At 46.5% G+C, this 72,089-nt stretch overlaps 1 protein-coding gene across 1 annotated transcript; it reads right to left on the bottom strand.

Annotated features, from left to right (window-relative positions):
* Nucleotides 1-37,717: 37,717 nt before the first annotated feature.
* Nucleotides 37,718-38,611, bottom strand: LOC147702113 (uncharacterized). Its single transcript, XM_086928749.1, has one exon. The coding sequence runs from the start codon at nt 38,579-38,581 to the stop codon at nt 37,718-37,720; it is 864 nt and encodes a 287-aa protein (XP_086784875.1). The 5' UTR covers nt 38,582-38,611.
* Nucleotides 38,612-72,089: the final 33,478 nt, after the last annotated feature.

Here is a 72,089-nt window from a genome sequence, read left to right as displayed (position 1 = left end):
GTCAGGCATTCCTAATGCAGGAGCTGAGCACAGACAATTCCGCAATTTTACCCAAGCGGACATGCTTTCATCATTCCACTTCACTGGATCTTCCACTCCCTTCTTCGTCATGTTTATCAAAGGTTTTGCTAGAGCTGCGAATCCTACAATCCATTGCCTGCAGTATCCTACAACTCCTAGGAACATTCTCACTTCTTTCTGGGTCACGGGTAGGCCCATATTTTGAATTATTTTGATCCTTTCTGTAGTGACTTTTCGAATTCCTCTCTCTATCTGGTGCCCCAGATACTTTACTGAGTTTCTGCAGAACTGCAATTTGTCAGGCGAGACCTTATGTCCTCCCTTTCCTAGGTGATTTAACAAGGCAATAGTATCAGTGACACAGTCAGTTTGACTTTTAGACGCCACCAGAAGGTCATCTATGTATTGTACCAGAACAGACTATCTGGGCAGTACTAACTACTCAAGGCATCTTTTTAGGATCTGGTTGAAAATCGATGGACTTTCGGTGTACCCCTGGGGGACACGATTCCAGACATAGATATGGCTGTCAAATTCAAAACTAAAAAGGAACTTGCTTTCTGGATGCAATGGGATGGAAAAGAATGCATGGCACAGGTCAATGACAGTGAACCATTCCGCATCCCAAGGAATTTGGTATAGTATCACTGCGGGGTTGGGCACAATGGGACAGCAAGGTACAACAATTTGGTTCACCTTGCGCAGATCCTGCACTACCCGGTACTTTCCGCTAGGCTTTTTAATTCCAATTATGGGTGAATTACAGGGACTGCTCATTACTTCCTGTATTATGTTTGCTTCGAGCAACCGTTTTATTTCTGTTGCGACTCCAGCCTTCACTTCTGCACTCATCTTGTACTGCCGGGTTTTTGGATAAACAGCATTTGTTTTTATTGCTATTTTAACTGGGTCTACATTTGCCATTAAGCCTACATCTCTTCCAGTGAAATCCCAAACTTCAGGTACCACTTTTGACTGTAATTCTTCAGGAAGGTCTTCAATGGACAGGGGTCTAACTTCTGTATCTGGCCTTAGCAACATCAATTTGTACAGGCCATCTTCCTCTTTGGTCTGTTTTTCGACGCCATTTGGTGTGCAAAATATGGTGCAATTCATTTTGCACAGCAAATCTCGTCCTAACAGGTTCACGGGACTGGAGTTACAGACCACAAATCTGTGCATGTCCTTGAAGTTCCCTATAGAAATCTCCATTGGTTCAGTTACTGGAGTACTGATTATCTGATTTGAAACACCCACTACTTGGATTGCTTCTCCCGAGAGGGGTAGGTTAGGAACATCCACTGTTCTTACAGTAGAACGAGTAGCACCAGTGTCCAACAGAAAGGTGACGTCTTTTCCCTCAACCTTTCCTTCAATATATGGTCCAGTCTGGTCTACCGGTAAAGAGGCGCCAAGCACGCACTCCTTGTCCTCCCCTCTCAGGCCCCGTCAATCTTGATCTTCACAGAGGAAGGAATCATTTAACAAATACTGTGGACTCGCTGCATTTCTTTCACTCTCTCCCTCCCATATCTCGGCCCTTTCATTCTGCTGACCCTGATTCTTATAATTCGGTCTAGGAGCGCGAGGCACTGGAGGTAGCTTTACCTGTTGCTGGTTCTTTCGTATCCCCTCTTTCTGCACCTGTGGATTTAAACCATTTACAGGGGCATTACCAGCCTGCAGATGTGGACACTCGTCTCTCCAATGCCCTATCTGACCGCACCCGTGGCAGGGGAACTTCTTCATAGCCTCCTCCCGACTCATTTTTACCCGGGGTTTCCCTCCTCCCCCAGCATTGGGATTTTGGGCATTATTAGCATTATTCATTTTACTTAACTGTTTTTCTTGCTGTTCAGCCAATTTCACTTGTGCCCACATCACCTTCTCCTTTAGGGCTTTCTTCTTATTTTCTATCTCATCCTCACAGTACTTGGCGTACTTGAGGACATCATCTATGGGCTTGCCTTGCCAACTGATTTTATTATCTCGAATCCACTGGGATATTTCAGGCCTTAATCCTAACACGAATCTGTAACTGAAATGGGTCATGTCTTTCATGTCCACATTATCAATTCCACTGTAAGTTTTGAATACCTGCAGTAACCTCTCATAAAAGGAGTGAACAGTTTCATCACGCTCTTGGGTAGTTCTATCTATTCGGGTCCAATCAGTTTCTTTTGCGGGCACCTTTTTCTTCAGGTATTGTATGACTTGCTCATACTTCCTCATTACTTCAGCTGAGGGAGCTCCGGTTCTAGGGTCTCTCGCATATTCTTCATTGGGCCAATCAATTTCAATTTTGCAATCCGTCCACAAATCTACAGGCACCACAATGTCGAAAAACCCATCCAGGTCTTTCAAAAGGCATTTCTGAACTTTGATGAAGCGCTCAACCTGTCTGTACCAGTCGACTGGTTTTTCCCTCAATTTTGTAAAGTCATTAGTAAATGATACAATGTCTTGGCGGGACCAAGGGACATGGACATATTTCCCCCCCGGTACCTCTCTCATGGGACACCATTTTTCTGCTGGTTCTACCTCTTTCAGTAAATATTCTGAACCCTTTGGATTAGCCTTACTCTCTTCTTTCTTTTTCGCCCATCGGGTTTTCCATTTTTCTACATTTCCCCAATTCTGGAGGACTTTCAGTAATTCTTTTATCTGGATCTGTTTTCCTACCATGTTCATGTTCTCTAGGTCTTTGTCAGAAAAATCTGCTCTGTAAGGTTTCTTAAGGACTTTGGATCGACTAATATCTATTCCCATATCAGTGGCTGTGTCCATCAATCTCTCATGTAGCAATCTAGTGCTTCGGGTAAGGTTTTTGCTGATAAACAGTAACTCGTCTTCACTAAAGGAGTTTAACCGATCTAATCCTACATTACCAGCCACCAGTTCCTCTATTTCTATCCTTAGTCTATAGATTTCTAAGGGTTTCGGTTGGGGTGTGGTCTCTTTTTCCAACTCTTTGGTCCATCTGTCCAATTCCTCTGGAGATACTACTGTGGCACTCCTGACCCCAGAGGTGCTTTCAATCATTACCTCTTTTGTCCTACTCTGACTTCTTGCCCTTGGCACACTGGTTCTAGGTTCCCTTATGGGCAGATCCATTAAGACCACTGACTCACATTCGCTTTCTTGATCATCATCTATGAGCGTCTCTTTTCTCACGCAAAGCCCTTTCTGCAGAATTGTCATGCACCACTTGGGGTACCAAGGGAGGGTAAATATTTGGGGCTGTTGGAGTAACCAACCTGGGTGGGTCCTCTCCAAACGGACGGTAATTCGGGACTGTAGAACTAGGTCTGCAAAACCCGTCCCCATCACTGGTTTTACTATCCGTACCCGTTCCATCTGTTTCACTATCCCTCCGACATCTAGGATATTTAGAAAACGGGTTTGTTGAACTCGAAGGCTCTGACTCTGCAACATAGGGAGGGGGGTTTTTCATCAACAAATCTTCTAGGTGTTCATCTTCAGAGTCCCCCACGGCCATTAAGTGATGGGTTTTCTCTGTACGTTTCCCTTTCCCTTGTTCTAGTACCCCCATCATTGGGAACAATCCCTCAACCATCATATTCTGCCTCCACTGTTTCATTTTCTGCTCTTTGGTTTCTTTGGTTTCTTTTGGCAATTTTGGATACCATCTACTCAAACCCTTATCCATTCTGGGCCTGTCTCTTTCCAGAGCCTCAATCTCCCATTCCTCTAATGCCTCGTACTGTGTTAATCTGGGTCTGGGGTGTAATTCATTCATTCGATTCCTCAGGTTAAACAGGATTCTGCCATTAAAGGAACCATTAATAGGAAATGCCAGAACTCCGTCATCTTTAGTATACTTTACCCAATTTTCTAACCATACGCAAGTATGATACCCCTTATCAAACATCATAAAAGAGGCAGGAGTATCTGGTGGAGGTATGATCACACCCTCCCTAGTCCTAATAGGCTGGTCTTTCTTGAAATAATTCTTAATTTTGTCAGCAAGAGACATCTTCCTCTTAACCCCGTACATTTTGTTTGGTCTACCTCGTAAAATCTGTTCCTTATAGAAGCCTAAGTACTGTGGATTAGGTATGAACTCAGGATACCACATACACCTTTCCAAACTCTTCTCAAGCTCCTGTTGATTAATTTTGTTTACCTTTGTGCTTCCAATGCTAATGCGACTTTTATCTCGCAGCAACCAATTGAAACCAAGATTTCAAAACTTTTCAGCCAATGGGTGCGCGGCCTTTCACGAGACACGGTCTCACACTCCGGCACTCACCCCTCCCTTACAATTTCAGCTCCACTACACGCCCGCTGTCTCGACCAATACCAGCGCGGCACGAAGTGACGTCAGGGCAGTCTTCCGACTGACTCCCTCCTTCACAAGGTAACGGAAACTTTGAATCTTTCCTAAAGTGCGAGTGCAAATTTTAGTTACTAACACACAACGTTCGCCGCAGTGTCTGAGTGTTCTAAATAGAAAGAAAATCTTCCTTTCACTACAAGTAAACCTCTTCTGTCTACTTTTCATTCACTCTGGATAGACTTCTCTGTCTAACCTCTCACACGAGCAATGTAGAACCTGCTACTCCTCTGACTCATCCACTTCTTTCCGGGATATATACTAAGTCAGGCTTTCACCAGCGGACTACCTTGCTTACCAGTCAAGCCTCGGAGACCCTATTACTCCTTCCGTATGTGCCCCTTGTTAGGAGATATCACAATGAAAGTTTCACTAAAGGACTCGTTGCTATCATTCATCCAGATATAAAAGACCCTAATTAGTGCTTCCGGTCCTTCCTAACCATGCACTAATAACTCACGACATGCGACCTCATCAGCTAACCGGATTCTGCTCACCGTTAGCTATAGACTTCCCCGGGGATTCGGACTACACTGAACACTTACAAACAATTTCTGTTAATGTAACATAGAACACTTATAGCAGCAATGCAAAATTCATATATATATATATCAAACCCTTTAAAACATTTGCGCAATTTTTTTGTAGACATACAATCAATAAAAAAGATTTTAGCAGCACATTTTATTTTCACGGTTTGTTTCTTAACTATCTTGTCTACCTATCTTAACTAGTCCTAACCATCCTCTGGCTACCAGAAAATTACTGATAGAGCGGGTAGGTCACCCGGGTCATTAGATTACCAATTTCCACGCTCTGGGCCCTGGTGTGCATGTAATGACAGAATTTTTCATGAACCAGGTGAAACCTTTACCACGCTACTATGAGTAATTCGGGGGGTGTCACTTACACCACTTACTATACATGTACCTGACTTACCCCAGGCACATTACTCCTGATGGATCAGGAGCTAGCAGTGGACAGGTAACAAGATTCATAAAAGGGTAGAAAACCTTTCACGTTTAATACTTTAATGACATTTACTTTGTAAAATGACCACAGACACCTGATGGAGTTTAAAGTTTTATATAAGAAAATTTCAGAATGAATATGCCAGAATAATGAGGCAAATGCAAATCAACACATCAATTATTAATTTTAAAGCCACAATGTAACTATGGATCAGGGCAAGTACCATTAGAGTAGTTGGGAACACTAAATGGTATGAGCATTTAGAAAACACGCTATTCAGCACGAGTTTAAACTAAGGAAAAAGGACGTGAGGAGGACCTAATATATGTGCTAATATTCTTAAACCTAATCCCTAGATCTTATGCTATTCTTACTAAGTTCACGGCAATCAGGCTAAAGGGAAGGGTAAAATGGAACATACTAAAATAATATGACAGTTCAATAATGTCCTATAGGTAGGGAGAGAAGTGGAACATCACTAATAATCAATTGCATATAAATTGCTTTCAGAGATGATAGAGCAATGTCACAGGCAAGAGAGCTTTATTAAGAAGGGAAGAAAGAGTATAGTCAGTCAGACACCCACAGAGGATATTTACCTAGAACGAGAATGATGACCAACTCTGGCCACGGGTCAGTTGGGACAAGACGGGGACAAGGACCCTCAAGGATTGGAGTACCAGAAAGCGAGCAGGTACAGCTCGTAGACAGTCAGGACAGGATACCCCTCAGGTTTGGATCAGGACTGGGCTCACCAAGGTACGACCAACACCCACAGCTTAGGATGCAACGCCTGCGTTACCCCCTCTCTGCAAGTAATCCGCCAGTAACCCCGTTTGGGTTTTCGAATTTCCCAGCAAAGAGCTCTGCCAGCACTTAAGACTATTTCCACCCCTTCTAGTTTTGTGGAAAGTACGGGCAGAGTGCTCCGCAGCACTCTGTATCAATCACCTATATAGTTCGTAGGGTCAGTGACAGGTCTGCTACTCGGACAAGTCGGACAATTTCTCTAAGCTGTACTAAGCTAGTTATACTGTTTTGGGACCCCTAGACCACTCACAAATGTTGCAAGTGACACAATTCCCACGTTATGATTGGTCAGGAGAGGTGACTTTGTCACTGTCACCACCTATAATTCAGTGTTCTCATCATGAATATTCAATTTTGCATACCCGCCCCTTGGGTTCACGTTCCCAGGCATAGGAATATAGAAGACGATGAGAGTGTACAGTATATGGAAACATTGTTGCATTAGCAAGGTGAACTGCAGCATCTTCTAGGTGGGTTCCCAGGCGCATCGAGCTTCGGGAGCCAGCTGGCTGGTTTCAGCTTCTGCACAGTGGGGTTTCTCCCATGTCACGTGACAGGGTTTAGAAGAGCTTCAAATATGGAGCGGCTCCCCGTCCCCAGGCCCATAGATACGCGGTATATGAAAAGTAAGCGAAAACAAATTAGAATCATACGTAAAAATGATTACACTGTATACTGTTAAAGGCTTCACTGCACCCCTTATTTTAAAATATCTATAGCATTAAGGTTTAGTGCAAAAAAGACAGATAGGCAGAAGCAGCGGTGGCAAGCAGAGAGCATGGTTATAGACAAGCGGCCATGTTTGCAACAATGCGCATGTGCAACAGTATCCCTCCAAAATGCGAGTGCGTCACATCACATGGGTATGACCGACGTATGCGCAGATTGGATTTCTGCGAAGCAGCCATTTCCGTAGTGCAAGCATGGTTAGGATGAAAAGACACACAGGCAAGCCTCCTAGGGACACCAGCGTGTTGGGGAAAATGCTAAATAAATGACGGACAAGTTGAATTAATATGATTACAATTAGGCGAGGTTCTTGATTAAGAGCAAGTCGCTTTACGAGCGAATCCTTGCTCCATCACTACACGTGTCAGAGGGAGAAAGTAACGGATTAGTTCAAAGAATTTTGAAAATAAAACACTTGTAAGGCCAAGGGCGCCGGTATCTCTTGGTCAAGTTTACCTCAGTGTGAGGCTGGAAGAGAGATGAGGGCTTGCAACTTGTTGTGCAAAGCGGGCGATGCCACTGTCTTTGAACAGGGCTTCTCCTGGTGGTAATGGTATCACTGGTGCAAGGAGTGTAGCCTTTTACATTGAACTGGTAAGTCTGTGTGGAATACAAAAGAGCGCAATGAGCCAATGTTGAGGTATGCGTGGTATAAGCTTTCCTTTGGCGTTCCTACAATTCAGTCCATATTATTTCCTGAATTATGCGTATGTCTATATCTATATTTGCAATTGCCGATGATGAGAGCCCATTGAGAATCCGTGTGGCTTGAAACGTGTTGGCAATTAAGATGGCAAATATAGATATGGACATGTGCATAATTCAGGAAATGATATGGACTGAATTGTAGGAACGCCAAAGGAAATTTAATGGTGTCATTCAGAGTGTATATGATACATTGGTCTTGTATTGACGTTTATGTAAAATAATGTCAAATTAATGTTTGTCAAAACTGTTGGTATTGGATTAAATGTTGTGCAAACTGTTATGGATGTAAATATGTACATGTTACTTGATATGTGTTTCACTAGAAGGATGTGAGGTCTTTCCATAACATATAAAAAAAGAGTTCTTGAAAAAATAGGGTGAATAAATAACCCAATCACCAAAGGAATATAGTGTGGTTGTTGCATAAATCAAGCATTATAACTGATTAGGATGCCAAGTTGCCCCCTTGTTTTTGCAATAATAAATGGCCCTATCTGGATCCTGTTCTATGGGCCTGATCCTTTTGTTTATTCAACATCCTAGACAGTGGCAGTTTGATCCATCTAGCGATGTCTTCTAATTTTTGGACTGCTTTTCCATAGTTTTCCCAAAATACTTGTGTTGGGTCTGTATGTATTTGTATCCCTAAGTACCTGATTTAGTCTGATGACTGTAATGGAAATTCTGTATTTATTGGTATTGTAGCTGGGGTAAGGGGGGGGGGGGGTATAATAGATTTGTCCCAGTTAATCTTGAATCCTGATAGGCCTTCAAACTGGACAACCTCCCCTCACACTGGGGAAAGATTACTTTCGGGGTCGTATAATAAAGTGTCATCCGCATATGTGGACATTACAAATCTATAGCCAGGGAATCGTATACCTCTATGTCCATGGTACTCCCTCAACGCGCTAGCTAGGGGTTCAGCGACAATAGTGTATAATAATGGCTAGAGTGGACCCCCCTGTTGAGTGCCTCTGGTAATCTCTATTAAGGTTAATACTATATTTATCTGTATTCTGGCAGTGGGCTTATTGTATAGGACTTCTATTAATTTGAGGTATATCCCTCCTGTGCCTGTTCTGCGGAGAACAGTTTTTAGTAATGCCCACTCAATAGTCAAACGCCTTCTCAGCATCCAAAAACTCTGCGGCTGCCTTCATTTGCAGACCTGCGCATCGGATAGTGCCCAAGAGAGTCTTAAGTTGTATGTTAATGACCTACCGGGGACAAATCCTGCCTGTTTCGCACGCACAACACCTGGCAGCAAAGGTGCCAGTCTGTTAGCTAGGATATCCGCATATGTCTTGGTGTCCACCTTTAACAGAGACCAAGGTCTATACAAGGAAAGTTTTTATGGGTCCTTGCCCGGTTTAAGTAGTTCAACTAACAAAGCTTTGCATTGATTGGGGCATGATTCCCACCTCTGCCATTTCTTCATAGAGGGTGGCTGAGTGTGGGACCAGGAGATCTTGAAATGCCTTGTAGAAGGCTATAGTTAAGCAGTCTGTCCCTGGTTTTACCCTGCCTGCATTCCTTCTAGTGCCACCCTTAATTCAGAGGGGTCCAGCAGTGCCATATGGGGTTATGTAGTGAGCCAAGTCATCTCTATTTTACAGCTATTCAGTTGTAGATGCTTTGTCGTAAGTAATGTGTGTGGTATAATTCAGCATCGTAGAGACAAAACCTGGATGCTATTCGCTCTGGCGTCTGATATTAGATTCCCCTCTTCGTCGAGTATACTTGTAAGTGCTGTATGCTCTGTTTGGGCGAAGGAGTGTTACCAAGCCAGTGCCTAGGCGTTCCCCTTATGTTTTTGCAGTGGAGTATTTGCCGAGATGTTTAATCTCATCGTTGGCATATCAGTGTACTCCACTAGTTTGGATTTGATGTCCCTCCAGCACCCCCCATTTGTTTGTTGTGACTCTAAATCTATCTCCCGCTCCAGGTTCCAAAGCCTACCTCTCAAGGACTTCAGGATCCCCGCATGTTTGGAGAGTGCAACTCCTCTTATATATTCTTTAAATGTTTCCCATCTGTGACAGTTAGAAACGGAGCCTATGTTACTTATAAAGTAGTCTTCTATGGCCTGCACCATCTCTGCCTTGAAGACTGGGTCCAATAGTGAATGGGGGGGCGGGGGGGTTGAGTTCCAGGTGAACGGGCCATTTGGTGAGGTTGGAGCCTGAGGTCCAGGGTCACAGGAGTGATTCGAATAGGTGCATGGGAGTGGCCGACACTTTACTACCCGGGGCACTAGACTGTTGGGTATAAGCCAAAAGTCTATGCGCGTAAATGTCATGGCCGACGAGTAGTGTGTGTAAGTAACCCCCTTTGTCGGGATGCTGATCTCGCCATATGTCTGCTAACCCTGCGTTGTCGAGCTTTGGTTGCAGATGATGTGCATCTAGGGGGGCCTTTTATCCAATCCAGGCCTGGATTCAATATACAATTAATGTCTCCTCCCCATATTTATGGAAGATTGCCCCTTTGCATTAATTTGGTGTTGAGATTATGATAGAATTGCCGATCATCATTGTTGGGCCCATATATTCCTACCAGCTCCACTGCAAAGTAGTCTTTACAGCATGTGGCTATCACGTATCTACCTCCCGCGTCAGCTTGTACACCTGTCAGGAGTACCCCTGCTTGACTATCACTCCAGACAAGAACCCCACGTGCATGCGACGTGAATCCTATGTAGTAGTGTCCCCTCATCTGTTTTGACAGTATCTCATTTTATTGCGGGAGGTGAGTTTCCTGCAGGACATCTACCGTGTATCGGTTGAGGTAAGCGACTACTTTCCGGAGTTTTCTACGGTCATTAGGCCTATGCACGTTCCAGGTGAGCAGTCTTATGAGTAATGTTTCAATGCCTGTCTTCTCACTTTGTGTACTAGTTTCTATGGTGGCCTCTCATTGGCTATTGTGCTGTCATGCTGCATTTTGTAACGTGTCCCTATTTTTTTTTTTGCAAGAACAAAAATGAAAATAAAAATTTCCTAGAGCGCCCCTCCCACGCTAAATGCCCCCCAACCTCGCATAGCAGAAAACATTCCCACCCCTTTAGTATCCCCACCCTTAAACAACCCAAGTCTGTTAAGTCCATATAGTTGTGCACACATCGGGGTGTATTGTACCTGCTAAATGAACTTGTCTTAGGCCCAACCACTTAGTTGTAACTTGGTGTAATCTCGTCCTTAACATGCTTGCCCAGCAGCAAGGTTCAATGGTAAGCCTGTGGACAAGAGTTCCTTTCCCCTTACGATGTCCCAAAGCCTTCAACTTATTAACCCCATCTCCAGGGGCAGTTGGTGACATTTGAAAGTGGTGGGGCGCAAACTGATTTGCATACTGCACCGTAGCGAGCGAGCCCGAACCCCATAAGGCGGGTTTGGGGGGTTACCACCCGAGAAAATTTTGAAAAAGAGAAGAAAAATCGTGCATTTTCACGCAAATTTGAGAAAGCAGGAAGGTTAATAAAGCAATTGTGAAAGTGCAGTTATTACATTAATAGATGGCATAACATAGGTAGCTGCTTATTCAGTATAACCACAGAGCTTCATACATTCTGTCCTATTACTCTCAGGTGCTGAATTCAGACTATAAGACTTATAAGACTTTCATGAAAATCTCAGCTCTAAGAGTAGAAGAAGTTGCACAGCTGTTGGGAAACAGCCTTCACAAAGCATTGGGAACCAGTTTAGTGAGAACCCTAGTTGACAATTTACCAAAAGGTATGTAGTGCTTCTGTTACGGCATTGGAGACCTTGGACATCTATTTATACATTGGGCCTAGGTGGGTGGCAGGGAAAAACACAGAAAATGCTAACAGGTAAAGAAAAATACTAGCCAAAACTAAAACACACAAAAACATCACCCCAGACCTTATCCCTCACTTAGTCGCATTGTGACTGTTAGGCAATCCTTGATACCCCCATAGTATCCCTGGGCCTTTTGAGGTGCATCCAGAATCCCAAGACATTTCTCTAGATATCCATACAAGATTAATTACAACACCAACCATTGACAGTACATTTCAACACCACAGCATATTTACTCAACGGAAATAATGTGTTTTTTGTGCAAGAATCATGTATTTTTTCAAGTCAATTATCAGCCTTTTACCCTGCTGTGGCATTTAAGGTGGTAAGGTGGTACTTTTTCGGAGACAGGTGACTGTTAAGATCTAGTCTCTGATAGCAGCCCTTTTTCTGAAAGGAGTCAAGGAACCCACAAGGTCACCTTCATCCACAAAATGTTCAGTGTTTAAACCTGAAGAGAAGACTGTCTGGTTCTTTTTCATTGATGACATTTCTCGGAGCTTCTCCTAGTAGACGTCAAACGACCTCCTAGGTTCTAATCCCTTCTTCTGAAAGAATCAACCCTTATTGTCACCTTTATCAATGGTATTTCTTAGCGCAAGTGTTTTAACAGATATACTGGCACACACAGGACTGAACAATGTATAGTTATGGCAATGCAGGCACAATGGAATTATATGGCAGCGTTGTAAACCATATTAGCTAATTGAATATCTCGCATATTATTTCAAAAGCACATTATGAATTTTTTTTTAAAAGTTAGGTACTCACTCCCGCCCGAAACCCATAAAATAAAATCGTGCAACCTCGTTTTTCGTTGTTTTTTTTAAACACGTTCACTTATTGTTAATCAGATTTAAAATTCTGTAAGAACCTGCGCGCGTGAGGCATCAGGCATGAACATTCCTACCCATATCATTCATTAGGTGCCTGAAAAAAATGCCACAATTCTGCTCACATTTTACACACACAAAGGACACAAAGGATGAGCAGCACGCACCCACCTGTGTGATGATTGATTCTGAGGTCGGAGTCTGACGAGTCGACGGAGTGTGGACCGCTGGGCTCAGGCGGCTGCTGGCTCAGTGCAGTGGCTACTAAAACAGAAACACAACGTCACGACGGCCCAGCGACTCCCGAATGAATGGCCAATCACTGCTGGCTTCATGCTGAAGTCACACAGTGGTTGGCCAGATCCACAGTCATGAGCATCTGCCCCCACCCACGCACGGCATCCAATAATGGATGTTGCGCGGTGGACCAGCCAATTCTGGCGCTGCATGCAGCACCAGGATTGGCTAGGGGGGCACATTGTGTACTCGCCCTGCAGGCCCTTGTAAAACCCGGGGCCCGGCTGAAAGAGCACCCCGGCCCCTTTTGACCCTCTCTACTATTATGCCTCACTGTGTTTGACACATCTGCGCATGCTAGGGCAAGTCACAGCCCAATATTTCTCAGGCGCAAAGTGTGCTGCTCCTGGCCTGCTGCAGTCAGAGACTGTCAATCACAGCAGCAGACCCGCCCCCACCCCCTGCATACTCAGAGTCCGGACCCGACCGCACCATAATAAATTATCCCTCTCGTGGCGCTATGATTGTTTTTGAACTGAGTGATTGAAGACAACAGGCAATGTTTTTATCGCAACTTCTTGCCTCAGTGCATCCAGGGCAGGCTTAGTGGGGCTACGCCCCTACGCCCCAATGGACGCTACGCGGCTGCCATCTCCCCCAACTAAGGTAATATTGCCCGTAATAGTTCCTCGGGGTGTATTGAGAGGCAGCTGTTTAACTTGGGGGAAAAGGCTTATATTCTGTGTCTTTGAGGAATCACCTTCATATTACTGTAACAGTCTTACCTATGTTTGAGTTCAGACATAGTCTCTGTGGCTTCCTCACCCTGCTCCTCATCGTAGCTTACACTCTGCCTGTGCTTCTCCTGGCCCTCATGGGTTACCACGTGGTGAGCTCCTTCAACTGCCCATCAAGAAGTGTAGAACTTGTTTCGGTTTCGTGAAGTGTGCTTTGCCCTCAGGCAGGACGTGGAATTTTGCCGGATACAGCAGATTATATTCCAATTGCAACTTGTGGAAGCTTTTTAACTGGGGTGAATAGTCGTCTTGCTTCCTGTACCGGAGTAATGTATGGGTACAAAAAACTCCATTTCCTCGTATGGGAGGTTCTTTAGTTCTCGTGTCTTGTGAAGTGCTGCATCTCGGTCTCAGTGATTGGGAAGGCATACTATGATGGGGCGAGAGCTGGCCCTTGGGGCTGGTCTGGGCGCCAGCATGCGGTGCGTGTGTTCCACGATAAATGTCCGACAGCTTCTCTGCCCAGGATGGTAGTCGGGAGTTTCTCAACAAAGAGCTCCATATTCTCAATAGTGTTGTCACTTCTAACCCTGTGAGGCGCAAGTTATTTCTCCGAGAACATGCTTCCAAATCTTCGGTCTTGGCTTTCAGAGGCTGCAGCATTTAGTCGATTTTTTTCTTTGTTCTGCAGTGTGTGCCGATAGGACATCTCGGCATCTGATACCTGCCTCTCAACAGCACCCATCCTTTCGGTATGTTTATCAAGTTCCTCTGACTTTCTGTCCATACAAAATGTAAGTGCATTGATCTTGCTTTCTATCTTTGAGGTTATGCTGCATTGCCTCAAGAATCTGCTTGAGGTCGGGGTCGAACGGTTGATCAGCATCTGATTCTTGTTTCCAGCCATGTGGATCAGTCTCTTTCACCCTAGGGTTCTTGCGTGTGTTAAATTGGAGCTTAGGCTGCAATCTGCCTGGCTTCCACATCCTGGGCAGGGTGGTAGTTAGCAAATGGCTCCACTTGTCTTTTGTTGACGTTCTGTGCTTGTTGGTGTTAACTATGTGATGCCTTCTTACTACTTCTTAGGTGTGTTTTGCCAGGCCTTCTTGGATGTACTACATCCTGCTTTTATGGCAAGAGGGATCCCGTGTCCATTAGCCCCCAGGAGGTACTCCCCCCCCCCCCCCATTCACCCTTCTTGCCTGGGGTGGCTATAGTGCTGCTGCCTGGATTAGTGTTGTCTTACTTGACTGCAGGGAGGTTTCTGGTCCTCCACAACTCCTCTGAAGGGTGGGTATAACAGAGGTCTCTCTCGTCGCTCCCGACCAGGGCCCCCAGCTGGCGCTGCAAATCTTGCTGCTTTCTCCATAGTCAACAGGGCACACCAGAGCAGTGTATCCGCTCCGCGACTGTATCCGCCCCACTGTATGGGCACCTTTCTGTGTTGCGATCACAAGCGTTCACAATATCTATGCCTCAGTCTCTCGTGCGCTTGCCCACAAAGCCCCCAATTTCTCCGCAGTCGCACCTACTTCCTTGGGACGCCAACTTACAGGATCCTCCAGACTCTCCGCGGGACTATTGATACTAGCTGTACGGTGAGGGCCTGGTGCGGAGGGGCTCCCGCTGACTCCTCGAGTCCCTGTACTGCAGAGGTCTTCAAACTTTTGGATGCTGTGACCCCCCTGTAAACATTTTGAAGCGTAAGGACCACCTCCTGACAAAAATTTGTAAACCTGTACTCAGGGCTACTAGAATTATGAGGCAGGTGAGGACCAAATTACACGACAGGCTTGACTAAAATGTGTGGGAAGAAAATGTAAGTGATGTTACGTGATGCCGCGTATTTTGGGATAGCATTGATTCATTATTTTGACATTTTTTACACACAGTAACACTGAGGAAAGATGTCACCCCATCAGTACCCGTTTATAACCACAATACAGCAATTAACATCAGAAAGATTTCTAGTCAACTTTGAGAAGGGCCTTCCACTCCGCAGGAATATGTGGTGCCACTTTAGAAGCTCACCTGGCCCTGGCCAGGAGAAGCAGGGGTCCCTTAAAAACCTGGTGGTTTTGTGCAGAGTTAAGCAGTTTACCTATGCAGCTTTCCTCTCGCCCTTTGCTTCACCCCCCTCTCCTCTCCTAACCCCGGATCCCTCTCTCACTTTGCAGGCCATTTTCTCTCACCCCTTTTTACAACTTCTGAACTCTCCCAATTCAACCTCTCACTTCACCTTTAATCACCTCTGGCCATTCTCTCTTTTCACTGCCCTTATCTCTTACAGTCTCTCGCATTTATCTCATGGCCTCTCTGGTCCCGTTACCTCTTGTGCCCCTCAGCACTTCTCATTCACCTCGTCTCTCCATTCAATATTTGTCTATTTGTATCTTACACCTCTACAGTCCCCCCATTCAACTTTCACATCTCCCCTTTGTTCTGACAGAAGCCCTCACCTTTGGCTCGCACTCACTTCTTGCGCGCCCACACTTCTCTTCTGCAATTCACATTTCTCCTCATCCTGGACCTCTTCAATCAAATTCTCTCACTCCCTTGCTGTCCTCTCTCAGCCTCTCATCTCTTCTCTTAATACCCAGGCCACAAAACTCTCGGCAACCTGCTTTGGTCTCCTTAGGATGCTGAAGAAAGTTCTGCCACTGATACCTATGGAGGCCAAACAAGTGGCCATTCAGGGCCTGATTCAGTCCCGACTGGACTTCAGCAATGTCCTATGTCTCGGTGCTCCTGAATACACACTGCGTAAGTTGCAGATAGTCCAAAACTGCGCGGCCCGTACATTGCTCCAGCTGCCGCGTAGACTGTCAGCCAAACCGGAACTGAGCAGTCTGCATTGGTTACCAGTACGACAAAGAATCGCCTTTAAGGCTATGTGTATATCCCATCAAGCCTTCTGGGACACAGGACCGGCAATCATCCGTGAACTAATATCACAGTACCATCCCAGTAGAAATCTTCGCTCTAGCCAGGCGTTCCTTGCCTCAGTCCCTAGAATAAAAAAGGCAAGAGCTGGCGGCAGGATGTTTACTTACAACGCTGCCAAGATATGGAACTCACTCCCCCTTCAACTCAGGTCCAACCCTAATTTGTCCTCCTTTCGGAAGCAGCTGAAGACTTTTCTTTTTAACGTTCCTCACTAAACCCCAACTAAACCCCTCTGCTAAGCCACTTCATCTGTCAATTAGCACTTGGACGCCCCAGGGCAGCAATCGCGCTTTACAAATATACATTTCATTTCATTTCTCACCAAGCATACGGGTCAGACCTGTATGCTCCTCTCAGCCTGTGCCACTCTGCTTATTGTTCCCTAATTCAAGAAGGCATGAGTTGTCTGTCTCGCTGTTTTGGTGCAGGCTGAGCAGTTATGGAACTTGTACCCTCCTTTGCTTCACTCCACCAAGAATCTATTATCCTTCAGGAAGATATAAAAACCTCTCTCTCTGCTCTGTAGGTTACCCCATTTGGCTGGTTCTCCTTCTCCTTCTGTGTGTTTCTCATTTGCCTACAGGCAGCAGATGGTTATTAGCCCCAGGACATCTTTTGGTAACAGTAGCGCACTACAAATGTAAATAATAATAATAGGCAGAAGCAGGGGAGTCACTAAACCAGAAATTCGGGGAGGACTGACACTCCCAGCCAGGGCTGGTCCTAAAACTGGTCGCACACGGTGCAACAGTCTTTTTTGGTGCCCCACCCCCGTTTCCTCCTCCTCCATGAATTCCTTCACTGCCGCTCACCAACAATGCACCTCATCTCTCTATAGCACCTTTCTGACAAGCATTTAATTTTTTTTATAGCGCTGCTCATAGTTTACTCACAGGCTCCAAGCACGAGTCGTAGAAACAGCCTTCGGAGACCATAACGCACTAGAACTCAGCTTAAGACTGGGCCCGATTCAAGCACCCCCCCGCACCTTGGGAGCAAGAGATATTATGACATCAACAGATAACCTCAGGTTAAAGTGGAAAGGGGTGAACTGCGGACCCATTATGGATATAATTATAAGCAATCATCAACCAATAGTTGCCTCTTGCTCACTTACCGGCGGGAACCACCATAGGATAATCAAAGACTTTGCAAATCTGTGCCATGTCATTAAGACTCTTCTGACAGTCCCCCACAGGAAAAATAACGACGAGCCTAGGTGGTTCGATAGTTGTTGTTCAGCGGCAAATAAGGCCCTTCACAAGGCGCTAAACTCCAAACCGAGGAGCCAAGTAGATGTACGGTCCGCCAGGCAAGCCTATAAAACAGCTATAGGGATAAGGAAGGCCACCATGGTAGAGGAACATTGGAATGAACTATCTGTCTCCGCTGCTGTGGGAAATAGTGCAACCTTCTGGCCCGCTGTAAGGAAGATGCGGGACATGGGGAAACAGTTGTCACCAATTAGTTGCACCATCTCAAGCCAGCATTGGGAGCAACATTTCTCCAAAATATATGCTAACCCCGCTGCCACCGCAGAAGATCATAATTACGACAAACTGAGCCCACTTGATATAACCCTGGGAAAAGTCGTTCTGGCCATCAACCAAAGCCTTGGGAACAAGGCGCCAGGGCCGGATGGCTTCCCAATTGACTTAATTAAACACAAACCAGAATTTTGGGGGCCTATTCTGGTCAATGTTTTCAACTGTGTACCGATGGGCGCCATCCCTGTCACCTGGTCCACAAGCACAATAGTGCCTATCTACAAAAAAGGTGAAAGATCTGACCCTGCAAATTATAGGCCCATCTCACTCTTAGACAACACCCTGAAAATTTTGGGCCGGGTGTTGTACAACAGAGTGAATGACTGGGCCGAAGAAACAGGGGTGCTGGACAGATGTCAGATGGGCTTTAGAAGTAAGGTCGGGACAACAGAACAATGCCTGAATCTCAATCTTATAATAGGCAAATATACCATAGCCAAGGCTTCTCCTGTCTACCTAGCCTTTATGGACTTGTCGTCCGCATTCGACCTAGTGAATAGGTCGAAACTGTGGGCGACACTTCTCTCCTATGGCCTTGATGAACCCTTGGTACACTTCCTAGCCTACCTACACGCGGATACTAAAGCCCAGGTACGAATTGGAATGGAGGGCGAAACCTCGGGGGCAATTAAGGTAGAAAGAGGCGTCCGACAGGGGTGCGTTTTAGCACCCCTGCTGTTCATCATCTACATAAATGGACTGAGTGACTCCCTGAAAAAGACGACAACTGATGTCCCGAAAATCCAAGGGAACCTGCTACCCGCACTCCTTTATGCAGACAATGCGGTGATCATGGGCCTAACACCGAATGCTCTCCGTGCCCTGGTCAAGAGCTTTGCACATTTTATGGGGAACCTGGACCTGAAGGTGAATTTAAAAAAATCATTTATTATGACATGTGGGCCAGGGGCCAAACAACTTAACTCCATCTCGATTGGTCAAGAGAAGTTACACTCCACCAAATCATTCCCCTATCTAGGTATGGTCTTTGCTGCGAACGGCCTGTGGAGTGGGCATCTCGCCCACGCCACAGGCAAGTTCTCAAAGGCCATAAACTCAATCCTTGCCTTGCCTCGGCCAAAAAGGTCAGAAACAACTAAGGCAATTGTGAAAATCTACAAATTGCAATGCGTCCCGGTTGCAACCTATGGCGCAGAGATTTGGGGGATAGTGAGTCCATCCAGCCTGCAGACAGAAGAAAACCGGTTATGTAGAAAACTGCTTGGAGTCCCAATTTCTTCTTCCGGGTACATCTGCCATGCTGAGCTCAACTTGCCCTACATAACTGACTTTATTGCCACGCGACCTGCAATATTTTGGTTGTCCATTTGGGCCAATGAACGTGCTACCTTAACACAGGAAATTGTGTCCGAATGTCTAACCTGTGATAAAGGTATGAGCATCCCGTGGCTTCGGGCAACAAAGGAAAGCCTAGACAGTATTGGCAAAACTCATCTTTTTAACGATCCTTCCCAGATTAAGAGCACGGACAAAAAGGACATACAAATTGAACTCTATGCCCTCTTCAGGGAAAAGAGGTTGGAGATAGAATTACAAAAACAAACTGTTAAATCATATGTAATCAACATAAACAATGATTTATCTCCACAACAAATACCTCTATACTTAAGACTCCCCATGACCAACTGGGAAAGGTCGTTACTATTTCGTCTAAGAGCTGGAATCATAAAATACTCACTCTGTTTTCCTATGGGCCACAGCACGATGAACTTTGGACATGAGTTAAGCCCCTGCCCTTGACACAGCAGACAAAATGACTTACATTTCTTTTTTCATTGCAAATTCTTTATGAAATATATCAAGTGGTTTTTAGCTCCATATTTTAAAAAACAAAGACCAGTTTCCCTGACTCAATCATATCACATGCTTTTAAAATTAGAAAATGACGAACTGATTTTTCGTGCAAGCTCATTTCTGAAAGTCATCTTTTATGCACGGAAATCTATGGAATCTCCCTGAAAATGCTCACGTGCTCAAATGCTTCCCTTGCAATAGCACTTTAGTTACTTGGAACGCACTTTAATAATCTGACTGTGATTGTTTACACTAATACTTGAAAACCAATTGCAGTTTTTAACTATTTTATGGAAATTGTGTAAATTATTTTAAAAATGTATTTTTTATGTAATGTGTGACTTTCATGGATTTTTTGCAATCCGAATAAAGTATTCTTGAATTGAATTGAGTTGTCTGTCTCGCTGTTTTGGTGCAGGCTGAGCAGTTATGGAACTTGTACCCTCCTTTGCTTCACTCCACCAAGAATCTATTATCCTTCAGGAAGATATAAAAACCTCTCTCTCTGCTCTGTAGGTTACCCCATTTGGCTGGTTCTCCTTCTCCTTCTGTGTGTTTCTCATTTGCCTACAGGCAGCAGATGGTTATTAGCCCCAGGACATCTTTTGGTAACAGTAGCGCACTACAAATGTAAATAATAATAATAGGCAGAAGCAGGGGAGTCACTAAACCAGAAATTCGGGGAGGACTGACACTCCCAGCCAGGGCTGGTCCTAAAACTGGTCGCACACGGTGCAACAGTCTTTTTTGGTGCCCCACCCCCGTTTCCTCCTCCTCCATGAATTCCTTCACTGCCGCTCACCAACAATGCACCTCATCTCTCTATAGCACCTTTCTGACAAGCATTTAATTTTTTTTATAGCGCTGCTCATAGTTTACTCACACTCAGTTCTGTGATCTGCATGGTAGACGTTCTTTGTAGCAGGCACATTAAACCTCTGCACACTTTGTGGGTGACGAGTGCCAATGTGAGTGCACGGTGAGCGATGCAACAGTGCAAGAGTAGGGTAAGAGGAGTGACTGCAGGGTGAGTGAGGAGGCGTATGAATTTATGAATTTGGGTGCAAATGCAAGTTTAGAATGGGACGAATGAATGTATGATTACTGATGGGCTTGTTTGAGTGAGTTGCATATTGTGCAGTGAGGGAGACAGGTGAGTGAAGTGTCACATGAGTGCAGGATGAGTAGTGTACTCGTGTGCCTGCAGGGTGAGGTATAGGGTGAACAACGCAAGTGCATTGTGAGTACAGTGATCACTGTGAGTGCAGGGTGAGTGGGTGAATGGTGTGAGTGCATGGTGATCAGTGTGAGTGCAGGGTGAGCGTGAAAGTGAAGGGCGAGAATGAGGAGCGAGTTGTCTGAATGCAGGGTGCATTCGCAGACACTTGAAGTAACTCAGCATGTAATTGATGGATGCATACTTTGAACAGCAAATATAAATAGAAAACACTTTTAATTGTGTTCTAGGGCTGCCTGAATGATCCATGACTGACAAAGAGAAAAAAGACAGAAAAGTCACATAAAGAAGGCATGCATACTTTTGTAATTATAAGTCTATTTAGTGTCAAGAGGAGGTCTTTCTAGACTCTTTAAACAAAACAGACAGGCATTTTTCTTTTGGCAACCCTACTTTATATTCATTTTCATTAAATGCATTCTCACAGTACAACAGTAATTGCGAAATACAAATGTAAGGATCAGGCAGAGTGGGGGCCCAGGGGGTACTGGAACCAGGAAAAAAACTAAGCCTCTTTAACCAGTTCACAAAGGCATGTAAATATGCAAATGGTCTTTAAAGACCTGTGAAAAACTTGGGCTGCTTGAGATGACTCCAGACACTGCCCAGCCGAGCCCCCAGCAGCTCGAATTTCACTGCAGCAGCAGCCGGGCTGAGACACACGATGAGGGAGGAGGGGGGCTGAAGCCCTTGGGCCTGGGCAGAAGTGTGAAAGTGAAGGCGTGACCCCCTTTGCATAGCTCCACGCGCCCCCAGTGGGTCGCGCCTCACAGTTTGAAGACCCTTTCTGTACTGTAATGAGGCCTATACGTCACTGATGCGCAGCGTGTTCAGCTACAGACCGTGCGCCATGTTAATCATGTCGCCGATACCGAGCTCTGAGCAATTCCAGTGCTTACGGGCAAAATCCTGCAGTCTGGAAGACTGCTTCTGAGTCACTACACATTCTGACTTTCTGCCATGTTTTTCAGTACGGGTACGTGTTGCGGGTGAAGGATTAGCGATCTGGCTGCCAGAGCTCTAGTCCCTTGCGGCCATGTTGGAGCCAGGGAAGCTCCACCCCCACTGAAGTGTGCTTTTTGCCTTTTTTTTAAAAAATACATGTGCTCCATTTTCCTTATCACATTTTGGTATGTTGCTCTTGTTTGAATCATACATTTTTTTCTAAATTGGTTAACCGTTTTACTGATTGGAATCTTGCTTTCGCGTTGGCTTGAAACTGTTTGAATATTTTCATTGCTTGAAAAAAAACCTTCTGCTCTGTGCAATTGCTGGCAGGAGCAAGCCCAGAGTTCTCACAAACTATTTACTAATGTGGTGGGAACAATAAACCCATAGAGCTGGGTTGGTTAATTACAGGTGCATATGGCTGAATTGGGTATTGCAAGAAATAGAAAGAGCAAGACATGTTTGGGTGATTATTGGTCAAGAATAAATTTGTGGCCATATAAATACAGATACGGAACAGTGTGTCAAGGTGGCCTGCATTTTCAGTGGTTGGAGGCCTTGGAGGAGAACAAACTAAGTATGAGACTAAAGCCAACACCTAAGAAAAGTTTGCTTAGGTGTTTTATATATTGCCAACATGGCTGCACCAGATCTCACACAAAGAATGCAGAAATCCTAGGATAAAGTAGTACTTGCATATTCCCACTTCTCCTGGGGTATCAGCTTTCCTTTCACTCTGACTCCAGGTGTAACCCATCTCCTTGCAGTCAGTCTTGAGGCCTTGACACCAGGTGTTTCTTGGTCTTGTCCTTTTTCCTAAAGGGTTCAATGTGAAGGCTTGCATTGTGGTGGTATATGTGGGCTTGCAGAGGTTGTGACATATCCAGGCCCAGCGCCTTTTGCAGATTTCTTTATGAGCAGGGAGTTGGAAAGTCTGCTGCCATAGGGTGTTGTTGCTGATGGTGTTTAGCCAACAGATTTGGAGGTTTTTCTGCAGACAGGTGTTGATGAAGGTCTGGACTCTGTTGGTGATGGTCACTGTTGTCCTCAAAGTTTCTTCTCCATATAGAAGGACTGTTGTTTGGGGGGGGGGGTTTAAGAAGCTTGATCTTGCTTTGCAGCGTTCGGTCCTTGGAGCTCTAGATATTCTTTAGCTGAAAGAAGGCAGGCCTTTGCCCATAGTGCTAACCATGTTTAGCCTTCAGGATCTTGGTTTTTCCCCTGTGGATGTTGAGGCCAAGTTGTGCTGATGCGGCTGGCTCTTTGTCTGTCTTCTGCATCCGTAGAGGAGTATGGGAGAGTAGGACCAGGTAATTTGCAAAGTCTATATTGTCGAGCTGAGTCTATTGGATCCCATTTCTTTACCTTGCTGTGGAAGTCTTCACTGTCCATTTTATAGCCAGCCGGAACAGAAAAGGCAAGTGCAAACAGCCCTAGTGGGCTCCAACCCTCACTTCGATGGCTTTCATGAGTTATGCTACATTTTTTTTTTTTAAATATGTTTTTATTGCAGAATTAGAAACCACACCTTACAATTGCTCAACCAGTCCACTCATGGTGTCCCCCCGCATCAATCGTAAGAATGTATACCATACACAGCCAGTCAGCCCGCATCCCGGAGGCCGGGCGGCGCAGTGTCCCAAGGAACAGGAAGACATCATGGTGAGTGTCCCTATGGGACAATGGTCGAAAAGAAACGTTTTACGTATCTGCTTTTACCCCCCCAACCCCAACCAATAACAACATCAGCCATCCTACAAGAGCAGGTCAATGCTACCAAGCCGCTACCGTTCCACCCCCGTGCTCCGTGAGGCCCACCACGTCTACTCCGTGCCCCACTGCCACCTCCCACTAGCAACCCATGCCCCACAGGCCCATTCCCAGTCCCGGAAACACCACCGCGGCAAGCTATCTTCTGGCTCCTAACCCACCCCGAACACCCTCGAACAACCCCCTGATGCCCACTCCCCGGCAACCGCTAATGGTGTGTGTCTTGTTCCCGATTGTAGTATGGATCCCACTACAGCATCAATTGCAACCCCGAACTAGTATGCCTCGCAGCGTCCTTAGGACCTATCCACTCAGTCCTCATCCTCCACCAACGAATCGCGCAAGGCCTGCACCACCAATTCCCACGCACGCGCTGTATCCAAGGCTTTCTCATTATCAAGCTTGACAGCCTGCTTCATTCGGAGCACACTCTCACACTCTGACCACCGCAGCAACTCAGTCCTCCACCTCCTTACAGACGGCCCTCCCTTAGATTTCCAATGCCACGAAATCTCTTTGTGCTAGTATCAACCCCAGGTCAATGAATTTGCTCGTCACCTTAGTGTGTTTAGTGTGCGGGAACCAGAGCAGCAGACACGCCGCCATATCAAAGTCCACCTCCCTGTCAGTCACTTCGTTCAGGAGGTCCCCCACCTCAGCCCAGTAGGCCTCCAGATTCGGACAACTCCAGAACAGGTGATCCATGTCCGCCTCCGGTGACAAGCACCTCGGGCACCACGCGTCCTGCACCTGGAAGTACCGTTTTATCTTTTCCGGAGTCAGATAGGCCCTATGTAACACAAAGAAGTGCACTTGCTGTAAACGCGCATTCCTCGTGCCCTTCCACGTACGCCGTAAAATATGGCTCCACGTCGCGTCCGGAATGGGCCTACCCACACTTTCCTCCCACTTCGCCTTGAGCCCCAGGAGCGGTTCCAGTCCCTCGTGCAACATCCTATTATGGAGGCAGGTCACCGCCTTAAAGGTGCCCGCTGCCATTACTACGTAGTGGCACGCCATGGTCGTGCCCGGCTCGATGAGCCCTCCCTTCCAGTGCTTCTGAATAGCCGCCACCACCGCCGCATGTAAGAGGAACCCCCCGTCAGGTAGCCCAAACTGTTCTTGTAGTACTCCGAAGGGCGCCAAGGCCCCATCAACATACAGGTCCCCCCCCACTTGAAGTCCCGCCTCCTCCCATTCCAGCAATGGGGACCAATCGCCCCCATGCGGTAGGGCTGTCAGCATGCCAATCGGTATCTCAGGCGCATACGGGCGGGTCGCCTTCGCCCTCCTGAGACTCCTCTGCCAGCATAACCTAAGCGTCCGCTCTTCCATAGTGAGGCCGCGCAACTCCAGTCTCTGCTGCATAACGATATAGGCCAGTACATGGCGCTGTATCCCCCGCTCACGATCACACTCCGGTCCCCGAAACACCCGAGCCACGTGTTGCGTAAGAACCTGGAGCTGCGCCGCCAAGTAATACAGTTCAAAATCAGGGACGGCCATCCCCCCCTCAATCTTAGGGCGTAGCAACGTGCTCAGTGCCACTCTACGGCGGCCATGTCCCCACAGGAAACCAATAACCATTGTCCTCAGGTCCCGAAAGATCCTCTGAGGAATCCAAATGGGCAGCGTTCGAAAGAAGTACAGAAGCCGGGGGAGCGCCACCATTTTCAAAAGAGCAACCCTACCTAGTACTGTCAGTGGAAGGGTTGCCCAAAAAGCCATACTACCTCTCAGCGCCCGTACACACCGTCCGATATTGCCCTCTAATAGGTCCGCGGTCACGTGGTAGATACGGACTCCCAAATAAGTGAAGCAAGATGGCTCCCAAACCACCCCCAAATCACGTGCAGGGCAGGGCGACTCCGCTCGTAGTGAGAACACACAGGTCTTCGCCCAATTGACCTTGAGGCCCGACAACCGGCCAAACTCCGACAACAGGTCCATTGCTCCTTCCAACGCCCGCACCGTGTCGCCCAAATACAGCAACAAATCATCCGCATACAGCGAGATGTGGTGTAGCTGCCCACCGCTGTCTATCCCCTCGTACCTGTCTCCCGACCTAGCATGGGCCGCCAAGGGTTCCATCGCCAGGGCGAACAGAAGGGGGGAAAGGGAGCACCCCTGCCGCGTGCCTCTACCGACCGGGTAAGCCGCGGACACCAATCCACCCAGGCGTACTCGTGCCGTCGCTGAGGAATACAGCTCCATCTAGAAAAACCCACTCCAAGCTGTCGAAAGCCTTTTCAATGTCCACCGACAGTACCGCCGGGGCCCCGTTCTCATCTGTCACAGCGTCCATTATCCCCACCAGGCGACGAATATTCAACGCCGTATTCCTCGTGGGGATAAACCCTGCCTGATCCCTGTGCACCAGGCCAGTCATATGCGGAGCCAGCTTGGTGGCCAAGATCCGGCTCAGTATTTTGTAGTCCACCGTCAGCATGGACAATGGACGATAGGACCTTACATCCGTCGCATCCCTGCCGGGCTTAAGCAGAGGCACTATCAATGCTTCCCTCATGGATCCGGGCAAACCCCCGACTCAAAAGCCTCCGTGTACACCACCAGCAGTCTGGGCGCCAAACTATCCATAAACTTCTGGTAGAACTCTATCGGCAACCCATCCACACCGGGCGTTTTATTCCGCGCCTTATGCTTGATGGCCGCCCTTATCTCAGCCAGTGTGATCGGCCCGCCCAGATCCGCCGCGTCCTCTTCGTCAAGGACCGGAAGCTGCCTCGCCCCCAGATACTCTGCAATATCGTGGGCCTCTACCCCCAACTGACTCCGATACAATTCCTCATAATACACGCGGAAGCACTCCAGTACCGCTGCCTGAGAATACACCGTTTCCCCCAATGCGTTACCGACGCTAAGGACCGGGCAGCCCCTAATATCAGGATTAGCAAGTCTGGCCAGGAGCGTGCCCACCTTATCCCGTTCAGCATGTGCTTTAATGGCGTATAGCCGATAATCGTAGCTCCTCAACCGTTCTGTTTCGGTAGCGACCGCCTCCTTTGCTTCCGGCAACCGGGCCTGCAAGTCCGGTCGGGTCGGCCTGCGCCGCTCCAGGTCTCTCAGTTTCACTTCCGCTTTAGCAAGTGCATTCAACACAGTCGTACGCGCGTTCGAAAACCTGCCCAGGCATACCCCTCTCACCACCACTTTCATTGCATCCCACTCAGTGGACCTACACGTAGCGGAACCCTCATTCTCATCGAAATAATGGTCAATGCCCTGGTGGACCGCATCACTAAACACTGAGTCCTCCAACGTGTCTGGCTGGAGCCGCCATGTTGGAATCGCCGAGCGCTCCTGTTGCCACTGGACATGTATCAATAGGGGATTATGATCCGATATAGTTCTGGCTAGGTATTCCGAATGAGAGATCAATGGGGCCAGGGGCCCACTACAGAGCACCGAATCAATTCTCACATGTAGCGCATGGAGGGCTGAGAAAAAGGAATAATCCCTGACATCCCTGTGTTGTTCCCGCCACACATCCAGCAACCCCCATCTATCCTGCCAATCCTTCCTGTGCATGGCCAACTTGCGTACCGGGGAATCAACAAGGGGAAGGTGAGACCTGTCCAGGACCACATCTGTAATTGAATTAAAATCCCCTCCCAATATCACCGGGCCCGCTAGAAAGGAGGCCAAGGACCCGGAAAGGCCATCGAAGAATCGGGCCTGATCAACATTTGGCGCATACACACAACAGAGAGTCACATCCCGGCCATACAACCGCCCCTCCACCGCCACAAACCTGCCCTCAGGGTCCACCACTTGGTTCAGCACCTGAAACGGTATTCCCGCTCTCACCCATATCAGTACCCTGCTGCACATTCCTGCTTTGTCAAGTGGGTCTCCTGCAGCATGGCAACCTGGACCCCCTTCGTACCAAATACGCATGTACCTTGTGGCGCTTGACCATAGTTCGCAGCCCTCGGACATTCCACGTCAGGCATTTTAAGTTAGGTAACATCCCCATACTGATAGTGAACATTCCAAGTCAAACAGTGCCAGTCCGTGCACACACCATAGCAGTTGCCCCCCCCGAAACAAACATTGGAAAAGAAAACACCCCGAACCCCACTCCCCAGGACAGAGCCTACAAACCCAACGTCAGCCCCGGTCCAAACCTCAAACCAAACACACGTCCGTCTAACCTGCGGTCGCCACCACAGAAGGCCTTAAGGGCCCTGGGGGGGTGATTTATCGCCGACCCCAGCGAGCGGAGCCCACGCCCCGCGCTCCCCATCCTGTCATGCCCAAGCGGCACCCTGCCCGGCAACCCACCCATCTCCAACAGGATACTACCCTACCAAAAACCGTGTCCAAGTTCCAATGATACATCAGCCACAAAAAATTCCATCAGATGTCTGGGGGGTGACCACCGGCCCCTTCGAACTCTCCGCTTCCGAAAGGTCCTCCCCAGTCCTGCCACCTTCGTCGCCAGAGTCCGTCTCCGCCAGTTCACTACCCTGCTGTGACCCCGTAATGGCCGCCGTCGCCGCCAGAGCCTCTCTCTTGTCCGCAGCCATTTGGGCCTCCCGTTTCTCCCGCTGGCGCCTGTTGCGGGACCGGATCCGTTGACATTGTCTGACCTGAGGTGTTTTAGGCCGATCCCGTCTACTCCTGTGTGACCTATCCGTCCCGGCCCTGTACGATTCCAGCCACTGCCAAGCCTCGTCCGGGGACTGATAGAAGTGCATGGTCTCATCCAGGATGACCCGCAGCTTGGCCGGGAAGAGCAAGGAGTACTTGATGCCCTCTTACCGCAGTTCCTTCTTCACCGCCAGAAACGATGCCCTATTCTTCTGGACCGCCTGGGTGTAGTCCGGGAAAATCGTAACCCTGCTGTTCTCCACCTCAAACGGGCCCGACGCCCTAGCCCTCTGGATGAGGAGGTCCCGGTCTTTATAATGGAGGAGCCGCACCACCATCGGTCGGGGAGGGCGGCCCAGCGTTGGCGGGCGGGCCGGCACCCTGTGGGCTCGTTCCAGGGTAAAGAAAGGAGTAAGCCCCTCCGGTGCCACCACAGTTCGAAACCAGTTCTCCATGTAGGCCACCGCATCCTCCCCCTCAATTCGTTCCGGCAGGCCTACTACCCGCACGTTGTTCCGCCTATTGCGACCTTCGGCATCCTCCGCTCTTCGCTCCAGCGAATCCAACCAAGCTAGGATATCCGTGATCTTGTGTTCCGCGGTCACCACCGACGGTTTCAGGTCCGATAGGAGCTGATCATGGTCCTTGACCTTATCTGCCAACTTCGCATGGTCCGCTCGCAATAGCCCCAGCCCCGTGGCGACTTGTGCAATGTCCTGCCGCAACGCCTCCTTGGTCGAGGCGATAGCGTCCAGTATGGCATCCAGGCGCCGATTCAGCCGCTGCTCCTGGTCCGTCTGCGGGGGGGTCTCGCCCACCTGGGACAGTGCAGCCAAGTCCTCCTGTCCCAGCTCCAAGGCCCCCGTTCCTCCCGAAGCCGCCATCTTAGATAACTGCGTCACAGGCAAAGAGATTCACCTAGTCCCGGCAGTTGCCGTGTGGAGGGCAGGCGTCCCAATAATGTACAGGATCAAGGGCCCCCTCTGATGCCCGCCACTCCAAGGACCAAATGGGTTGGCACCATCCGGTTCGCACTCTTCAAATCCGGGGGGAGGAGGGGAAGGAGGAAGGATAGCCGCAAGTAATCGTCCCCGATGCCCGAGCCGCGTCGGGTTCCCGGTCCCCCAATCTTCAGGACCGTCTCCACAGTCCCCACAGCGCCGATCTCACAGCAGTGGGTCCCCCCTCCAGTCGGTGCCAAGACTGCTCAATGTCGTCGTCCGGAGCCGTCGGTCCCCCCGCCGCCATTTTCCTCACACTCTCGGCGACACCTGGGTCGTCGTTCATCGAGGGTTCCCCGGGGCCAGCGAACCCCCAGCAGCCAGCCACCGATGCCCATTGGCCCCCCTACACTTCGCAGGGCAGAATTGTCGACCACGGGTTGCTCGGGGTGCAGGAATCAGGAGAATTAGCGGGATTCCGCGCGGAGCTACGAGCTCACGCCGCCATCCCGATCGGCATCCAAGCCACGCCCCTATGAGTTGTGCTACATGAACCATCTTGCAGGCCATTCCCTTGTAAGAGTTCCTGATGATTCTTCTAAGTTTATATTGCACATTGGAGTGGCAAGGGAGTTTCCAAAGGGTCTCTGTCCATACAGTATAATGCCTTCTCATAGTTCATGAAGTTAACGGGGGAAGGGGTGGGTCGGTGGGTGGGAGAGTTCCTTTCCATCGACTGATCAATGATACGCAGTGTTGCAATCTGGTGTGCGCACAGCATCTCTTTCTGGAAGGCAGCTTGCTGGTCTCAAATCTGAGCATCGACTTGTTCCTTCATTCTGTCAGCGTGACTCTGAACACTTTACCTGGGGCTGATAGAAGTTATCCCTCTGTAGTTTGCGATGTTACTCTGCTCACTTTTCTTGGAGATTTTGATCAGAAATCCCTCCTTTCAGTCTACATTCTCCTCCTACCAGATCCTTCCAAACATGGGGTACCGAGCATCTACTGACGTTTTAATGTCTGCCTTTTGTGCCTCTGCTGTAATGTTGTCAAGTCCTGCTGCCGTTCCATATCTCAGATGTTTGGTGGATTGCTGTATTTCTTTGTTGGTTTGTTTGCTGCAGTTGATTGACAAGTCATTGTCAACTGGCTGCATGCCTAGTGGAGACTGAAGAACTGCAAAGTTCTTCACTCATCTTCATTGTTGACCTTCGTTACCCACGATTGTCTCACAAACTTGGTATTTAACAGGTCTCTCTGGCTTACTGTATCTGCCTGAGTTTCCTTATGTCATTCAAGTTTCAATTACTTGCTGCTTTCTGGCAGGTTGATGTCACGGTTTCTTTGATGTTCTCCCACTGACTTTCTACTGGGTCTGTTGTCCTCTAGTTCTTGCAGGACTTGAAACTTGTTACTGAGGGGGACTGAGTATTCACTCAGTTTCTGGCATCTTTTAGGAGGTTGGTATATCGCTGTTGTTGGTTTATCGTTTCGAACACCTGGGCATGACAAGATGATGATCTGATGCCACATCCCCTCCCCATCATGCTCATCCTGCAGGGACTTTCAAAATCTCCTTTGCAAAATTAAAATCCCACCAATTGCAGGGAGGTTTGGCTCTTCCCTCTATCGAGCACTATTCCCTTGCCCTTCATCTTTCCCATCTTTCTTTCTTTTTACCTAAGTCTAAAAACATCCCTCAATGGGTGCCACTTGAACGCCATTTATTGGCTTCTGGCCCTGGTTTGTCCCTTTTATATGGCAAGGGTTCCAGTTCTCTTGACCCCAAAAATCCTATCTTATCTGCCATGTTTAAGTCTTGGCAAAGAAGTCACCGTCTCCTTAAATCTAATTCACGGCTTCACTTTAATGCTCCTACATGGTCTCATTCGGCTATTCGAGTTTGAGGTTGAACTGTATCCTGGCCTTTATGGCAGGAAGCTGGTATTCATTCCCTGGAACAACTGTTCCATGGTGACAATTTTAAATCCTTTTCCCAATTAAGTGAGGAATTTCATCTACCGCCCACTCAATCCAGTAAATATTCTCATCTTCAGCAAGCTATCACAAAACATCTAAGTTCCCCACCTGAATTGTTGTCCGCTTCTCCTATTTTATCTTAATTTAATTTATGGGGAACTTGTAAGGGTGTCACTTCTGGTCTTTATAAGACTTTTTTGCACCCTCTATTTTCACAACCCCTTTTGAAAGCTCTTCAATTGAAATGGCAAACACGCCTCTCAGTGACATGCTCAGATACTCAATGGGATCTCATTTTGGAAGGATTACATAAGGGTGTTCGAGAAGCTCGACTTAAATTTTGTATTTTTAAAATTCTCCATGAATGGCACTGGTCTCCGGTCAAATTACATCATGCTAAGTTACTTTCGCATTCCTTGTGTTGGAGATGTTCTGCTTCCGGCTGTGACATAACGCACATTATATGTGAGTGCCCTCGTACCAGATCATTTTGGCTTTTTGTACGAAACACTTTGGCTCATTCTATGTCATTGCCCTTACCCTTTACCTCTACAACCATAATTTTACATGACTTTCGTGGCCTTTTCAAGTTTACTAAACCACAGACCCGTCTCCTCCATACTGCTTTAGCCACGGCAAAAATGTGCATATTGCGTCACTGGAAGTCTTCCTTACCTCCTTCTCAGGAGGAATGGTTGGTGGCAATGATACAAACAGCTTCTTATGAACGTATAATTTACAGTCTACAGGACCAAGCTTCCATTTTTCTTCAAGTACGGTCCCCATTCCTGGAAACCACAGTGGATAATGACTCTGTCTCTACTTCTTCTTCTTCTACGACTTCTCTTCCTTCTTAATTTCACCTTCCTTGTAACATGCTTACTTTCTCTTCCTTCTCTCTTTTCCGCTTCTTATCATTCTTCTTGCTCCCATCTCTCTTCACAACTAGTTTGTTACTCTGGGGCTTCCTTTTTCTTTCTCTTTCCTTTTTTCCTTCCTTTCTCTTCTCTTTTCTTTTTTACCCCAAATTTCGCCTTATGAATACTAGAGGATGTGCTGTTTTATGCCTCCTTTGTTATATTTTATGAATGGTTTCCTCATTTATACTGTGTTCCATTTCTTCCTCTGCATATGTATCTGCATTTGTGACTTATTTGAAATTTTCTTGATAAACAATTTCAACACAAAAACCTCCTAGCAATGCAGACTTGGTAGATTCTATGTTGAATGGTCTGGTGACACTTGTTCTGCCTTGTGTATTCTTTTATGTGGGAAAACGCTACCACCTGTCACCAGACTGCTCAGCGCACAGATCTGCAAGCCTTTCACCATACTTGTTCATGTTGCCAAGGCCATGGTTGCCCCTTACTACTGCGTACCCAATGTTGTCGCTTCCATTCTTGGAGTTGAAGTCCCTCATCAGTGTGGTGATATCTCTTGCAAGGATGGACTGAAGTCTGTTGTAAAACAGTTATTTTTCCTCCTCTTTGCTGTCATTTGTAGGTACATAGCAATGGTTAATGTTCATTCACTTGTTCTTTGGATGGGAAGCCATCAGTCCCAGAATCATCACAGCAGCCTTTGGCACCATCGGAGCTCTGCTGGTGTTAGGGGGTAGCAGTGATGTGGAGTATGTGTGGGGTTTCTCTTCTTTGTGTCCAAAACACAACAGCATTCCTCCTGGAGCAAGTCTTTTCTGTCCAGATTGTGTCAATCTAGTCTTGCTGATGCCAAGCAGGGCGTGTGTGTGTGTGTGTGTGTGTGTGTGTGTGTGTGTGTGTGTGTGTATATATATATATATATATATATATATATATATATACATACATACATACATACATACATACATACATACATACATACACACACACACACCCTGCTGCTACTAGGACTGCCTTGCCTGTGCTGTAGATGATCCTCATATTCCATGTGCTGATGGTCTTGGTTGATAGCAGGTGGATTGGCTTTGTGACTTCCAGGGATCTCTGGTTTTCACCACAAGATGTCCTGGCTCTTAATGAAGGAGATTACTCTCTTCAAGGCTGGAATGTATTTTTCTCTTATGTTTAGCATTTCTGTAGCTAGAATTTTTTTACATGGTGGGGTAGTTGGCCCCACCCATTACCCTCATCCTCCTTTCATGGCTAGCCATGGCAGAGTTGAGAAAGCAGTAGAGCGAAAATATTTTGATGTAGTTGGTGCACAAGTGCTGCAGTCAGCCATTGGGGTTCCGATTTTTAAAAAGGGCTGCCCGCTCGTCCCATCCAACTACAGACCAATCAGTTTACTTGACACCACCCAGAAGCTGATGGGTCGAATCCTACTCGAAAGACTATTGGGCTGAGTGGAGGAGAATAAAACTTTGACCACCCTCCAAGCCGGATTTAGATCAGGGGTCTCGCCCATGGACCAGATCTTCCGGCTCCAGGTCCTATACTGGAAAACTGCAAGAGTAGAGGGTGGCAGCCTCTACCTTGTCTTTGTGGACCTGCGGGCCGCATTCGATCTGGTTCCTAGGGAGAGGCTCTGGACGGTGTTGAAGGAACTTGGTCTCCCACCCTACTTATTAGATGCCCTAATCAGACTTCACACTAGGAATTATGCACAGGTGAGGTGTGGGAGGAATTGGGAATTATCAGCTCGCTTCCCTGTCACCCGGGGCGTATGCCAGGGTTGCGTACTGGCCCCCACTCTTTTCAGCCTGTATGTCAATGGTCTGATAGATGAACTTAATGGCGTTAGGGATAAAGATGCTCCGCGCCTGGCTACTGGTAGGGTGCCCGCTCTGATGTTCGCGGACGACACCTTGTTGCTGTCGCGGACATCATCGGGCATCCAGCGGGTCCTGGACGGGTTTGTGTCCTTTTGTGCCTCGCGGGGATTGGAGGTCAACTTGGAGAAAACCAAGTTTATGATTTTCAATCCCTCGAGGCACACCCGCCCAAATCCCGCACTGAATGGAACTCCCCTAGAGCGAGTTAAGACTTTTATATACTTGGGGTGTCACGTTGACTGAGCACTTTGCATGGGACCACCAAGTTTCTAAATCTTCCCTGAGACTTGCGCAGATTATGGGAGGCATAGGCAGATTTTACAGAGCCTCAACTTTTAAACCAGTTACCCCTGCCCTTGAGATATATAAAACACAGGTCAGGTCTGCAGCTTTGTACGCTGCAGAACTTTGGGGACACACAAACGTATACAACTTACTGAAGGTTGAACAGGCCTTCATGCGACATCTAATTGCCCTTCCCCAAAGCACGCCCCTCATACCACTACGCTTATATCTGGGCCTGGAACCCATTAACGAATTGGCAGCTGCACGACCTCTGCTCTACTGGAGAAGGCTCTGGTCTGTGCCGGAGTTCATATCCTTTAGAGCAGAGTTCATTGCAATTTGGGGGCAGCTAAAGAATAAGAACATACCCTGGTTGGCTCATGTAAAGGCTCTCCTCTACCAAATTGGTCTACCCCAACTATGGGACACACCAGAGGACAGCTGCACGAGGATGCAAAGGTCTGTATTAGTGGCGGCTGTAAGGTCATATAACCTCAAAATACTATATTGCTCGACTTCCTTGGGCAGGCTGTCTACTGAGTGCCTACTGATGAAAGCCGAATCCAGGACGGAGGTGTTCTTGAACTTAGTGCAGCCTCCACTTGCAAGAAAACTATACATCCAACTGAGGCATGGCTCTATACCGATTATGGCATTTACATCCAGATGGGCAAAGTCGATGGACGCCAACTGCCCTGCTTGTAATTACTGCAGGGAAGACATTGTACATATCTTCTTTTTCTGCCCGGCATATAGCGAAATTCGGAAATGCTGGATTATTCCATTGTCTAAAAACTTGGGTTTCAGACAATGTGTACAAGCTTGCAGAGTTTTAACCTACAATACCACCCCTCCCATTTTTTTTTTGCTGTCTCCCGATTTTTACATGGCATGTGGCGGAGAAGAACTGTTTTTATTAACAAGAAATAATGGTCCATTGCTTTTCATTTTATCTCATCCTTGATAACTACCATTTAATAACTTTTTTAATTCTCTGTACTTATGGTTTTATTTCTGTGCCTGTACATATTTATTGCACTTTTATGGTCATTGACCGAAATAAAGTTATCAAATGAATGAATGGGTACCGGGTGTATTTTGGAGACTGGGCTCATAGTAGGCCACAATTGGGCTGCCATAGGAGTCATTTGTAGAAGCAACCTTCCCCTGCTATGATTGGTGACTTCAGAGGGCCTAATTGCGTTTCCTATGTTATATAACTGATAGCTTGACTGGTATATTAGCATAATATCGAAAATCAAATATTGTAGCAAGAATATGGACTTCAAAACTCATGCAGGTAAATGTAGCTTTACTATATTTAAATATACCTTCAATTCACATCTTTTCAAGATATGAGTTAAGAAAAGTACATATACACTCCTATATATACACTTACTGTTAAATAATTTTTTTGTTAACATTCTAGATGCAATATTTTTATGCATTATTTTCTAACACATGCACTGCTCAGCTTATTGCCTGAGACTGGGTCTTCTCTGCTAGGCGGAGAAGATATGTGGCTGCTCTGGGTGGGGCACTCTGGGGAGAGTGAGTTTCTTCTGCGATTAAGAGTTATTGGAAAGGTGAAAGGAAGAAATTTAGAGATTGAGCTTTTGCTACTGGAACCGAAGGATGCTAATGTGAACATTGGCTAAATATTCAATCAACATTAGGGGGCTTTGGGTTGTTTGCCCTGATTATGATTAAAGTCCCCTGAGGAGGGCATTGTGTGTTGGGCAGCAATTAAAAAAAAACATTTCTGAACAAAAAAAGTGGCAGGATATGGTGGCTGAGAACAGTAGGGCGAAAGCTTTTGGAAACGATAACTACTCTGGCATTTTCAGGGAGGCCTTTTCTTTGCAAGAAAATAGCAGATTGGATATTCAGATTATGTGGCCCGTCTCAGGGTGTATTGGCTTCACAGGAAAGGTACATAATGCGTGCTGTGTTTTCTTTCTGAGCAGCGGCCTCTGCAGGTAAAAGCGGTGGGGCGGGTTGGGAGGTGCGGGGGCTGGGAGAGAAGAAGAATTATTCCGACAGATAATGGAAAATTAATAATTTATTTAATTTTCCCTCGTGGTAGTCTGTTGAATTCCCCCCACAACCTGGCCACACCACTCTTACCTGCATGGGCTGCCGCTTTGCCAAGTTCCCATGCCACTCCCTACAGATAAGGCTAGGTACCAGTCTGCAACAAAAACCCACCCATCAGTTGGACCGGCACGGGCTACCTAGAGATCTGACACATACTGCTGGCCCCGGAGGACTCTGCTTTATCCCATCCTGGCAGGTCACATCTAACTACATACCACAACTGCTTCTTGACCTCTCACAAGGACCATCTTATAAGGGATGATTGTAACAAGGTCCATCCGTGCAGGTTCCACCACCCCACCCCTCACCCCCAGCCTATGCCTGCTAAGGATCATAAACAAAAATCTCAGAATGGAGGACCCGATGCAATAATGAGCTTTGTGGCCTGCAATCATGAATACCATGAAGAGACCTGCGAAGCACACAGATGCCAGATTACTGAAAACCATAAACTGCACCCATCTCTCAAACTTCTTCAGCCATCACACTGTGAAGTCCTAAAGCACAATAACTGAACCTCAGTGCTCCTCCTGCATGACATTGAAACACCCCCTACATAGGATCAAAACAAAGACCGCATCCTGACTAGCATGCTACCCCTGAAGGCAAGTGCTGCAGATAAGGCTAGTAAGCATAATATAAATAATACAAGTGATCGATGAAAAAAGGGCTTTTAAAGCAAGCAAGATGGCGCTGGGAATTAAGCGCATTTTTCTGTCTTTAGTGAAAGGCCCTATGGAAGGGGCTTTTGGGTGTTTATTTTGCTGCACATGCTAACATCTCGGCTGCCCATAGTCCTTTTCCCTACCAATACTAAGCTCGAAAGGAGAGGAAACCTGTGTTTTGTCATGTGCAAGCCCTTCACCTCTCTGACTGGTCCCACAGCCATCTCAAGGCAAGTCCACAACATGCATGCAATAATGCCCTGGACTGAGCGTGCCTCTCTCGAAACTGTACCGAAGACTGCCCTGGCATAACATTTTGTGTTTCTCCAGCCTGACTGACCACCTTGTAACTACACAGACTATTTTATCTGCCATTTCTGCGCCAGTGAGCCCCTCAACTATAAGTATGCAAAGAACCCCTTATTTGGAGACCAATGAATAGTAATGCACTCTTGTAAATATCCCAGCAATTCTCCCTTCTGAAGGTCTTGGGTGGAGTCAGACAGAGCCCTTCCTTCCTTAGGGTACCACCCTAATTCATTTCAGACTAGCCATTCATTGCATAGTGCACCTGAACTCTCCTTTCAGGGCACACTGACCTAAATTAAGGCAGAGGGAGCCCACCGTGGTCTGAGTGGCACTGCCCCAATGTAAGACCACACAACAGCACTCCACCCTCAGTCACCCCCCCCCCCCCCCCGGGTTATATAAATACTGTCTCACAAAATGCAATGAATCGCTTTTAATAAAAACACGTTTTTGTTTATTGTATGCATAAGTGTACTTTTTAATGTAGTCTGGAGCTCCTGCTGATTCCATGACAGTCCAGTAACTCCCACACACAACCATGGGATGGAACTGGGGAGGATTAAAGGATCACTTGAGGCCCTTGAGGTGTGGGAGGGAACCTTTTCTTGGGTGGCAGGTGTCCCAGGTGAGATTCTTGAGCACTCTTGGGGGTCCTACGATGTCTACTCATGGACCCTGATGAGACTCTGAACTGCTGCCGGCTGCCTGCCAACCCCCTGGCATAAGGGGTGAAGTTGGGGGGCCTGGCCTGGCTGCATGGTGGCAGGAGGGCTTGACGTGGCCAGGGTGTGAACTGGCGGTAGAGCATCTCCACCTGCGAGATGTCGGTGGGCGTTAGGAGGGACATGGTGTCCATTAGATGTCTGTATTCCAGGGGCATCTGGCTCTCTTGACCCCTGCTGTGCTGCCACTCTGATACTGCTGGTGGAGGCTCGGTTCTGCCATGAGGCACCTCCAGGTGCATTTTTCGGTGAGGGGGCAGCAGTCGAGGCCTCTTCCTTTGTTGGGCTTCCAGTAGCAGGTCCGTGGCGCAGATGTGGATGAATGACTCTGGCACATTGTGCAGCACGGCCATGTCCTCATGTACCTGGCCACCCAGATCTCTCTGGTGAAGGACTCCGCTGGCCGCTAGTTGGGACCCCTGGGTACCCAGTGTCCGTGGTTGTGCTGATCGCTGTCCTATCGGCATTATTGGGTAGGTAGCAGTCTTGTCCCTTCGCCCACAACCCATTGATCCAGGCTGCAGGTTTGCAGGGCTGAGGCTTCTACAAGGAGGTGCTTCCTGACTTCTGGACCCTTCTGCCGATCTGAGGTTTGATGGCCCCCCCAAGGGCTGCAGAAGGTCAGGGAGCCCAGTGTGCTCTTGAACAGTGCAGCTCTGTTTCCACAGTCCTTGCACACTGCTTCTAGCCTCTTTCCACATCAAGCCCACAGCTTCCACACCTGTGTGCCTCTTCCTATTGAAAAAAACGAGAGAAAATCCCATCAAGTCATAAATTTAACACAGTAAAGCTCTATTTCACCAGTCTACATCTTGTAAATGTCAAAGCCATGGAATCTTGGTGCTGTCTTATCTCAAGTGATCCCTGGTGTTGGGCTGCCATAGCATGTGGTCCCAGCAGGTCAGGGCCCTAGTGACTTCATGTGTGGCATTGTGAAGTCATCCTGGCAATTGCAAGGGGGATCAAAAGGAGAGGCCTGTACACCCCTAACTCTCAAGTGACTGTGATTTGGGGGCTCCGACGAGTGTCTTACGCTAATTTCTAGCTACAAAAACAAAAATATGAAGGTGATAGTGTAATCCACCATAGATGCCTGTGTAGTGTGAAGAAAAAGCAAACCACAGCCCACAAGTGATATTCTGAGCTCACAAACACTAACAGCAGTGCTGTAAATGGGCCGGGGCAATCTGGCACTAAGTACCGGCACTTCCAAATCTCCCCCCCATTAGTACCGGATCTTCTCTTTAGCCGGGGAGAATATCGGAACTCTGATGGACAGAATGGGAGGCTCGGGGGAGGTTTATCTATGAGGACAACACAACAGGGGCCTCTCTGCTGCTGTGGAGATTGTAAGCGCACCGAGCCTCTATATGGGTTCACTTGTTGGAGTTTTCACTTCTCCGTGATTTTAAGTGCAGGGTCTAATTGGGCCCTATGCAGTCCATCATCAGTCTATGTGTCTCGTGGCAGGCAGTGTGTCCTGACGAAGAAGTGACCGGGCAGCCTTCCATGGCCAGGAGCAGATGGAAAGGCTGTGAACTAAGCCAGAAGTAGCAGGTTCGCCTCGAAGGGGCACATTGGAGCCCTCTCCACCTGCCGGAATTAATTTTTTGTAAACTAGAAACATCGTCTGCCAACCAAAATGTAAAATGTAAACACATTAAATTCTGTGTATGTGTGGTGGAGTGTGCGAGTGCCTGTACTGTTTGCAAACATGAAATGCGTTTTCAAATAACCCACAATGTAAAGAAGTGAAGGGGCCGCGGCGCTAAAAGGTGGACCAGTGGAGTTGGTTGGGGGTGGGTGGCAACTGGAGGTTCCGGCATCATCATCATGGGGATGAGTTGTCACAATACAGATAAGGATTCAGTGGTGTGGATGGGGCCATTAGGGCGGCTGAATGTTTACGTTATTTTTAAAGACGGGAGTGAAGTATCTAGAAGGAAAATGGCTGAGCAGGTGAGGGCACAGATACATTTATCATTCTGGCCTGGTGAGTGTTGCCCTGTGGAATACAACTTGCCAGTGGGCCCGAAGCCTCTCTAAGACTAGTCTATACAAGCCCATCATTGTTGGACCACTGGTCCTCCATGCTATCCATGCATTGCATGCTAAAGTTTAAAAAGTACGTTTATTGAAAGAAAAGTGATACTGACAGAAAAAACAAGACTTGGTGAGTAATGCATTGGAATACTACAAAACAACTGGAGAAAGGGAACATAAGAAGTAAGTACATAGTTCATAAAATACATTGTCTGATTATAAGCAAAAATTAAATACTAAAATAAATAGCAAAAGGTATATTTTAGAAAAATAATATGGTCAGAAGTGGGAGGTCAGGGAGGTTTTAGAACTTCCTGGATGCAGGGTGCAGGGGTAAATCACGAGTTTGTAGAGTTATGTAGAAACCATGTAACTGATGTCCAAAGGGCCTTTCACTTTAAAACAAGAGGTAGAGGGAGCATATAAACAGTATCCAATCGGTGGTTATGACAGACTGCATACCACCATGCTTTAAATGATCATTTCGTAAAGTCCTTCCAATTTTGAGTGATTTGCTGAAAGGCAATTGCTAAAAGTAGGTCCAATAGTTTCACGTTAAATGAAGCATTTTCCCATGCATCAGATATACTTCCTAAAAATAAATTGGAAATGGAATAGGGTACATTTGAGTGAAAAATAGAGTTTATCTGGTTCCAAACTTGTGACCAAAATGTAGAAACTTTTCTTTTACTCCTCCTCTTGAGCTCCAACGTGCTCACAGATTGGGCCCACCGCGTCCTGGACCTTCTGCAAGACCTAGACCAATCATTGCTTGTTTCCTTCGCCATGAGCAAACCAGACAAGTTCTATCATTGACTCGCACTCGTGGTTCCTTTCTGTTCCAGGGTCATACCATCTACATGGCTGCAGACTTCTCTAGAGAAACGAATGAACGACGGAAGGCGTTTCTTTCCATGCGACCCCAACTACGTCAAATGGACATCAAATACGGTTTATTTGAGCCTGCTCGTTTTCGTATCACTAGGAATGGAGAGTCCAAAGACTTTTATGATCCTGCACTACTACAACAGTTTCTGAATGATATTAGGTCCGACGATATGGAAACACAGTCTCCTTCCTCTGCTCCCTCTGCTCAGTCCAAGTCCTCATCTACGAATCTTCCAACATCTCCATTATATTCCTCTCCTGTATCTAAGCAACGTGGCAGAGATCCCACTCGTCTCCCTCGTTCTCAGGATGGCAAAGATTCGGCTCTACGCTCTGTGTCCTCTCACACTAACACACCGCAAAGGGACAAGTCTAGATCACCTCTTAAAACACCTTCTGATGCTGATTGAATTTTTTCAATGTTTTAGTGTTTATTGTTCGTGATGCTTTTACTGTTTATCTACCTGACCGAGGTCTTATAGTATGCTACGATAGGATTCATTCTTTTTAGTGTTTTATATAAGGTTCAGTGCTCTATTGCCCTTCTATATTTATTATTATTATGTGATTTACTGTTGGCAGTTATTTAACTATTTTTAGGTTTGCTTATCATATAATATACGATTGTCCCTCATCCCTCAAGGGATTTTCCTCTATTCATGTCCATTTTCCTACATATGATGCTGTTCCTGTTACGCTTATTACCAATTGTTTCATGTCTTACTGACTCCGGTTTTCTATGATGTCTCTTTGTTTCTCTGTTTTCTTCATTCAAATGCCTCTTACAACACCCTCTGATACTGATTGAAATTTTATTTTCTCTGTTTTAAGTGTTTCTTGTTCGTGATGCTTTCACTGCTTCTTTACCTCACCGAGGTCTTATGGCATGCTACAATAGAATTAGTTCTATACAGTTGGCATTTATTTCACTACTTTAGGGTATGCTTATCATATAATATAAGAATAATGCTGTTCATGTTGGTATGCTTATTACTAATTATTTCATGTCTTTCATGTCTTACTTCCTCCGATTTTCTATGATGTCTCTTTGTTTTTCTGTTTTCTTGATTCAAACGGTGTTTGACCATCTTTCTTCTGTTTCTTCTCGGCTGTCTGGCTTTAGGGTATCTCTTCTTCTTCTTATATCTAATATCTCTTTCCCTCCCTTTCAATGACAATGTTGGTATGTTTCCCTTTACTGTCTTCTTCTTATTAGCTATGTCTTTTCTTTTTGTTCTTGTCATACTATTCTCGTCTAGGTTCTCTTTTACTGATGTGTTCCTCTTTCTGATGTAATCATTCCCATTCTCTGCTTTATATTGTAGCTTATGCCTCCTTGTTCTTTTACGTTTTCTTTTTGAATTAGATGATTGAACTCCTCAGAGTATTTATTTGATCGCAGCCTTTCCTTGAAGTTGGTACCACTTATGTCAATTTCCCTTTTTCAATGCATCTCCCTCCCAATGTTGTTTTACTGGTTGTTAAATGGAGTATTATTTATTTTCGTTACTCTGATAAGTACGATTTCTCATATTTCTTCAATAGGTTCTACTTTCCTCTTCTGGTCTCACATCTTCCTTTTGCTTTATTCTTCTTACTTTTATTCATTCTTCTCATGTCCTTCTCATGTCATCTTCAGAATACGGGAGGTTTTGATGTGTTGGTTACTCTTCTTATCATATTTCGTGACAGTCTCCTGTGGGGACGTATAGGAGTTGGTCCCGATTTGGATGATGATATCTTATTCTCTTATGCTTTATGTATTTCATGTTATCATTTATCCTTTAGATCCCTATTCTTTCTTTCTCGAAGGGGGTCCAGCTCCCTCTGGTGTTGCTCTAAGTGCGCCCAGACCCGCAGTTAGCAGTCTAGGTTAATCTTTTCTTCTACTGTTCTTATTTACTTTCCTTTTCCCTTCTTTTCTTCTCCTTTTTCCTCCCAGAGTAACATCTCTTCTCTTCTTTTCTCTCTGTTCTTCCTCACTTCTTGTTAACTCAAACCTACCATCATGCCTTCTATCCATCCGTTGTCTGTGGTTTCATGGAATGTTCATGGCCTTACTCATTACATAAAACGCAAAAAAGTTCTTTCCTATTTATATTCTAAGCATGTGGATGTTGCTCTATTGCAGGAGACTCATTTGGATGACATTGAGTCTACTAAGCTCAGCAGAGACTGGGTTGGTAAAGTCATTCACAGTTCAGTCTCTAAACCTGATCCTGCCAACCCTAACCCTGTTCGTAAATGCGGAGTCGCCATCCTTTTTCGGAAGTCACTTCCTCTCACAATCTTAAAGTCATGGTCGGATCCTGAAGGCCGGTATGTTTTTGTTAAATTGAAGATTGGCAATTCCTTTCTCTGTCTTGGTTCCGTATACGCCCCGATTGGTTCCAAAAAGCAATTTTTTCTTCGTTTAAATCGCCTTCTTACGGAAATAAATGCTTCTCAATTTCTCATTGGTGGTGATTGGAATCTGGCACTGGATCCTGCTCTTGACAGAACAGGTTGCATTGACACTATTAACGCTTCGGACAGAGCCGTCTTCTGTGACATTCTTGCTGACGCTAGTCTTGTTGACCACTGGAGACTCAGTCATCCACAGGACAAAGAATATACGTTTTTTTCTTCTACCCACGGTACGATCTCGCGTCTTGACTACTTTCTTCTTTCGCAAAATTCAGTCCGACTAGTTACTGATTCCAGGATATTAGAAGCGGCTTTATCTGATCATTCACCTGTCCTTTTGTCTCTGGATTTGGGTCTTATGAGTCCGGGGCGCAAATCGTGGCGTTTGAATATCAACAAATATAAAACGCCTGCGGGAAAACTTCTTTTGCAGTCCCACTTCCATGATTATCTTCTCAATAATGCCGATTCAGTTTCTTCTAAACGGGCGGTTTGGGCAGCTGCTAAAGCAACTATTAGAGGCCAAATTATGCGAGACGCTGCCCTTTATAATAAAAAGAATGCTGCCACACAAATTGATTTGGAAAAAGATATTCGCCGACTCTCTCAATTATATATTTCGCAACCATCTCTCCAAAACCGGAAGTTACTGGAACAGGCGCGTATGTCCCTTAATACTCTTTTCACTTCTAAGGCGGAATACGCCTTACAAAAAATGAAAGGCCGCCACTATGAACAAGGAGAAAAAGCTGGTCGCTTATTGGCTGCACAATTGCGTCAAAGGGACGCCGCTATGGCGATTCCAGCAATACGATCAAGCGGTGGTGATATCCTTACTCGGCCACAAGAGATTGTTGAGGAGTTCGCTTCTTTTTATAGATCTTTATATTCCCCAGGCACTCAGGTGGATATGATGGCGATGTCAACATTTTTGGATGAAGTTCATCTTCCGCGGCTTTCCGATGATGGCAGGGCTCTACTTGAGGGACCTATTACGAAGGACGAAATTTCTTCAGCTATATCTGCCTTACCGTACCATAAGGCTCCGGGAGATGATGGTTTTCCTCCTGAATTTTTTTAATGGACTGGTCAAAGTATGCTTGATACTCTTCATGCTGCCTTTGGGGAAGCCGTGGAGGAGTCCTCTCTTGGTTCTGTCTCTAATAAAGCCATCATTGCAGTTTTACCAAAACCGGGTAAGGATCCTCTGTTGTGTAGTAGTTATCGTCCTATATCTCTTTTAAATTCTGATGTTAAAATTCTTGCCAGCATTCTAGCATCAAGACTCCGCAAGGTTTTGCCCTCTTTAATCCATAACTCCCAAGTAGGTTTTGTTCCTGGTCGTTCCTCCCGCAATCATTTACGTACTCTCTCCCATGCCCTATGGTCCGCTAAACATCTTTCCAGTGATGCCCTCCTTCTTTCTTTGGATGCTGAAAAAGCATTTGACCGTATTGAGTGGGAATACCTTTTTACCATAATGCAAAAATTTGGACTAGGTGACCAGTTCATAGCTAAAGTACGACTACTCTATGATAGCCCACCTGCCCAAGTTAATTGTGGAGGTTTTCTATCTACTCCATTTCCCATTCGGCGGGGTACTCGTCAAGGTTGTCCACTTTCTCCTCTTCTTTTCCTTTTGGCTATGGAAACTCTAGCTGCTACAATTCGTCAATCGGCTGCTGTGGTGGGCGTTCCTCTTCCAATTGGTCACTCAAAGATTTATTTATATGCGGACGATATTCTTCTTACACTTACTAATCTTCCCCGCTCTCTCCCTGCTCTCCTCCATATCATTGACAAATTTTCTTCTTTTTCCGGTTATAAAATAAACTGGGACAAGAGCGAAGCCTTACCTATGTCCCTTGGCACTACAAAGGATGCAATCTCTGGTTTTCCATTTCACTGGCAACCTTCTCGGCTTAAATACTTGGGGATACTTCTCACTAGAGGATTAGATAACGTTGTCATTGACAATCTCACTCCCTTGATTGCGCAAATGCAAAGAGACTTCGATAAATGGAAGGCCCTTGGTTTATCCCTTTGGGGGCGGGTTCAGGCGATTAAGATGGTCACCTTACCGCGTTTTCTTTATGTTCTGGGTATGCTCCCTTTGACTATTCCTCTGGCTACTCTTCGGTCTATTGATTCAAAAATTAATTTTTTTATATGGGGTGCAGCTAAACCGCGTCTTGCCTTTGCCAAATTAAAGTCCCATCAATTGCATGGAGGTTTAGGTCTTCCCTCTATTGAGCACTATTCCCTTGCTCTTCATCTTTCTCATCTCTCTTTCTTTTTACCTAAATCTAAGGACATCCCCCAATGGGTTCCACTTGAACGTCATTTATTGGCTTCTGGCACTGGTTTGTCCATTCGATATGGCAAGGGATCCAGTTCTCTTGACCCTAAAAATCCTATTTTATCTGCCATGTTTAAGTCTTGGCAAAGAAGCCACCGTCTCCTCAAATCTAACTCGCGGCTTCATTTTACTGCTCCTATATGGTCTAACTCGGCTATTCGGATTCGTGGTCGCGTTGTCTCCTGGCCTTTGTGGCAGGAAGCTGGTATTCATTCCCTGGAACAACTATTTCATGGTGATAATTTTAAATCTTTTCCCCAATTTTTTTTTTTTTTTTTAAACTCTTTATTCGTGACTGTTACAGGATGTCTTACATTTCTGTACATTTTCTTATCGTAACATACATCAGTCTTTTCCATTTTCAAACCCAGAAGCTTGTGGGATCAGTGCATTTCAGTTTCAAATTGCTTATCAGAGCATCCCCAGGATGGTTCCCATATGTACTCCGTACCCTCCAGGATTGTGTCCGTCGTAAGTAGCATACCCCAACTGTCCCCTCCTCCCCAACCGCCCGCCCACCCCCTGTCTCCTGGTCGTCCTCACTCGTACACTCCACATCCCGGGTCAAGGTGGCACTATGTGTGTCTGAAGTGGTAAAAGCCGTAGGTCTGGTCTAGCCGATGTGAGTCACATTGGTGCCCTGTAGGCCTCGTCCCCCTCCCGCCATCTTTGCGAGTTCATCCCACCGGGCCTCCCGAGCAGTCCAGGTCTATCTCCTCCAGGTCTACCATCATTAAGTCCCAATCCTGAGCTATAGGATATTTGCGCAGGCCCTTGCTCTCCTCGTCTCGCAGCGCCGCGGATTCTGCCTTGCCCCACTTCAGCAAGTCGCTGCGCCACGTTTCTATCTGCGGGGCCCTGGGTGACTTCCATCTCATGGTGAGCACCCTGATCGCCAGCACCAGTGCCAGGTCCGTAAACCTCAGCTGTGCCTTGCATGTCTTGGGCCGCTTTCTATTCCCCAACAGGCATGGTAACGCTCCCTCAGGGATTCGGAGTGTTGTTATGGAGTGTAGTGTATGTTTGATCGTTCCCCAGTAAGAGTGTAACTTCGGGCATGTCCACAGCATGTGGAGAATATGTGCCTCATCCTGGTAACATCTCGGGCAGCAATGTGCGGTGGCAGGGAACATCCGATGCAGCCTCTGGGGAGTAAGGTAAGCTCTGTGGAGAACCATGGCCTGTATGAACTGAAACTTAACATTCCTAGACACCCGTCTATGATGGCCTAAAATAATTTTCCACTCCCCGTCTGTAATGTCTTCCCCTGAGTCTGCAGTCCAGGACTCCCTAAGTGTAGCAATCGGTGAAGGTACATGTTCCCTGATGCCAGTGTATAGCCATTTCACTAGGTGTCTCCCCGCTCCCATGTAGTGTAAGAGATGTACTAATTCATGCTGTTCCGGTTTCGTCCTTTGCGGGGCCCAAGCCCGTCTGACATAGTGCGTCACCGAGGCGTGCAGTAGGTAGAAGCGTGAAGGTGCTCCCGTGGCCTGCACAAATGAGTCATGTTCCAGCAAGGTGTCATCGCCGAACAGGTCTCCCACCCTGTCCACTCCTGTCTCCGCCCAGGGTCGCAATCTGCGCCGTGTTAAGGTCCCCTGCGGTGTCGGGAGTCCCAGTAGTGGTATGTTGTCTGCATATGGGGGGGTCCCATTCGAGTACGACAGCGCTTTCTTCCAGCAGGTCAAGGCCACGTGCAGGAGGGGGTGGCAGTCCCCAGGAATTCTAGCATTGGGCAAGAGGAGGGAGTGCAGGTCTCCCCGCGCCAGTTTGTCCTCCGTGTAAGCGATCTCATGCAAGTCCCTGCCCCCCACCCATCGGGTCAGCCATTGGAGTTGGCTGGCGTAGTAGTAACTGCGCAGGTCCGGCACTCCCAGTCCGCCCTGCCTAGTATGTAGTTGCAGTTTTTTAAGGCTGATCCGCCTCCTCCCCGAGCCCCAGATAAGGGTGATCAATAATGTATCCAGTGAGGTAAATATCTGACGCGGCAGCAGAACCGGTAGGTTCACAAAATAATACAGAATGCGGGGAAGGAGGACCATCTTCGAGACCGCCACTCGTCCCATTACCGATAGGGGCAAGGATGTCCAGAATCCCACGCTACCTCGTATGCCAGTAATGGCCTTACGGATATTACCGTCAATCTGGGCCTCCGGGTCCCGGTAGACCTGTATTCCAAGATACTTGAACGTGGTCGGTGCCACTTGTATGTCGTAGGCCCCGAACTGTATGAGGGGAGGTCGTTGGCCATCTCGAAAGAAGAAGCCCAGGGATTTCCCTGGATTTATAGCCAGCCCAGATATGTCCTCAAATCGCCTGAAGATATCCGCCAGAGACGAGTGGTCTCCCCGCAGGTTTCGGAGGAACACCAGGATGTCGTCGGCATATATTGAAGTCATGTGGTCGGTGCCCCCCACCGGTATGCCGTCCTCCGCAGCTCTGTTGCGAAGCGCAATAGCCAGGGGCTCCAGCGTCAACACAAACAGTAGTGGCGACAATGGGCAGCCCTGACGGGTGCCCCTGTGGACTCCATAACTGTCCGAAGTGTGCCTTCCTGTGCGCGCCCTGGCCGTCGGACCCGTATATAATAAACGGATCCATTTGATCAGGGCTTCCGGGAAACCAAAGCGGTGTAAGACTTCGAACATGAAATTCCACGTCAAAGAGTCAAACGCCTGACGGAGGTCTAGGGCTATGCAGCCCGCGTGTGGCAGATTGTGGGGTGTAGTTGTCATGAGGGCGTGGAGTCGCCTCGAGTTTTGGGAGGTACTCCTCTCCGGGAGGAAGCCGCATTGATCGGTATGGATCAGGCCAGGGAGGTGATGTTGGATCCTCAAGGCAATAGCTTTACTGAGAATCTTATACTCCGTGGAGAGCATAGAGAGGGGCCTGTAGTTACCTACATCCTGAGGGTCCCTACCGGGTTTCGGGATCGAAATCACCAAGGCCTGCATGGTGGTAGCCGGGAGATGGCCAGCCTCGTACGCAGTGAGGTATATTTTCTCCAGAACAGGGGCCAACACATCAGTATATGATTGATAAAATTCCCCTGGTAGGCCATCCATACCCGGGGTTTTACCCCGGTTAAGTGAGTGGATCGCTACCTTTATTTCCTGCTGTGTTATAGGCCCGGCTAGAGCCGCCTGGACTCCCGGGGCCAGCACTGGGAGCGTCAAGTCATCCAGGAATTCCGTCATTTCGTCCCTGTCCTCGACAGAGGGGGGAGCATAGAGGGTCTCCAGGTGTGTCTTAAACACAGTATTAATACCCATTTGAGTGTGTATCAGATCACCTGCCGCGTTCCGGATAGACGTTATTGTAGGGCTCTCAGGGGCATCCCGGACCAGCCGGGCGAGCAGAGCACCGGACCTATCTGCCTCTGACTGTTGCCGTTTCAAATAGGCTCCGTAGTCCATCACCCTCAGGGTCTCCAGTAGTTCAGCATGTTCGATATTACACTGCTGCAGATCCGGTCGGCGGTCAGGGTCCTGCCCCACCGCGTTTTCCAGGTCACTTAACCGCGTCTCTACCTCGCACAGTTTACTATGAATCTCCTGTCTGGCTCCCACCAGGCGGCCTATAGCAGCCCCCCGAATTACGGTTTTCATTGCGTCCCACACCACTAAGTTCGAGGACGCAGAGTCCCAGTTTGTATCGAAGTAGCCAGTTAAGGCCTCAGCTATATATGAGTGAAACGGGCCATCCGCAAGCAACGCAGGGTTAAGCCTCCAGGTAGGGACAGGCGAGGGTATTCTACCCCAGTGTAGGTCGAGTGTCAACGGCCGGTGGTCCGAGAACGTTTTAGCCAGATAATCTGCTGCGTCGCATCTGGCCGCGAGGGAGCTGGAGCATACAAATCTGTCCAGTCTGGTGTGCAGGTGGTGTACAGGGGAGTAGTATGAATATTCTTTATGTGTCGGGTGCAATGTGCGCCAGGTGTCAACCAATCCCCAGCCCCGAAGCCATGTTCCAAACAATTCAGATAGTTTATGTGTTCCCGCTGCCTGAAGGGGGGGGTGTGACCTATCAAGGGTCACGTCTAAGACCATGTTCCAGTCACCTCCCAGGATCCAGGGGACGTCCGCCCAGTCCGCCAGAGCCCGGCCCATCTTAGCTAAAAACTTATCTTGGTCGAAATTCGGGGCGTAGATGCTGCCCAGCACTACCACTTCCCCGTCTAGGGTACCTCTCACTAGTACGTAGCGTCCTTGGTCGTCAGTCCGCCTCTCCAGTTCCACAAAAGGAGTACCATGACGTACCCATATCGTGGCCCCTCTGGAGAATGCAGAGTACGTGGTAGAGAATACAGTGCCTCTCCATTTCTTCCGCAGCAGGAGTGCTTCGGAGTGTGTCAAGTGTGACTCCTGCAAGAACACTATATGTGCCTTTTGTCGCAGCAGGAAAGCATGCACCCTGTGTCTCTTCTGCACTGCCCCCAGCCCTCTCACATTCCAGGTGACCAGCCTATACCTACCCTGTACGTCAGCCATAACCCCGTGTAGGTGTCGCAATGAGTGTTCCCATATGTCCCAGTGGGTGACTCGCCCGTGTCAACCAGGAGACAGTACCCACCCTATCCCAAACCCCAACTGTGGAGGCGCAGCCTCTGAACTCCGCTGTGCCGAACAATAAACTGTATAACATAATAAAACAGATAACGTTGCATACGCTAGTGGGGGGTCGGTCAAGCTCTGGCCGTGTCCTTAGTGCCATGTCCGATCAAGCCGCCGGCTCAACGGCGCCGCTGGGAGAGTTCCATCAGCATTATTCGACAAGTGTAGCCACATCTCGTGGTAGGGGGGGGGGAAGAGGAAGGGGGCAGGGGGGGGGGGGGGGAAAATACAGGGGTGGCCCCATACTGGTGCAGCCAGTGAACAGCTGCCAAGCGCCACAGGATCATAGGAGATACAGGGTTCATATCTCGCAGTCTTCACACCCGAGGCTCCCACCCCACCCAAGGGTGGGGCACGTAGTGTCCGCCATCAGAGAAGGGCCACCCATATTGCCAGAGCAAACACAGTCCATCTCTCTCCCCCTCCCCCCACCGCCCCCCCCAATCTGCACATAAAAGGATATTGTGGTGTACTCAAGCTTTTTAGGTCCAGTCCACAGGAGATATTACTCTTGGGCATTGTCCATGAGATCGTCCGCGGTTCCAGGTGTCACCGTCGGGAACAGGACCATACTATTGTCCGAGTCCGAGTGGACTGTGCTATCTTCGGTATCCGTATGAATTGTCTCCCGGTCCTCCCTGAAGGTGCCCACCGCTGCCACTGCCTCCATCTGTCCCTGCTTTTGCTGATGGGCAGTCGGTTTACGCTGTCTTGGGTGAGTGCGTCGGGCGCCGTCCCCGTTGTCTTCCTGATTCTGGCCAACTTTGGACTCAGCATCCGTAGAATCCTGTGTTGGGTCCAGCCGTTCCTCAATGTCCATCACCTCCATCCACTCTTCCACATCTGTGGGACTTTCGAAAAAGTGAGTTTTCTTGTCATGGATCACCTTCAGGCGCGCAGGGAACAGTAAGGCATACCGTAACTTCGCCTTTTGGAGTTTCTGTTTCACCTCATAGTATGATGACCGTTGTTTTTGCACTTGAGTGGTGTAGTCTGGGTATAATGATATTCTTTTATTCTCCCACGGTATGACCGATTTTATTCTGGCCTGGTTCAACAGCATGTCTCTGTCCCGGTAATTCAGGATCCGGACAATGAGCGGTCTTGGCGGTTGGCCCGGTTTAGGTTGTCCTGTTGGGATCCTATGGGCTCTCTCGACACAAAAGAACGGTGAAAGGCCTTCAGGGGCGACGTTATCTTGGAACCATTGTTCCATGAACTCCGCCGGACGGGATCCCTCGCTTCGTTCCGGCAGGCCAATAACGCGGATGTTATTGCGTCGATTACGCCCTTCCGCATCCTCCACGCGGTCCATCAGGGTCTTGACTTGACGCTGAATCAGCTGGATAGAGTCCGTGTGCTCCGCCACCGCCGGGGCAATTTCAGCCAGCGACAGACCATGATCCTCCACTTTGTCCGCTAATTTCTCATGGTCCGCCTTAAGCAAGGAGAGATTAGTGGTGAGGGTACCCATCTGCGTCTCCATCACAGCTCTGGAGTCCCTGATCTCTTTAAGTATAAGGTCCAGCTTATCACCTTGCTGACTCTCTGAAAGGGTGGAAGCCAGCGTCAGTGGCGCAGAGCCCCCGGGGTTCACACCTGGAGCAGGGCCCACGCCTGGCCCCTCCTTGCCCTCCGCGTTCTTCAAGCCTTTGCGCCCCATGTTAAGCGCCCGGTGTCCAGACGGCGGTAGGGTCGCGTCCGCAGGCGATCTCCAGCCGTCCGAGGTTCGTCTGTTGCCCCCCTGCAGGTCGCCCCCAGCATCCACTACCTGGGGTAGCCGGCGAAGGCCGCCTTGGCCCTGTTAAGGGGGGGGGGGGGGGGGCTCAGCTAATAGGGGCGTCGGGGCCCACCGCAGCGCCGCTCACCCTGAGGCGCTATCTCCTTCTCTCTCCTGCCAGCTCACAGCAAGGGCCCAAGAACAGCAGCAGGATCTAGTGGGTGCCACCCCGTCCGGATCAGCCACACCGGTCCGGTGCCTCGTGATTGGGGCCCAGCCGGCAATGGAGTAGTTATGTCGCTCCGGGGGTAGGATCAGCTCCCCTCCAGGCGTCCCAGTCTCCAGCTCGCCCCAGGGGGAGGCCCAGACACCACCTCGCTGCAGCCGGGCTATCAGGGCGTCCCGGCCGGACCCGTTCCTCAGTCCAGGGGTCCCTGCCGAATGTAGTCCGCCCTCAGCTGGATGTGGGGCAGCAGCGCCACACCTGGCCCCTCCGCACCTCCCCGGACCTCTCACCTTCGGCCCTCGCGGGCAGGGGGTAGCTCAGCCGGCGGGAACACACGGGTCACAGCACTCCGGCGCCTCAGTCCGCCGCTCAAGGCCGTCCGCAGTCTCCGTCCTTTCCCCCGGCACCCGGGGTCGCAGGGTGTCGCCTGCCTTTCTCGGCTGTCGCGGGGTCGGGGTTCCCGATCCAGGGGTGCACTTCCGGTCACGGGGCCCCCGGCGCGCCGCCACCTTCCAGCCCTCGTCCTCCGGGCACCGCTGCTACTCGAGTCCCCCGGTCCGCAGCGTGACACCAGGCCTCACCCCCGACCACGGCGTAACTCCGAGGCACCAGCCGCCAGAGCCCCAGGATTTGCAGCGAGGCAGGCGGGGTGCAGGATCTGTAGGACACAGCTGCACTCAGACTGAATCGGCCCCTCGGCGTGGGCGACAGGATCGTTTCTCCCCCAGCGGCATCGGAGCACTAGCAAACTCCGTCCGCCATGTTGGCCAGCTAGCCACGCCCCCTCTTTTCCCCAATTGAGTGAGGAATTTCACCTCCCACCCACGCAATCCTGTAAATATTCTCATCTTCAGCAAGCTATCATAAAACATCTAGGTTCCCCACCTGATCTATTATCCGCTTCTCCTATTTTATCTTATCTGAATTTATGGGGCACTCTTAAGGGAGTCACCTCTGGTCTTTATAAGACTTTCCTACACCCTTATTCTCACAACCCCTTTCAAAAAGCCTTCAATTAAAATGGCAAACACGCCTCTCTGTAACATGCTCAGATACTCAATGGGATCTCATTTTGGAAGGTTTGCATAAGGGTGTTCGAGAAGCTCGTCTTAAATTTTGTATTTTGAAAATTCTACATGAATGGCACTGGTCCCCGGTCAAATTACATCATGCCAAGCTACTTTCCCATTCCTTGTGTTGGAGATGCTCTGCTTCCGGTTGTGATATAACGCACATCATATGTGAGTGCCCCTGTACCAGATCATTTTGGATCTTTGTACGAAATACCTTGGCTCATTCTATGCCACTATCCCTACCCTTTACCTCTGCGAATATAATTTTACATGACTTTCGTGGCCTTTCAAAGTTTACTAAACCACAGACCCGTCTCCTCCATACTGCTTTAGCCACGGCGAAAATTTGTATACTGCGTCATTGGAAGTCTTCATTGCCTCCTTCCCAGGAGGAGTGGTTGGTGGCAATGATACAAACAGCTTCTTATGAACGTATAATTTATAATCTACAGGACCAAGCTTCCATCTTTCTTCAAGTTTGGTCCCCATTCCTAGAGACCACAGTGGATAATGACCCTGTCTCTACTTCTTCTTCTTCTACGGCTCCTCCTCCTTCTTAATTTCTCTTCCACAAATCTTTTTTCCATTTCTTACCATTCTTCTTACTCCCATTTTTCTCTTCATAACCAGTTTGTTACTCTGGGGCCCACCCTCTTTTTTTTTTTTTTCTTTTCTCCTTCCCCCTTCTTCCCTTTCTCTCTTTTCTTCTCTTTTTCACTTCTATTTTCTGCCTTATGAATTCCAGAGGATGTATTGTTTTATGCCTTCTTTATTATACTTAATTAATGTATGGTTTCCTCATCTATATTATGTTTCATTTTTTCCTCTGCATTTGTATCTATCTTTGCAATTTATTTATAATTTTCTTAATAAAAAATTTCAACACAAAATGTAGAAACTGAAGGACGTGTGAAAGGTAAGTGCTTCAAATCAGTTGGTTGCGCTGAACAAGTCCAGCCCGTATCTGGAATGTCCGGGTTAGTCTTATGAAGGAATCCTGGCATCATGAAAAGCCAGTTGTATGTAGGGAAAAAAGTGATTGTGTTGGCCGCTCGGGAGGATTTCCTAATTTTAATCAAAATCTGTCTCCAAGTGGCTATGGGTAAAGTAATGGAGAAATCTTTCTCCCATGCTAGTTCACTATCATCTTTAGATCTGTTAATAGAGATACCTTGCAAGTGTGAATACATAGTGGAAGCCTTAAGAGGCATATGTTAAAGATCAGCTAGAGGAGTATGTGATGAAATAATGGTTGAAGAAAGTGTATGCTTGAGAAAGTGTTTTGTAAAGTTTTAAATCTGTTCCGGAAGGTGGATGGCACGCCAAAGAGTGTCTGAGCTTGTGAGAAAAAGATAAGTGAGTTCTGTTTAAATAATTGGTTAACCTAAATCAGCCCTTTAGTCCGCCAAGTATCCCAATAAATAGGTATTTTTTCACTTGAATATATTGGTTATACCAAATGGTGGAGTTGATGAAGGATGGTAAGTCTGTGGGGAAGTATGAGGTGAAGCAAGCCAATCATTTGCAGGTGTTTTTCAAAAGCGGAGTCAATAATTTTTTAGGTTTTTGTATGAAAGTTAAACATTCCAGGAATAAAAAAATTGATTAGGAGTGCTCGTTCCAAACCCACCCAAAGAGGAGTATATGATAAGGAAGGCTCAGTCCCGTGTGCAGGTTGCCTTAATAAAAGGATTTGTAATTATTGGAAAAATCCCCTCCACCTTCAACCTTGGGATGCTTTAATTTAAGTAGAGAGATATGAGGCTTTTTATTATTCCAAAGAAAGGAAGATCCGATTGAGTACATTTTCGAGAATGACCTAAGAGGAATATTCAATCGATTGTTAGAAACAGCAAAACGGATAATGGGAACTAACATCACCTTGACAGTATCCAGAGGACCCCACCATGATAAATGGAGGGGATGCCTTCTATTCGTCAAGGAAGTTTGTTTATGAATCCAGGCATCAATATTAATAGAAATGGAAGTTGCAAAAGATTAGGTGAATTAGGAGCCCAAAATATGTAAGTTGTTTAGATTGCCATTCGAAATTGGAGAAAACAGAAATCCTGTTTAAAGTTTAATTAATTAGAGGTAAAATTTCACATTTGTCAGTGTTCAATTTATATCTAGCAACAGAAGCATAAGAGGAAACCTCAGAAGTAAGAACTGAGTGAGGTTGAGAAATAAATAGCAAAATGGCATCAGGGTATATGGCCAGTTTGATGTGTTGAGAGTTGTGGATGAAACCATGCATGATGCCGGATCTTAGGCAAAATGGCTCTAGAGCTATGTTATAAAGAAACAGGGAGAGGGGACACCCTTGATGTACACCTCTGGAAAGTGTTAAATAAGAAGAGTCCCGACCATTAGCATAAATGGCAGCCTTAGGAGAAGTATAAATAAGGGGAAATTAAGGTTGTGATCTTTAGACTAAAGCCAAACTAGGCGAGGGAATGAAATAGGAAAGTCCAATTTAAGCGATCATAAGCCTTCCCGGCAACCAAGGCACTGGCTGACAAAGATCAGACATACTCATTGATTTGGAAATAATATCAAAGAACAAGCGAGTGTTATCGGAACGGTATCGGCCTTTAACAAACACTGATTATTCCTTTTCCAAAAGGTTGGTGAGAAGTGCTTCTAACCTGCAGGCTATTGCTTTAGAAAAGATCTTGTAATCTAAGTTGAATAAAGAAATTGGTCTATAGTCCTTGTAAGAATGTGTGTATTTTCCTTTTCTCAGGATAAGAGAGTTTCCAGAAAGGAACCGAATTAGGTGGAGGAGTTAGTGAAGGAGTGGATAAGAGTGCATAGTTTAGGGAGGAGTAATGTGGAAACCTGTATATAAAACTCAACTACTGTGTGGTCCTGGAGATTTGTCTTTCTTATGGGATAGTAATGCAAGGTGTAGTTCTGTTTGTGTAATATCTATTTATAAAGATGAATAATCTATTTGGAATGAGTCTGGCTTATGAACAGAAGGCTGGTGGTATACAATTTCATTGTCTGAGGGGAGATATTCCAGTGTGTACAGATGGTGTAGAATTTCTGAAATCGAGTTAAAATATCAGGGTCCTTATGATGGGTTGTAACTGTATCACCTAAAAATGGTTCAATAAGTAATTTGTTCTTCTTAATTTTAAGATAATTTGTCAATAACTTTCCAGATTTATTTTGGCCCCATTAATACTTGGCACTAGACTTGAGAAGATAAGAAGCTGAATCTTCAGTAGATAACCTTATTAAATGTAAGCTTAGCGTTAATGAGTTTCTGTAGTGATGGTTGTAAGTTAGAGGTGAAATAGGAATGCTCGATGTGTTTAATTTCCTAAAAAATTTGTTTACACTGTGACTGAGAAAGCTGCCTTTTCTTAGGAACAAAATTGATGGATAAATCACTGGCAGGGGCTTTAAATGTGTCCCAAACAGTATGGAAAGGAGTTTTCTCCGTCTGGTTGAAAAGAAAACATTCAGGAAAGAAGGAACTGAAAGAGTAGGTAAGAATGCTATCCTATCTCTGTCTTTTCGAATAGGTGGATTTAGGCAAGGGATCTAAATTTACAGAGACTGGAGCATGATCAGAGATTAAAATTGAGCCAATATCAGCTGAGTGTAAGGTGAACTAGTGAAAAATACGTATATTCACATCTATTCATTTATTATTACTTGCAGAGACAGGACACTGAGTCCAGCAAGCGAGGCGACACGATTTTTCATACCCATCATAGTAAACACCAGGTACAATATCAACAAAAAACAGTTATTTAACCCCCCTTGAACAACTTTGAATCAAGACTCTTACACATTTTTCATATGTTTTATTTACAGACACGCCCCTGATGAAGGCACCGTCGTGGCGCCGAAATGCATAGGGCTCTTTTGTTAATGTTTTGTATATTGTTTTATGTAAAAACATGAAGCCAAAGTATTGAAAGTGCAAATTATGTTACAATGTCTACAAAAATGATGAATTGAATCATATGTTTGTGTTACATTATAATAAGTAAAAAAACACATGAACAATAGAAATCAAGTATAAAGAATAAGAATAAAAATAAGTACAAAGTGAAAAAGAGTGTAAAGTATATTTAAACCGCGGAGCGCCAAGTGAGCAGGCTGTATAGGAGACATAAAAGGTGCCTTGGTCCTGGCCTTTTAGGTACTGCTTGTGCTACTATGCTTATTTGCAAGGGAAGCTTGTACAGTTATGCCGAGGGGAACATTGTACCGTTATGCTGTAGGAAAGCTTGTATTTACTGTTATGCTATGGGGAAGCTTGTACTGTTAAGCTGTGATGAAACTTGTACCGTTATACCATGGGGAAGTGTTTACCGTTATGCTGTGGGGGAGTCTGTACTGTTATGCCTTGGGGGAAGCTTGTACAGTTATGCTGTGGGGCAGTACTGTACAGTTATGCTGTGCATCTCCTGTGTGTAAAGAAGCACGCACTGCTGCTACCTGTGTTGTACGCGGCTGTGGGTGCCCCCTGCAAACCCACTGCTCTTTGTGTATGGGGAGCTGCAGCGCTGCTGTCCAGGCTGGGCCATGTAAATGGAGCTTGTTAAAATGTTCTCTGTTCAAAAGCCAAAACGATTGGCCTTGTCAGGTTTCCTCTGGTTGCACTGCACCAGTGCGCCAGGCACTGCAAGCATCTCATGGAAGGGAGGGTGTGAACATATGAAATGTACAGTGCAACAATGACAAACAGGCCTAGTTGTTCGCAGGGCTGCAAAAATGTGTTTTGGGACGAGGAATGATGTGACATGGGCATGAATGGTGTAGGGTGTAATAGGGAGGGGAGTGGGGGTCGCTATGGAATAGTTAATTAAAGCACAGTCGATCCGCTCTGCGGCCTAGACATCCCAAGTTATCCGATGTGGGAGAGCGCATCTTTGACTGAGAGGAGATGAAAGAGACTCCACCACTGAGGTACCCAGAAAATGTTCAAGTTCTGTCTAAACCGCGGTTCTCGGGCTGCAGAGCGATTAGCGCGCGCCCTCCGCTCAGCGCGGGGCTTTGAGGGTGGTGGCAGCGAGAGGCAGAGGGGTCATCTCTGAGGGGAGCAACCGGTCTCTGAGACTTGAAGCAACGAGACAGGCCCATTAATGCTGGGTCTAGGGGTGCATTAACAGGTCCGTGGAGACGACGCTGGGATGCAGCAGGTGGGGTGGGAGAACGGGCACAGCCAAGGCGCATCCACTGTGCAGCTAGCCTGTAACTGGACCCTGCCCGGTGTTCTGCCCGAGTCACCGGTCCCTGTCCTCCCTGTCCGCATTGAGTTTCAGACAATTAGTGGACAAAGAGCCCCTGAAAAATTAATGCTCCACCCCAGCCTCCTCCCCACGCCCAATCTATCGCTAAAGAGCGTGTCCGTAATTGTTCAGTTCTTTGAGGTAGGTCACGACACCGCTCACATGATCCTCCCAGGGACCGAGGGATCGCAAGCCAGGCATCACTGCCGCCCCCGGAGCCTGAGCACTATGTTCACCCCAGACCTGTCTTGCTTCTGCGCTTCCTGCCCCCAACAATTACGTTCCATTTATTATACACCCAAAATCTTTCATAATTCGCAGGTACCCAAAGAAAGCCCCCCACCTCCGACTTTGATCCCCTGGCTTCCGTAGAACCCATGGGTGCTGTCGGTTACCCTTTTCCTCATACGAGGATGCTGAGTTTTGTAGAGCGGCGTGCTCTACTTTCACACCAGGCCTTACCTGGCCGAGCTGGGGTCCCCAGGACCGTGTGAAGAACGACGACCTCGCCTGCGCCAGGACCTGTTCTCCCGGGACCGGCCTCCTCTGCACTGCGCCTCAACTGAGGAGAGAGCAGGCCTTCTGCGGGGGTCCCCCTGGGTAAGGCCTCGCCCTGGGCGGGGTTCTTGAGCCATTAGATGTCCCATTAGCGCCCCACTGGCCGTCCTTGTGGCAGACAATGGGCTGTTGAGACCACCCCCTTATCTGGAGGAAAGCCGAGCTCGAGGCAGGGAGGGGGAGATTAGTTTATCAATGACTTGCAGGCTTTAAGTCCATTAGTTAGGGTGGGCACAGGACTGCTGCGGGGTGAGGTAGCTTAAACGGCAATTGGGGGTGGGTCTGCACCCCGCACTTGTGTTAGGCTCGAGCTGAGAACATTGCACGGCAGTCTGTTAAAATGAAAAGCGGTTTATTAAAAAAAAGTTCAAATATTTCTATTTTGACATTTCTCGTCCCACGCCTTTCTTTTTGTCAGCCACCCAAGAGCCCCCAGTATTGAGAGGCCCTCCCTATCTCGCTCAAGTAATCTGTAAACAGTAAAGTTGGGGTACTAATATCAGGTGCATTGGGCAATCAGAGGCCGCTCTATAGACAGATGAGGGTGGGCAGGGGTGCAATATGACATGTTCAGGCCAGTGCTGACAGCATGGGACATAGGTAACCAGAATGGCTGCCAGGAAGTGTCCCCCGAAGCTGGGCTTCTGTTCTGTTACTGAGATTTCAGGCTCGTGGCTCTGAAAGACTGCTGGGTCTGGAGCAGACAGTCATACCTCGGACATTCGCCTCAGAAACACCCATAGAGTGGGTATCTTCTGGCTTATTGGTGACTCTGTCCCGCTCCTACTTGCTGGACGGAGAAATATCCACCGGTTCTTATTGGGCTGGGGTCCTTCACAGCTGCAAGAGCCACAGTACCAATGCTGCGAGTTCACCTACCAACAAGAGGCAGATGATGGCACACACGTCACTGGCTGCAGCAGGCACGGGTGCAAAAGAGGGTTAGTGCACCCGCAACAGGCCATAGACCAGAAGTACAAATCCTACTCACTCTTTTATCTTTCAGAATCCACACCAACGCCAAGTTTGCTTGGTAAAAAAAAAAGCTAATTAAACTGTTACCGCATTGTTGCCCTTTGCGGAATAAACAGTTTCAAGACTTTGACTTTTCTGTCCTATAATGTTATTTGCCGACTGGTGGTGCGCGTAAATCCCCCTGACTCCCCCCTCCACCCCCTATATGCACTGCTCACGTAAGACATCGTTGATGACGTCACATCCCTGGTTAGTGCCTTCCCCGGAACTGAAGCTGGGTGCTAGTGTGGACGTGCCTGTGTGTGGCAGGTTCCTAAGGGTTCCCGGTGTGACGGGTGCACACTAGAGTGAGGCCTACACAGGGCTTTACATGGGATCAAAAAACTGGGGGGGGGGGGAGTCCTAAAACACTGACCAAAACATCTGTGCTTAGCATAGTGTGGCTCCCGACTGGTATTTTGATGCTTCTGTCATTCAATCAATCAACCAGGGAGTTTAAAGCACGCTACTCATACTCAGCTGAAAAGCCAGGTCTTGAGGCTCTTCCTGAAGGTGTGCAGAGTAGGGGAGTGTCTGATGTTGACTGGGAGTTTGTTGTAATCAAGACGGGGTCTGGTTCCATGGTATATTCAAGATGGTATATATTAAGATAGTAAGTTCAAGCTAAAGATACAGTGAGCCCCACCAGGAACAGCCTTCCTGCTGCTCAGCCCATTCTCCCAACTGACAAACTCCACTCATCCAACATTCCACTGCATCACCCCCCCCCCCCAACATTCCACACCACACTCACACTGGCTGAGCAGCAGGTACAACATTTTCCCCTACCTCATATTAAACAGAACACAATGCAATGATCCAAGTGCAAAACACATCAAAGAGAAAAGAACAGGGACATAAATCTGAAAAGGTACCATTGCAAAGACATGATAATGGATGAGGGCAAACCAGTAGAATGAAAAGCAAAAAAGCACAGTACAATGGGCTTACAAGTTAACATCCCAAAACTGCAGGAAGGCACAGGAGAAAATAGCAATTTGCAAAGTCAACATAAGGCAAGGCAACAGTAAAACGACAATGCCCACCCACGTACATACAAAGAAAAAAATAACAAACTGGACAGGAAAATCAATCTATAGACCGAAAGACACCCTTTACACACATCCACTCCCTTTCCACACAAAACTCCCACCTAACCGCACAAATCCGAACAAACCAGCAAACAACTACACCACGCACAACCAACCAACCCCTTGAGCCACAAACAAGCCAGCTTGCCAGGCCGAAAATGAATGTGAACACCAAGGGGAACAAACCACAATGGTGCCGAAGAAAACACACCACAGGACACACATGCTCAACCAGTACAAAAACGCCCGAGCTAAAAGGGAGGGAGGAAAGAGAGGACAAGCACACAGAAAATGCTCAGCGAAAACGTAAAGCTACACGTGAAGAGAACTTCACCAACCAACAACACAAAAGTGGTAGACACGAGTGCGAACAAAGTCTACTCCAACCAAGGCCCACAAGGGAGACAAACCTAAGCCAACCCACCACAAACATAGTGGTAGGCCAGAGAGGCTCCACAACAAAGAGCCTTCTCACCTACACACCCCCAACAATGAGAGGTAGACACACTCCCACAACAACCACAAGGGGTCAATTACAAAACATTCCCCACAAAGGAAACATACATATGTCACCCACAACCACGAAATTAGTGGTGGGCTGAAGAGGCTCAGAACCTAAGAGCCAACTCATACACCCCCCAAACAGAGAGATACACAGACTCTCAGAACAACGACTATGGGATAAGCCAGAGTGGCTTCATGCATGAAAATCAGCTCAGCAACACATTCACAGGTAGTAACAGAGTGTCCAAAACACCCAAAAATCACTCACAGGCACCACCAACAGAGTGACCAACTCACAACAAACCATACCCACCAAAATGTGGAAGATGAAAGGGGTTTGAACGCCTAAATGACAGCCACTTCCCAGCACTTTTAAAATAAAAGAACACTTTGATGGTGAAAGATACCCTTCAATGGAGTTAATAACACCAATTTTAGAAGTGTCCCAATGTTACAACATTCAAAATTATACATTTCCCAAAAAGTACTACGTAAAGATACGGGAAACAAAGAAATTGTAAGAAATTAAACAAAACAAAACGAGGAAGCGTCTTTTATCTTGGGAAAAACGGTCAACATTACATTTTCTGGAGAAAAGTCATTTTATCAGCTATCCCACAAGATGGCGTAGGCAGAATTCCCAGAAGATGTACACCGCATTAGCAGATGAAAGCAAGGACGCTTCGTGGCAATGTCAGTGCAACAGCACACATGGAAAGTGTAAAGTAAGCGTTGAGTCAACAAGTTGCTCACCAGAATGCTAAACGGCTCACCAAAGCTCCAAAAACGAGTGTTATGTGGGAATCTAGGACCCTAGTGTAACTTTTCCCGATTCATGTCGATATATAGGTATAAACCATCCAGTCCTTATATAGGCATAAAGAATCATTCCATTATTTAGTTATGGCCGGCTCAGCCCTAATACGGCATGGCTACTTCCACTAAACTCCGAGAATCCACATTGATTTTGTGGTAAAACCAGCCCTCAGCAGTCAGGAACCTCCCCCTGCTTGAATACTGATTTATCCAAGAAATCCGGGAGTTTTCAAGGAACTAAGGCACTAGTGACGATATTATGTCCAATCTTACGTCAGACTCTGCACCTTCAGGGGTATAAATATGCCTACATTTGCCCAGTCAAACACACAGTGGTTCCGGAGCAGATCGACTAACTACTTGCCCGACTGTCCGCTGATGCAAGTGCTGAAGGAAGCCGACCCTCCAACTGACGCACTGAAAAGACGCTGTCTTTTCTCCTTCCGAGAAATCCAGCTCCAGTGTTTCCAGGCTACCCTTGCGGGTTGCTGAGAGATCGAGTCCCGAGAGAGAGATACAAGACCGCTATCATTCTAAAACCAAGGTACGGAGCTGATTAGATCCCTAAGAGAATTCTTAAACAGATTCTTGGCAGAGAAATACTAAAACTGAAACTACTCCTTACTTACTCCTCTCTCATACTAGGCTTAGGTTAGGTACACTGGGGTAGGCGTACGTTAGAAGCACCAGTTGAGTACTTTTAGCCATCATTTTATCACTGTATGTATTTTATGCATTTTATGTATTCTATGGTTATGGCTTAGAAACCATATCATGCTTTTACAGTACTATTTTATAATACTATTCGTATTATATGTCTCGTACTTCTTAACTAGCATTTCAATTGTAGCAGTGCCTTTCTTATGCTTAATAAATATAACTGTTCAATAAATACTTTTATTGAAAACGCCCGTCTCTCTATTTCTAAAGCAACTCTGGTGAAACGAAGCATGCACGATTGACTGAGTGAAATAGCCGTCTATTGTTTCCGCGACTCTGGAGATACGTTTCATTCTGGGGAAACAAAGTTGTCATGTTATAAGGTTGTCAGAAGCTAATCCCTTCTTGTTTATTCGAGAAAGTTTCTAGTGACCTCTGAGCTAGCTGGCACTCACAATTAAGTCTAATATATTCAGCAGAGACCTAGTCGACTTCAGTCCTACGTCTAAGCTGCAGGGTATATTATTCCAATGCGCAGAGCCTATTGGGAATATAGGAACTACACTACATGGCGCCCAGCGTTTGGTAAGGCGATAATTTAACGCTAGATACTAGAGTAACTCAGTCGTGCTTTTCACACAGACCCCTTTTTTCCCGTAAAAAAACTCCAAAAGACGTCTGGAGTGGGGAAAAGGATAATATCTGCCAAAAAACTGAGTAGGACGAGAAGTCCTATGTATTAGTTTTTGGTTTGTTCAAAGTTGAAGGATACAGTGTTCCAAAATATTGTGCACCTAATCTTTGTTTCCTTGAAACTTTGCTCTGCAAAAACTTTCTGTCGACAAAATGTCAGAGAGTGACGAAGAAAGGGAGAGAGCTAGAGAAGCAGCTGAAGCAGTCTTAGATGACACAAATCTCCAACAAAATGAAGCGGATGCTATAATCATCCCGGTAAATGTAAGAAAAATTATAACTATAAAACTTATAGAAAATGGGGTATCATTGACAGGTGGTAAAGTAATCTTTGTTATAGAGGCACATGAATATCGGCAGACAGAGGTATTGTATTCATGGATTCTATTTCCTGCAGCAAATGCAGTAACACACGAGTTCCACTACTACAAAGTAGAGGAACCTCCAGCGGAATACGTTCCTTTCGAGGACGTTGAAATTCCATTAACTTACCAGGAGCATCAGCTCTGGTTTAAAGGCCCTAAAACATGAAAATCACACTACCAGGCTCGGTCCACTAGGTAGAGCAGGAGCTACATGGCCGGTACTAGCCAGCTATACACCTCATCTAGACATTGAAAGGATGTCAGATGTAGAATTATTAGCTCAGCTAAAACAATTAATTAAAATATATAGACAATTGGTTCAATATGTCATGCGGACATTAACAGTCCAACCAGCTGTAAGAATTCTACAGCGCAACCCTCAACAGGGGAACACAAATAAAATCACACCACAGACTATATAGTCAGTCATTGGTAAACTACCAGCGAAACGAGAACAGATTCCGTTCTGGTTAGCACAAATAATTACTCAAATAGAGGCAGTATTTCCTGATAGTACACCTCATGAAAAACACAGGATTCTGACAATCTGTTTACCTATGGGGATTGCACCACACGTAGAGGATTGTGACACTTGGGGTACAGTCTTTGCTTCAATCAACACTAAAACATATGGTGTTCCGTCCATGGCGGTAATACCAGACGTTCTAAGACCGATTCAAAATGAATACGGTCCAGAACCGGCCTTCAATCTAGGTATGAAATTACTGAAAGATTTCAAACAGGTCTCGGCTATACTATTAGCCAACATTAGAGGAGAAGCAGCATCAGTGGCAATCCGCCAGAAATTAAAAGAAACAGACATTACTGAGCAACCTTATGAGCTTGCCAGAATTATTGAAAAGTCCTATGAAGAATTAGGAAGAGATAGTTTGGGTGGTAAACCAGTAAAACCTGAATTAACAGAAAATCATGAAAAGGTGTTTATTAAAAATAATCTCACTACTCCTAAAAAGAAGTGGGAAAATACTAAACAGACACTGCCTAGAGAGAAAAGTTCTCAGTCCAGAGGAAAATCTCCCCAAAGAGGAGTTAGGTCTCCCCAACGGGAACCCTCTGAAAAAAGATACAAGCTTAGAAATAGGGATACTTTAAGAAAACCTGATAGATATCAAGATAATGACACAGGTCCCTCTCGATCTTTTCAGACTTCCTCACAGAAATCGGAAAGAAGAGGACGATCAGAACACAAAGGAGAACGCGTCAAGTCCAAAGACAAAGAACCCGTTCACCAAAGTAAAAAAGCTCAATTTTCGAAAAAGAAGGTAGCAAGCATAAAGGTCAGACATGCCGAGGATCTTGAGGACACAACTCAAGAACGAGGAATGGGCTCATACAATGCTAGACAGCGCAGCAGAAGTAACCATAGTTCGCAGGATCCTGAAGGATCATCTGGAGACCCAATAAAAAAAAAAGAAGAAAAAAAATGAAGGATCATCTGGAGACAGTGGACTTGAATGAAAACATTCAGGTTGGAACTGCAGACACCAGGGTTAGTGTACCCCACAAGTTACATGAAGTAACACTCCGGATGGAGGGGGACATAACTAGAAAAATTAAAGCTCTCTTCTGGGACAAGCTTTCCTAGCGTTATGACATACTTCTAGCTGAAAAAGACTGGCCACCTGCAGTTGTTAGGGAGTGCCCACATGGCGAAGAGATAATTATGCCAGCCTTCTCAAATCAAATTCCAATTCATAAAAAATATACATATGCCAGGAAATGGACAGTAATATTTACAACAAGGGGTGGTGAGGGACAGAGTCTCTGAATTAAGCAGAAAGCTCTCACCCAGTCAAGAGATCAGGGCTAGATCCAACACCGTTTTTTAGCTCACTGCACCATCCCAGTTTCAGAACCTGGCTGTATGCAAATTAGTCTGTTCCTGTCCCAGTGCATTATGGGAACAGGGCAAACCAAACTACAAAAGCCAATTCTTACACTGGGAAGGAAACAAGCTCCCGGGGACCGGTTTCTGGCATTACAGCCGTCTTCGGCCCGGTTTGCTTGAATCCTGATGGTGCAATGAGCAAGGGTCTCACATCTGAGAATACCCTTCCACGCTTAGGGTGGACAACTCTGTTCATCACCACCCCCTTTTCTAAATCGTTTTTGGCCACTATAGGTGTGGCAGGGTATACTCAGACATGAGTCCCTTTCTCACTGCTCCATCAGGATTCAAGCAAGCCGGGCCGAAGAAGGCTGAAATGCCAGAAACCGGTCCCCGGTAGCTTGTCTCCTTTCTGGTGAAGAATTGGCTTGGTAGTTTAGTCTGCCCTGTTCCCATGATGTACTGGGCCAGGGACAGACTGATTTGCATATAGCCAGGTTCTGAGCTGGGATGGGGCAGTGAGATAAATAACGGTGATGGATCAAGCCCTGATCTTTGGACTGGGTAAGAGTGGTCTGTTTAACTCAGACACTCTGTTCATCACCACCCCCTTTTCTAAATAGGAAATGGACAGTGGCCCAATCCCCAGCATTATATAAAAATCATGTAGGATGGGATGAGGACTCACACCATCACAAAATCCAGTTAAAAAATCAACCTACTGCTCAAAGGCAGTATCCAGTCAAGCAAGAAGCTAAAAAACAAGTCAGGGAGATCTTAGATCAACTTGAATATCAAGGGGTGATTGAAACATGCACCTCATCTATGAACAATCCTTTGTTTCCTGTCTCCAAACCAGACAATACATATTGTCTAGTTTTGGATTACAGACACCTGAACTCTTGTTGCAAAATGTTTGCAGTACAAAATTCACATAGTACAGCACTAATGAATAACATTGTGCGCAAAAAATATAAAACCACATTAGATATTTCAAATGGGTTTTTCTGTCAAACCATTGCACAAGAAAGCAGGTATTTGACCTCTTTCTCAATCTTGGGGTCACAGTGGCAATTTTGCCGTCTCCCCCATGGATTTAAGAATAGTCCGGGCTTATTTTCAGCCAGAGTAGCAGAAATACTACAAATGTATGATAATGAGGCATTATCATATGTCGATGACATCTATCTTACAGATGACGATTTGGACAGGCACTTGAAAAGAGTAAACACCATAATACTTGGGTTTGCTTCTGAAGGGTATAAATTCAATTTTAAGAAATCACGAATTGCCCACCTCAATGTCCTATTCTTAGGATACGAGTTATCAAGTGAAGGCAAAGCCTGGCAGCAAACTTCCTAGAGAAATGTGTGCTGCGCCAACCTCCAAAGACGCTGAAAAACTTACAGTTAATTCTAGGCTTTCTGAATTTTGGAAGAACTTATGTTCTAAACTATGCAGAAAGGGTTAAACCTCTCTACGAACTAATAAAATCTGATTTCAAACAAACTAATTGGACTCAAACACATACAGAAATTTTACGTTCAGTACAAACAGACATGTTAACTAAAACAAAATTAGATACACGCAATAATGTGCGCAACCTTGTTATCCGAGTCATCCCAGGAAGATGCGGATTCAAGTACCTGACCTTTAATGAAGGTGAAAAGGTACCAATTGCATTCAAATCACACTTGTACACACAAGCAGAAATGAAGTTCACTTCAACAGAAAAAATTCTGACAGCAGTTCCAACTGCAGTAGCAAAAGAAAGAACTCTGGCGCAGGGTAAACGCATATTAATCGTTACACCTGTACCTGCCCTAGAGGCAGTAACAAAGGCTAGCATTCCTAATGCTAAGGCTTTACATCCAAGATGGATGCAATGGGTTAATTCTCTTGCTGCGACAGACGTTGAATATGACTTTGACCTTAATCTAAAGACACAGGAATTCCTACAATACGAATACGAATGTCCGATGCCGACCGAAATTCTGGCTCTAGAACATTACGGATGTATAATATATACAGACGGATCAGCACAACCTGCAATTGGGGGTAAACAAGCCTATAGTGCTGCGTGCGCGATCGTTAAAGGTTGTTGGCACAAAGGTAAATTCAGACCTATGGTCACTAAAACTCAACCACTCGGAGACTGTACAGCTCAGCGAGCTGAACTACAGGCTTTCAAGATGGCGCTTGAAAATACCGATTGCGAATTCCCCACACTAATAGTGTGCGACTCGTATTACTGCATTTAATCTTACAATGAGTATCTACAGAACTGGGTTCAAAATGGTTTCAAAGACGCGAAAGGTTGCACAATTAAGCATAAAACGCTTTGGGAACAAGTAGTTCTTTTACAGAAAGAACTACAAAAGACTCACGTGATTCATACACTGAGTCATCAGCGTGATGGCGTTCACGTTGCAGGGAATTCATTGGCTGATGATGCCGCAAAGGCAGCTGTGCAAACGGCTTCCGTAGCTGCGATTACTCGGTCAAAAACAAAAATAGACAGCGAAATAATGCAAGCTGTCACTGCTTCAGTTAAAGACAGTGGTAAGACACTCCCGAACGGCTTTCCAATAAAGTACTCATATATAACTGATGCGAATAATGTTCCTTTTGCTCGAATCCCTGGAGTGGGGGATAGGGCAATTCCAAACATGGAACATAGGTTAGGACTGATCTTAGCAGCACATGAGGGACTGGCATCTTCACACGCAGGTATTTCCGCCACAGTGTTGTTATTAAAACAAAGATATTGGTGGCCACGCATGAGGAAACAAACTAGAAATTATGTTCTAGAATGTGAAATCTGCCAGAAAATAAAAGTGTCAACAGTGGAACGTCCTCCACAGACGCCCCTCCTGATTTCAGATAAACCACTAGCGTGTGTTTACCTGGACCACTGCAGTCCCTTACAAAGGGATGGTAACTATAAATATATCATGGTCGCAGTGGACTCCTGCAAGAGATTTATTTGGATGTGGCCCCAGCGCTTGGCTGACGGCAGAACTGTTATAAAGGATTTGCGAGTCTTTATCGGCACATATGTAATTGGCACGCTACATTCTGACCAGGGTCCTGCGTTTAGCTCTCGAGCTTACAAGGAGGCCATGGTTAGCTTGGGCATTGCATTGCGGTATTCTAGTCCCTTCCATCCTGAGGGTAATGCGGTAGTGGAAAGAAAAAACCATGGCATAAAGCAATCCATAACAGCCAAGGTATTAGGTTTGGGTGATGGGTGGGTCAAACATCTAACAAGTATCCAACGTAGTCTTAATAATCTGCCAAGAAATTCTCTGGGAAGTCACTCCGTATGAATTAATGTTTGGTACTAGAATGATAATCGAAGACCTCAATAGTCAGACTTCAGTGGTGAAACAAAAACCCTTTGATGTCAAAGATCGTTTGACTGTTTTACAGGACTTAAGTGAAACAAGAAGAAGTCTGAGTAATACCATACAGAACCAAACGCCCACTGAAGAAAAACTACCTGTCCCAGCAAGGTCTGTCTGGATTCCAAAGATTGGGGATCTGATCAGGGAGAAAATTGCGGTGAAGAAGGAATTTGGGCCTTCTTACAGAAAAGCAGTACCGGTCTTGGCCGTCCAAGGAACAAGATCAGTAGTACTACCGCCCCTTGCTGGTAAAAGGGAGAACAGAGTTGTATCTATCGACCTGGTCAAACCACAGTCATGTGGCCAATAATAAGTAGTAGGCCCAGTGGTCTCCCGAGAAGTAGCAGACGACCAAACCTTGCTACAATACAAGAGGTTCAAACTGAAAGACTTATCACATTTGATAAACCAACAGTAAAAAATGAAGGACTACGCAACAAAGCCATGAAACTTGTACCTCTGGAAACCCAAATAACAGTTTGTCAAGAAACACCTGTCTACAATGATGTACCGTCTGAATATACAAATATGACAAAGAAAGAGACAGCTCCTGTGACTTCAAGTAATCCTGATGCAATCCCAACAATTGACAGAACTGCTTCTGGCTACTTTATCAACTTCGATAACTTTTCTGACGATCCCAGTGAACCTGAAGATGAGCCAGCGAACAAAACTATCAAGGAAAAAGTAACAGAACTCCTTCATCTACTAGAAAAAACATATCTGGTTTCACCATGGGTGGAATTTTGGATTGGATTGGGTATACCTTTCCTCCTGCTCTGGCTCATGCTAGTATTGAGCTTGGGAAGGATGATTGATGGAAAATACAGTACTATGGACACAGCAAGTAAGAAAATCAACTTGGTCCTGAAACCTTACAAATCTTCTCATCGTGAAAAAAGAGGACTGTCAGCAGTGAACATCACAGCTGTTCCTATACCTGGTGGTATAGCATGGGACAGAACTGATTATGACATCTATGGTCCGGTTGAGCTTCTGAAGCTTCCACACCAATTTAAGGTTTTTTTGAGTGATTTTGTCGCACCCAGTGAATTTTCTGATGATTGGGACTTTGAGACTATTAACAACATGATGAAAAATTTGGAAATATCAGCTAAATTTACAGAACATGAATACTTAGAAGGGTCATCGGATTATGAACAAATGTATTGTTTTAATCGTTATGGTCATCCTTATTTGCATAGATCTGCAAGTCCTAGAAATGTTTTATATTACAATCAATGGGAACATTGTCCAACTCCGCCAAAAGGCAGTTCGAGAAAATTCTTGGAAAAACTTCCATACTTCACAGGGTTTAATGTTACAAATCCAGAAATGTTTTATTTTAAAAATATAAATAACACAGGTATGAAAACAATGTTGACCAATACTAAACAAATTTATTCTGCAAACTTTTATGCTCAACTGTCTACATTAGGGTTTGACTACTGGAAAGACAACATAGAGACAAAAACTGTCTGGGGCACGAAAGATTGGCAGGTACAAGGTTTAGAAGCACTATTCAGAGCCTGCATCATACCAGAACACATTTTGTTTTTGAATGGCACTGTTCAACAAACCTCTTGTCTTGGCTTAGCTAAGATAAAAGATTTAAATAAACCGTCTTTACCAATTCCTGCACCTGACAGTAATAACGATTCGGATGAGAAGGTAGATGTAAATTATATATTAAAACAGAACAGAACTGATCCTAACTGGAAAAAGTGGCTAATCTGGCAAACAGACACTAATAACTGTCATGAAAGATTCCTGAACAAATCACAAGGATTCAGTTGGAATAGGCCAGATCCAAGATATTCCCAGAGGCAACATCCAGGGATGGTAACTACTCATAGTGTAGGGAAGCTTTGCCTTGAATGGCTTCAGAAATCTACACTTCCAGAAATAAAACAACACTTGTCTTTACTGAAAGAAAGCAATGATTTGCGGGATTTCTTAATGGGACCTCGCAAGCCAAGACAAAAACGTTTCATATACACCGGTATATATGCGGCTTACAACGAAGCTTGGAAAGTGACGCAAATAGAAACTGCAGAAAAAATACGGGAAATTGATCGTATTAATTTGGAGAAAGCACTTCTGTAGTGGACAATGGGTTAACGACTCTGTCCTCCAGAATATATTCTATGGACAGCATCGTGTCATCTGCTATAGACATCATAGAACAAGACTTACTAAAGTTACAACATGGTCAATCTCAATTGCATTCTATCATGCTGTTAGGCTGGACGTTGCAAAATCTGTGTTCTGGCTATATGCCATGGCATCTAATCAATACAACGTAATTGTTTGCTGTATTTAACCTTACAGATAAACAAATATTTTTGGCACAAAGAGGAGCAGACTATACGGTGCTGAGCATTGAAAAACTCGAAAGATTACAATTAACAGTTTCTGAGAAGCCTGTTATTGAGTGGATAATTCATGGCTCCATTTCAATTCCAGTCACGACATTCCAGTTTCAGTATATACCAGTGGGCCTGCATTAAAGGTTGGGTAAAGAATACATTAAGCCGACCTGGTTTTTACCATATACACACAAGTGTTGGAATGGGGGGGCATGAAGTTTTCCTTAGTGGCAATAATTGCAAAAAGTCACTAAGTGGTACACTTCTGTGCAATGAAGTTAGTTTGCACAGGGCCTG

The sequence above is a fragment of the Lissotriton vulgaris genome, chromosome 7, assembly GCF_964263255.1.
Source record: "Lissotriton vulgaris chromosome 7, aLisVul1.2, whole genome shotgun sequence".
Lineage (NCBI taxonomy): Eukaryota > Metazoa > Chordata > Amphibia > Caudata > Salamandridae > Lissotriton > Lissotriton vulgaris.
This window is presented reverse-complemented; position numbering and strand designations above follow the sequence as displayed.

Excerpts from the sequence above, each read along its gene's own strand:
- LOC147702113 (XM_086928749.1), bottom strand. The coding sequence starts at position 38,581 with ATGTGGAAAGAGGCTAGAAGCAGTGTGCAAGGACTGTGGAAACAGAGC.